We start from the raw sequence: 72089 nt of genomic DNA, 5'->3' as shown, positions 1-72089 counted from the left end.
ATGTAAATTCACAGCTGAGGCAAGAGATGTATATTTCTTATAAGTAGACACCTTGTAAATAGTTGATATTATTTTTGGTTACTATTGTTCTGTTTGTTTTATGTTTCAATGCAAGTTCTACATATACTGTTATGATACGTCTTGTTAATTAATTTATAAGAAATATAAACAAGTTCAATCATTTTAATAATTTGTATTTCATCAGTAGTTAATGTTTGTTTATTTTCAACCAAAACAGTCACAAACACAAAACAAATCACTCAGTGGATAAGAAACTGATAAACATGCACAAAGTTGAAAAATACGAGCCAAACCACACTCCAGTAGATTTAATGTGGAGTTTGCGGAGCTACATTAAATCTACTTAAGTGTGGTTTGGCTCGTGTTTTTCAACTTTGTGCATTTTAATGTTTGTTTATTTAACAGATTCTTGAGCTTCATGTTTGACCACATCTTATAACCAACTCTATCCTTATACCAAAACCTATTCCCTCCAATCAAAACTCAATAGTCAGTCTTCCAAAAGCCTCCTTATCTTATCTTTTGGGTGTTGTAGCATGGACCACACATCTTACAGCTTTTCATATATGCAGTCTTATGCCATTGCTTTAACATTAAATACTATTCTCTTTAGGTTACACATACACCTTCTCCATTCCCTCATTTCCACCACTTACATTTTGTACCCCTTGATCAAATGCTCCCACAAGCCCTTCCCATTCAGAGTAATCAATACTATAACTTTCTGGCCCATGCATGTATCCCTACTTGTAACTATAACTGTAAATATGCACATTATAAGCACCAATGTCCACCATTGTAAACACTAATGTTAGAATGTTGTATTCAACATCTACTGAATCTTTTCTAACAATTTACTTGCAATAATGCAACAGTATGAACAAGAAAACTGATAACTGAATTAGTTTTACTATAATCTCAGATATTTGAATGAACCTGTGTAGTATACTCTTCTCCAGTACTACTTGTGCAAAACCATGCACATGTTTTTGCCTTTGGCCCACATTGTCTGAAAATGGCTTTGTGACTAACTCATATAGCTGGTCAGCAACAAACGACAATACAGAATTATTGTGTGACGCTTATAGCTTTAATTTACACTAAACTAATACTATCCCTGCAGTAGAATTTGAGGGTTTACATAAGAATGCATGCCTCTCAATCTGGTTTGCTTTTGCAATAAATTGGAAAGGGTTCATATTCAGGTGTTGCTTTTAACCAGGAATATTAACTTGAAAATGAAACTCTGCTTTTGGAAAACAAAATACACAGTGCTGATGAAATGTCAGTTTACCCCGCTAGTAATTTCCTTAGTCTATAAAAACACAGTTTTGCTTTTCTAATTATAAAAGGGACAAAATTGTGTGATAACTTCTATTCAAGACCATTGCAAAATTGGTGAACATGCTGAAACTAGCTTTAGAAAAAACTTAAAGTATGCCTGAGTAACTGTTGAAGGAATGTAGCCACAACTTAGCTGGATGAAAAATGTGCTATATATCCAAAACTACTTTGATTTTTTATGTTTCAAATATATTTTTATAATAAATTACTTTGTCCCTTGCTCTAATAGAGTCTTGATCCATTGTTCATGTGGAAACACCAAAATGTTTTGTTTAATAAAGTAGCTATAGTTTCAATTATACAGTAGTCCAAGCATGTGTTGATGGCATGCCAAAACAGCCCCAGAATTCTCTTTAGCCACATCTCAGGCCATTACAGAGCTATTTCAAAACAATAAAGACATGCAGGTATATTATGCAAGATACATAAGGTAAAGATTATGCATGTTGCAAAATTTTATCAAAAGACTGCATATGCCTTTACATAAAATGATACAATATAAAGTCCACTTCAGAGTTATAACACAGTAATACAAAACAATTTCATGCTGCATTATAATTTCCTTCAAAAACTACTCAAAAGCAATATTCTCTAAATGGTGTAGAAATGGTTGAGGCAGGAGTCTTTACTGGTGCAGTTTACTACAGTGGCTCTCAATGGTACAGGGTTTATTGCAGCACTGTCCCTGGCTAATGGAATGGACAAGATATCAGTACTAAAAAGTGAACTTGCAGCGGTAAGGTGGATCTCAGCAGCTGAGAGTAGAACTATGGTTTTCATCAATGTAAATATGGATGGAGTGATTGAGCATTAATGGACCATAACTAGTATGGGAATGTATGTAACTTCAACTCTTACCTGTGTTTTGAACAGGGCCAAGGCTCCTGCTAGTGACACATATGAAATATTGGCTCTCTTATGCACAGGAATGAATGTGGCAGTGGCACTATTTCACTGCTGAGATGGATTAGATAGTTACCTATACAGGTTCAGTGAGGTGCACTTGTAAGTCTGTCACCATGGATAGAATGGAGACTATAACTACAATGATATACCAGTCTAGGAGAATCACTGATGTCCTCAGGAATATATGGAAACAGCTACTGATACAATAATGTTGAAGCTGTTGTCATCAATGCCTTAACCTATATTTGTCTAATGGCAGAAAAAAGTTACTCACCATAGTGTTCCGTCCGTGTTGTCCATTTTCATTCTCCCTCAACTTATGGGTTCAGATCTGATCCCTCAGATCTGACTCGACTGTTACAATAGCTCATGGTAACAAAAAAATTCTAGCTTCTCTCTTGCTCATAATGCACTCTTCCTAAGTACCTCAGATCTTGTTTGCTAATAGAAGTGGAAATATCTGAAGTATCCAGAGAGCCATATCTGGAGCTCAGTAGAAGGTAAGTTCCCACGTAATACTATCCACTCAACTAGGAGTTCAAAGGCAGGTGGCTGTAGGGAGATGAGAAGAATGATACAGGACAAATCAGATGGAACACTATGATGAGTACATAACTTCATCTCATGTTGTCAATTTTCATTCTATCCTCAACTTATGGGAGAGTCCCCAGCTGCCTTAGATCTTAGGTGGACTCAAGGGTGTTCCTCAACACCACTGAATCAAATGATGCTCTGGCCCTGGAGACCAGATCCAATTTCTGTTGAGAAACAAAGGTATGAGTAGCTGCCCAGATTGCTGCTGCACACATTTCATCCAGAGAGGCCCTAGTTTGAAAAACAGATGAAGTATCCATTGCTCTAGTAGAATGGGCTTGTAAAGATTTGGACAATGCTATGCCTGCCTAAACAGTCATAAATGAAAATAATGCAACTGGTAAGCCATCTGAACATGGTTACTTTGATGACAGGTTTACCCAATTTAACATCTGAGAAAGAAACAAATTGGACAGATTTTCTGAACTCTGGTTTTATTAAGGTAAAAACGCAATTGTCTGAACATCTAACAAATGTAACAAGTATTTTTTTTTGTTCCCAAATTTTGGAAAAAAATACTGGTAAATTGATATACTGTGATGTTTGCCTCTGATACTATTTTTGGTAAAAAGGTTGGATTAGTATGGAGAAATACTTTGTCTTTGTGAAAAACATTTATTGTGGCTTGGAAGATAAGGCTTGAATTTCCTGAATTTCTTCTTGCAGAAGTTATTGCAAACAAGAAGATAATCTTCCAAGAAAGAAATTTAAGATCACAGTAAGCTGCTGGTCCAAAATGGGGGTGTATAATAACCTGCAGCACTACATTTAAGTCCGAAGGGGGTGTAGGATCTTTATACATGGACTTTAAAAGGAGAGTTCCTCTTAAAAATGCTTTCCAGTGTTTATATGAAGCAACTGAGGAACCTGGAAACCAAGGGGAAAATTGGCTATTGCTGCCAATTGAACTTTGATAGTTGAAGATCCTTCACTGAAAAGCTGGGCTAAAAAATAATACCATGAATCAGAGTAGAGAAGGGATTGATATTTTGTAATGCTCAGTGAATGAATCTTTTCCATTTACTGGAATATAACTTGTGTGTAGATGGTCTATGAACAGGCAGAAGTATATGTCGGACTGGATAGGAGAGCATGGGTTGTCTGGCTATTAGTGGAATTGGAGAAGGCAGGCAGACAGCCTGAGATTGGGCATGTCTGGATGAATCATGCCCATTGGGTGAGATGAGTGGACTGAAGTTGGATCTGGAATACAGAGTCGGTGAAGTGAGGTCACAGGAAGGAGAACCAGATCTGTCAAGGCCAATACAGTGCAATGAGGATTACTTTGTTCTTTAATGTGGCTGCTTTCTGTATAAACTTTGGGATTAAAGGAATTAGGGGAAAGGCATAAAGGAGACCTGAGGGACAATTGTGAAAAGCATCCCTCGGTGACTCTCTGCTTGGTGGGGAGGGGTCAGGGCAAAGTAGTTACTGCACTTGTTTAGAGGAAAGGCAAAAAGGTCACAGCAAGGCTGATCTCATTGATAAGTGGGGTAAAAAAACACCTTTTCAGCTTGTCTGCTATCACACTGGACTTCCCTGGAATATGCATTGCTATGAGAAAGTGGTCAGAAAAGATCACTCATTGCCACACAGAACTTTGACACAAGATATATGATCTATTTCCTCCTTATTTGTTGATATACAAGAATCATTCCTAAGGGAAGAGCATCCTGAAAAGCTTGCAACCCTAAAAGTGCTTCTGTCATCTCTAGAACACTGATGTGCAAATTGGCCTCTGTGGGGGACCAAGTACCTTGGACTGTTTTGCCCAGAAAATGCCTCCCTCCCTAGATGGGAATCATCTGTGGTCACTGTGGCCTTGGGCTGGGGAAGAATAAATTGGAGATCTTGTATCTTATCCAAATGAATCCACCATTTGAGATCTTTTTGCAAATATTGATGACTCTTATTTGAGTAGACATTGATTTTTGAACGGTAGACCATTGAGCTGTTAGCAGCCATTGTACAACTCTCATATGAAATCTGGCCAGCAGAATTAATGTTATTGCTGCTGTCATGGAACCTAAAGCCTGAAGAACTAGTTGAGCTGAGATTTTCTTGCTGCATATCATCCTTCTGACTTGCGACCTGCTTGTCTTGACCATTGAAGGAGGAAGTGGGACTATTCTCTTTTGTGTTGAGGACTGCTCCTATAAAGTTTATTTTGGGAAGGCTCTAGATGTGATTTCTCATAGTTTATTGTTATCCCTAGATGGAAACATGTTTGGAGAAAACTGTTTCTTGCCTTTAATAATTGATGACTGGTCAGGGTAGAAATGAGCCAGTTGATTAGATAAGGAAACACCTGAAATCCATGCAGTCTCAAGTGAGCTGCCACTACTACCATGCACTTGGTAAACACCCTGGGGGCTGTGGTGAGACTAAAGGGTACTCTGAACTGATAATGACTGGCACCCAGCAGGAAGCAAAGTACCTCCTTGATTGTTTGTTAATTTTTATCTGAAAATACACATTCTGAAGGTCTATCAAGCACATCCAGTCATCCTTTTCCAGAAATGGAAGAATGGACTGAACTGTGACCATCTGGAACTTGTTTCAAATTGATTTCTTGAAGTTGCCGAGATCCAATACTGTTTTCTAGTCCCCTGTTTTCTTTGACACTAAAGAATCTTGAGTAAGTTCCACATTCTTTCTGGTCTTGTGGGACCTCTTGGATGACTTGTTTTTCTGCCAGCTTTTCACCTGAATAGTTGCTTGTTCCCTCTGACTGGGTGGAACATTGAGGACTTTTTGCATCATGGAGGAGGAACTGAAAAGGGTATTATATAACCTCTGGAAATGATCCTCCTCACCCAGGTATCAGATGTTATTTTCAGCCAGGCTTAATGGTACAGGGATAGTTCACCCCAATTGCCTCCAGAGTAGGGCAGTCAGGCCTCTGTTTAGGAGTGCTGGAAAGGTCTGCCAAAGAAGGAATCTCTAGACCCTTGGTTTTGTGGGCCTCCTCTGCTGCAAGGGTGGCATCTACAATTGGAGTACCCCCCTCCACCCCTGGGGTAACTACTGTCATGTGTGTCTTGAAAAGGCCCTTGAGAATTTCAGAACCACACTTACTAACTACTTCACCAATTCCTCGAGAAGGATTTCTGAGGAGTGGAGAAACATACTCCCACATCAGAAAGTGTCTTCCCATCTTTCTCACACCTGGACAATTTTTTTTTTACCTTGGGGCTAAATAAGAATGTGCAATCAAAATAAGCATGGACAGAAAGGCTCCACAAAGTCACAATCACCATCCAGGAGTGGCCCCCAGTGGCAATGCATATACCAGCTGATCTACTTGTTCCTTCAGCTACATGTGAAATGAGCCTCATGGAAGAGTTAGAAATAGACTGGAGGGTAGCCAACTGAGGCCCGTACTTCCTTAGATATGGATTCTGCTAGGTATCTGAAAGCTGTGTAATCAGATCTTTCTCTAACCTACTAAAATGTGCCAGGTATTTTAGGGAGAGTAAGAAGGTTGCTAAAACAGACATGCTTCCCAAATCTATCCATCACCCATGACTCTGTATGGGGATGTATAGAGGAACTTTCCTCATCCAGTTCCTTCATGGTTGCCACCATGACCATGGAATCCACAGGCACACCTTTTGGCCAGAATTGTTTGCCCCCTGGAGCATTAATTATTTTGTCTTGTCTCCAGGGAATCTGCTCAATATTGTCAGGGGTCTTCCATGCTTGCTGAGAGATCAAATCAATGAGCTCATTGGCAGGAAGAGTCACCCAGGAGGTAGACTGTCAGGTACCAAAAGTCTCCAGGTACACTGACTCCTCAGACAAGGACTGTTAGGCTTCCAATCACCTTTGTTTTAGGATTTCCAGGATGTTTCCAAAGGAGACATCTTTAGGAGGTGACCTTGAGGACCTTTCACCCTCATCGAAGTCTATCTTTATTGACAGATACCTCCCACAGCACCACTCTGAGGTCCCTAAGAAGTTGTGCAAGGGGAAGCACTTGAATTCCCCAGAGGTACCAGAAGAAATGGGAATGCCCTGCTGGGAAGCCTGGAGTTTTGGTACTCACTGTCCCTGTGGAGAAAAAGGTTGAGACACTGTACACAGAGATGAGAGAGTTGGGGGCTAAGGATCCAAGGACGTAGGGACCATCTGATGAGCTGCTGAAGCAACCATGAGTGTCTCCAAAACCTCAAAGGCTGACCTCCCCCAAGAGAGAAAGGACCACAGATCTGAGAGAGTTAGCCTCTGGATCCTTGTCCCTCCCTGCTTCTAGGAAAATCCTCCCGAGGCAGAAGCCAGAGCCAAGCTCACCTGAGCCAAACTCCTAGGTGCTGGGACAGCTCCGAAAATTTCAGAGTTCATCCCAACACTTTGAAGCTGACTAAGCAGCTATGGCTCCAAGAGGTGTTTGGCTCAAACTGAACAAAGAACTCAGAGCAAATAAAAAATCCAATGATAAAGTCATCTTTGGGTCCAAAGCAGATGGAGCTGTGCAGCTCAGATCCAAGCACTCTGAAGATTTGAAGGAAGTCAGAGGAGGATGTAAAGGAGGGGTTGACAAAGTATGGAACTCCTGAACTGAAAAGGTAGGAGCCAAGGGCACCCCTGGCATACTCTTTGCCCAGAGAATCTCTGTCAGCAGTCTCTCCACGTCTTCTTCAGAGAAATTCCTAGAAGAACAGGTAGCCAGAGAGGGAGATTTTGGCCTTTCCAGGAAAGAAGGTACTCTCAGTTGAACCAGATCTAGTGAAAGAGAGTATTGGGTCCTTGGTAAAGTAGGCATACTAGAAGTCATATCTATGGGTGTCTAATCCCATGAAGTTTTTGTCTTGTCTGAGGTTTGATTCAGCAAAATGAATGAATCCAAATGTTTTTTGGTCTTCACTTTTGGATCCAAGGAGGCTGAAGGATTTGAAAGCTTGGGTATTTGACTGTTGGATCCAACAGACAACTTGCTGCAGACAGAAGCCTGTTAGAATTTGATGTTTTTGAAGTGGAAGGACTAGAACATTTACATTTGCCTTTTGTTTGTCCCGTGTGGAAGCTCCAGATAAAGCCTCACTGAATGCAGGTAGAAGACCTTTAAGTTTCAGCTTTTTTTTATATAGAGAAAGGGGAGAAATAAAGAGATGGGGGAATACCAACAATAATAAAGAGGGAAATACACCAAGTGTAAAAAGAGAAAAATACTAGCAATAGTATTCAGATGTACTTTTGTACAAAAATAAAAGGGAATTATAGTAAGAAAAAGCAATCATTTGGTAAGGGGAAACAAGCTTAAAGCTAAAACAATATAGAACAAAGGTATTTGAAACAGAAAGATTTTAATTCAAATAATTTCACTTATCTGCTCAAGAGCAGCTGGTCACCATGTCTAACGTGAATAGTGACAAATGAGATCTGAGGTACTTAGGAAGGTTGCATTATGGTTAAGCAAGAAGCTAGAGAGTTTTTTGGTTACCATGAGCTATTGTAATGGTCAAGTCGGATCTGAGGGATCAGATCCAAACCCATAAGTTGAGGATAGAATAAAAATTGCACTTATATCACGTTATCGAAAGATGAAAATAGCGAACGCTATTTCATCGAGCCTAAATTATCTAAACCACATAATATCAAACATTCAGAACAGCAAATTTTTTCTTTGGGAAAAAATTAGCTATTCCAAAACACATACACACAACACAAGCACACCTAAAAAACATCAATACACACACATACACTTATAATTCTACAACTAACCCTACACTAAACTATACATACACTACTATCTATCCATTACCTTAACCCAAACCCTAACCCTAAGGTCCGTCACTATCGCATAATCACCTAACCCGCACCCTAACCCTAACTCACCTAACCCGCGGCCTAACCCTAACTCACCTAACCCGCACCCTAATCCTAACAACCACACTTACCAGAACCCGACCCGTATATCTCCAGCACAGTGCTAAAAATAGTGAAGCCACAGAACCGGCCAACCAAATTCTTTCCCTAGGAAAGAATTCGGTGTTCTGCAGCTTCGCTATTTTTAGTGTTCGATTAAAACGGGTCGATATTAGAACATTCGAAGTTTTAAAACTTCGATGTTCTGATATAGACCCTAAAAATTGACATCAGATCAAATAAATGCATTCTGCCCCTTAAGTATAACATTTTTCATCTCCCAATTCCTGCCTTTTACACTAAATATTTTCCACCTATCACATGATCTCATGAAGGCCTCTGCAGATTTCCTCTTCACCACCCACTCTGGTAATGTATTCCATGGATGTACAGCCCTTTATGTACTAATGTACTTTCATAGATTGAGTAGATAATCCTTCCTAGTCAGTGACCCCCTCATCTCCCTAATGACTTTATACATTCATATTATGTCTTGCAGTCCAGGTCTCCTAGCTGCTAGGTACACCCTTTCTCTACCATACCACATTCTTCTAGAGCCTTTCCTCAGACTCCTTCCACCAATCTAATTTCATCCTCTTTGCACAGTCAACATAACACCATAGAATACTCAAGATGTGTTTTCTTCTGCTTTGATAGGTCAGATCTTGAGCCTGATCTATATCTTAAGAGAATTCCTACATTACCCAAGCCACTGAAGCCTTTAAGGTATCCAAATGGCAACTAAATATTGACCAAAGACTTTCCAAAGCATTGCTCTATCTGGGAAAGATGATGTGAAGCATGCCACAGTTCACTCCAACCACATTAAAAAAAGAAGGATAAACTCCACCTATTTTGTTACACAGAGGAAAATTAGAAACTAAATATAGATATCAGGACAATTAGAGGGTACCACAGTGAGCCTCATGTATTTTCTGCTATACTATAAACAGCCCAAGAAAATAGATAAAATGGATAAGTAAGTCTCAAACTCACATCTTAAAGGTTATAACAGAAAAGGCACTCATAACTATCATATCATTTGTACCTGTATTCCATTTTGCCAGATGAGTGGCCTGGAGTACCTGCAACCATGGCTCCCACTTCTGGGAACAAGTACTGAGCTGGATATAGTCATTGCCCTTCCCCAGGCATTTAGCATGCTGACATCTGCCCTGATCACAGATAGCAGCCCCTCAAGACACAGCTATAACCTAGTGATTGCACACAAGATTAAATATTCAACTCCATAATCTCCCCTGGACTTCAACAGGGTTTAGAGACCCACGCTCGAAAGAATACACTGGATCTTTTCACACAAGGACCTATAACCCAGGACAAAAAGTTTTCTGAAATCTGGCAGGATGTTTATGTAGATGTAGGGATGCACTCTAACATTGCCTAATGTCAACCATTGTGCCTATAGGCCACTCAAATCATTGTAAAGTCCTTTTTGCAGATATATCTTGAGCAATAGACACCTGCCAATCAAGCGGCACCTGCTGAAGCACAGCTGATCCTCTTCTACAATCAGTGCAGGATTTCATCCCTGAAACTGAATACTTAGTTTTCTCTGAGAAGATTCAGGACAGCCAAAAGTAATCTAACATAGCAAAGATAATGACTAAATAGTCCCTGATAAACCTTCCACCAGATGACTCCTCCTTGGATAAAAATTGATGTTCATGACATTCTCTATAGATTGATACTTATCATATTCCTCCATTGTATAAATGCCTTAATGAGCATCTTTGGAAAAAAAGGATGAAAATCTTAGAGTCTCATATCACATGGAGACTCATAAAACTGACAGGCTCTATTCTTAAGGCTCCCAGGCAAGTTGATGTTTTCTATAACTCCCCAGTGTAATTGGACTGGTATCCTGACCTGGAATCCTCATACAGATTCCTAGGACATCTCATTGATTCAACATAGGACCACAGAGCTCCATGCTGGTGCTAGGTAAAGTGTATAAAGCCTTTGACAAAGTAAATAAAGTAAAGTTCCTCTGCCATATTGGACATACCCCTTAGCCATATGACTCATCCACCCAAGTTCCAATAGTTTTTGGTGAATCAGTGACTAGAATTTATTATTTACTGGGAAAGTCCAACTGGGCCTAGAAATCCTATTTTCACTGAAGTCCTGGGGAGAAAAGCTCCATGTACATGACAGATTCCATTCATAAATGTTATTGTGTCTTTCGGCTTTTCCCGGTTAGGGGTCGCCACAGCGGAACTCCGGTCCGCTAATGATTGGTAGTTGATTTTTACGTGCCAAGTTACCAGCCCTGACGCACAACGTTCAACAAAGGTACGCCCATTCACGTATGTCTCCACGCAGCAGACACTCTAGCTGAGAATGGAACCGGACAGCATCTTACTGTGAGGTGACAACGCTACTGCAGCACCACCACTCCATTCATAAATCAATATACAAAATATTTAAGACAGTAGATATTTACAGTTCCTAAACAAGGGGACAAAATAACATTTCATTTAAGACAGTATAAAGCTCTTACAAAAGGTACAGAATGATAAAATACTTTCCATAAATAAACCATTAGACAGAAACTGCATACGAAGAGAAAGTACATTGTGGGAAATACATAGGTACCTGTGATGAATAAGACAGGAAATGTAGTGAATAGCAGAGATGAAAGTACAAGGAAAATAAGATTAGTCAGGAGTGGAGCAGGAGCAAAGCCAAATGTTTGATAAGAAATCCTTTAGAGTGCTGTTGTATGTTTAAGATTAGATCTGATGGGTAGTGGGATGGAATTCCAGTTTTTGCTACAATATTGGAGTGGAGGCTGAGACCAGGAGATTTATGGGGTTTGTAGACAGAGAAAAAATGTCAGTGTGGAACAGTATTAGGTTGATAGTAAGGGAGGATGTTGAGTGAATAGGTGGAGGGTATATAAATTATGTTATGTGCTGTAATTAGTTGTATGTAGGTGAAGTTATGGGGGAGTTAAAACCAGTTTAAAGATGGTAATGCAGTGGTGAGTGAAGTGTGAGTTGGTATCAAACTTTGATCTCTTATTATAGAATATTTTGGGTTTAGATTTTAATGTAGTTTGAAAGTTTGCATAGATTGCAGCTCCATACAGTAGTGAGAGAAAGAGGTACGTGGCAGCAAGGGTGATTTTTTTGGTTGAATTTAGGAAGTGTGTGTTGCTAAAGCATACCATTTTTGTTGGGGGTTTTGGTATTGTTTTGAATGTGAAGATCTATTTTGAGTATGTCTCAGCTGAGTTGTCATCTTAGTAGTTTTGAATGCAGGACTTTTTCTATTTCTGTGTTTAAGTAGAGTTTGGAGTTCTGTTTAATATGATAGTGAGGTTTTGGGGAAAAGATAAGCTTTTAGGTGTTAAGTTGGGAACCAGAAAGCCATGCTTCAGTTGAGCTGAAATTTCTTGAGTTATTTTCTAGTTATCTCAGATTGTTAGAGGAACAGATACAAGTGTAGAGTCATTTGTATATTGGATGAGATGTTTGTCAGGAGGCAGTGTGGAGGTCATTAATGAAGACATTGAAAAGGTGGGGTTCAATGACAGAAACTGGCACTCCAGTAGTACTGAGGAGTAAGGGGAAAGGGAGCGTTGTCAATTTACTGACTTGTCCATTGGATAAGTAGCTGTGGAACCAACTTAGTGAAGGCAATGACACCGACACTAGCCAACTGTTGCAAGTGTTTTGGGTGAGAGATTATGTTGAAAGTAGTCTTAGACAGGTCAAGGAATAGTGCACAGACATACTTGCCTGTGTCTCTTGCTGTGTTTCTAGTCTGCATGAAGAGTAGAAGGATAGAGTATGAACTATGGTCAGGCCTGAAACCATGTTGAGTAGGGGTTAGTTGATTTTAAAAGATCTGTTATAGGAGTTGGGTGTGGATGCATTTCTTTGTTAGCGTTGAAAGGGGAAGTAGTATTGCTTTGGGGGAAGTTAGTAACTTCAGTTGAGCTTGTACATTTGTGAAATGGGATAATACAAGCCTTTTTACATATGGAGTGAACAAAAATGATGAAATCTACTGATGAATATACTGACTGGCTAGGCTATGGCTTCAGCAGCAAGCTTAAGATAGTGTGGGAGAGACTGTCAGCTGCAGAAGACAGTAATCTTAAGCAGTATTTTTTATCAAGGAAATTGGGACTAGTTTGTGGGTAAAGAAAATATTTATTGGGATAACTTAAGGAAAGTGCTGAGTATAATTTGGTTTTAGATTGTTTAGTTTGGGTAGTAAGATTTATGTGGAGATATTACAGGAGTTTGGAAGGATGGGTTAGATGAAGAAGGTGGAATTTTGGTTACAGAAGACACATAGTCTAAAGTATTAAACACTGTAGTTGATTGGATTGAGTTGTTAGGAGAGGTATTTGCATCTTTGTTACAGGGATTTAGTAAAGAGTTAAGACTAATATTTTGGGTTGTACCTGTGGTTACTTTGAATGTTAGCATAGTATTTGTCCTATTTCTGACTAAATTATGAAGCTGCCTGAAGATTAAAAGGTGTTCAACCATTTTGTTTCTGCCATTTACAAGATTTTTCTCTATCTTTTATGAGGTTTAAGGTTTGTTTAGAAAGCCAACAAACATGTTGACTTTTTCCATAGTGGGGTCTTGACTATTAGTGTTTTTAGGAATACTGTATTGAAATGGTTGCCAGCTTCATGTAAGGGTACAGTTTTTAATGGAGACCAGTTCATAGATGGTAATTTCACTGAGTGATTGTTGAATTCCATTACTTTTTGTTCAAGTTTTTTCTAGTGGATATGCTTTTTTTGGGTGTAGGCAGGGAGGCGGTCAGAAAGTATATGGGGAGACTTATACTTAATGAGTTGGGATACTGATATCCAAATGAGGATACTACCTTTGTCATGGTTCTATCTGGTTGAGGATGTTATCAGCCATGTAAAACCAAAGAGATTTGTGCTGATGAAAGGATAGTCTGGGGACAGGATTTACCATTCAATGTTTATATCACCTAGGATGATGGTTTTGTCATAGTGTGTCATTGCCCATAATGTCATGGGACAGAAAACAAAGGTTAAAATGTGTGCATTTTAAGTTTTAATACAGGAATTATAAGTAGCTAATTTACAGTTCAACTCCCTCGCACCCTGCTGAAAAAGAAAGGAATGATGAGTGTGGGGTGAGAAAGTATAAAGCATACTGAAGTGTGGGTGGAGTTGTAGAATGACAGTACATGGAAATTATTCCACAATAAGGCAATAGCACCCGAGTGTGATTAACCTAGGCTACCCCATTCCCAAAAAATGGCACCAAAGCAATGAGAAAAAAATTACGCCCAGTAATGCAAGACTGCAGTTCAGGAAACAAATACTGTCTTAGATCCAAGTGGTTTAATAAGTGCCTGGAGCAAAGCAAAAAAATCAACTTAAGGAAGAGATCAATGGAGAGAGAAAGGAACAACAAGTTAAGATAAATGTAAAGGAAATGAAAGTTGGCGTAACAGCAGTTCAAAAGTCCAATAGGGAGCAATTTCCAAACTATTAGGAAGCAGAGAGTAAAAGCTGTCTAGCAGAAAGTCTGTAGAGAAGCTTTATAGACTAAGACTATTGATTAGACACTAGGACATTGAGGCAGCTGTTTGCAGAATAGTCACTCTGCATGCTAAACTGAAAGCAGAATGGGTTGTCTTCCCAAAATAGATTTGTTCCCTTCCTGAGTCTGATCTTAGTGGAAATGTGGTCAGGCTGTCTACAGCATTTAAAGTAGAAAATCATGTAGCATATTTTAATTATGACTGTTGCTGTTATTCCTGGGAAAGTAGAGTAAAACTTGTGCCTATGTGGAATGGCTTACCTAAGGCTGCACTCCTAGTGGTATATGGGGCTGCCCATTCTGAACTCATAGAAATTGCAAATCACCTAGAGAGGAAATGGGCCCCTAAAATTGTGAATGATTTTTTTATGTTTCTTTGGCACTATCTATTGCTCCTACTACAAGGCATAGCCAATTTCCTAAAGTGGTCTCCTCAGAGATTGAAGACAGGCACTTAATCATACTGTGCTTTCTCCTCCACAGTGCCATCTAAATTATCAAGAAAACAACCTTATTCCACATGTAAAATCATATATTTTGGGTTAAGTCTCTACTATATTCTGGCCATGTATTCCATTCCTCGCCATAAACAAAAGTCATATTGAGCATAACACAATGCACCTCCAACAGTTAAAGTTTCACTTCCATTAATGAAATATGGAAAGCATGTTTAAGTTTATTTAGGATTTTAAAATAAAATAGAAAACAGTTCTCAGCAACCATTTGCTGCCTACACCTAGATTTAATCCAGTCCCAGCTGGTACAGAATTAAGACAACTATGTAGTTATTCCTAAGATGTATTTAAATGTAATTGTGCTAATATCCTCTAAAAATTCACTTAGCCATAAAATCTATGATACATATTTCATCTTTCCAGAGACCTACTTAAAGTAGAAAATGCATGGCATAAACAGGTCAGACTAGCCAAGCAGCATGTAATGTTTTTATACTATTTCACATTGATAAATTTGAAGTTACTAATGTGAAACAGAAGTGTGCATTCTTATGTAATTGAACCAAAGGATAAATGGTGATTAGTGTTATGCAGGTTCTAGGACTTTACACAAGTCACATTCAGGTTGGAACATTTATGTTTTGAGAAACTGTTGATGACTAGTTAGGAATGACAGAATGAATTTTACACATTTTCTTTCACTGAGGTAGACAATGGGAAAAGAGTGAGGAACATGGAAAAAAGACCAATAAGAATTTAAAGAAGTGGAAAGGAGGGAAATAACTGTGGCAAAACATAAGGCATACAGTCAGTGCTAGCATACTCATACTTATCTATTCCTGGACTAAGATGTTGTGTACATAAAATGTTTATGGATTGACACTGCAAACTCACAAACATCATCTGTCTGTGCTGGTAATACTTTCCTTAGCACTCCCTTTCTACCTGGTGCACATTACCTGGTATCCATAAAGTTTACCCCTTCACAAGAGGTGTTTCTCCTCATTCTAACCTGTTGAGGTGACATAGCCTCTTTGGTTGCAGAGTTCAGTAAAGTGCAGCCAGAAGACAAATCTTGTATATGCTGCACAGGGATTGAGGAGCACCTGGTGGAGCATTATGATGGCCCCTTATGTGTCTGTCACTAGCTTGATAGGGCTAAGTGATGCTACTGGCTTTACATGCTGGTGAGCAGTGGAGGATTCAATATAGCAACTTGCAGGGGATGCACACCCATCAGCTACACCAGTGAGAGGCAGACATTAAGAAGAAGATTTTCTAGAAAACACAGAATACAAGATTTTGCAATGCATTTTCTGGCTATTGTTGCTTTCCTTACCTTCTGTTGGTAGGGACCCATTTTACTAACAAGTGTGTTTTTTTATGTTAGCAGATGAGATATTTTTCAAAAAGGAGGCTTGTTATAGAAATAAATTTGCATAGGTAATTTAACAGTAGATGTTTGAATTGATTACTTACAATGACTCACAGATGGAATGTAATCTCACCAAGGATACCATGTATTTGACCTGTGTATGAGACTTAGATACCTTCCTCCTGTGTCATGTCCCCCCCTAGCATAAGCAGACACAGTGTAAAAGGTACACAAGACTATGCCAAAACACAGCTTGAATGAGACGCTGAAATCTATATCGCCATATCAGATTTTGTCATTCAAGAAAGGAAAATGGATACCCAAACCTGGCCAGAAAAAAGTACTCCTGGGAAGTACTGTAACAGTGCTATATTTGAACATCTGTTTTGGTCTTGTTACCTACACAGGTATATAATGTGTTCTTCCTTAGATCACTGTTGCACTATTCCTTACAGGTGAGAAAATTGCTAAAGCTCAAGTAGTGTGGGTGGATGGAGCTGAGCCAGAGACCAGAATGCCCTGCACACCAGACTGAACAAAGCCAGTCCTAGCTCCAAACATCTAGTCTGTAAAGTTTGGTAAATTTGTGAACAAAGGACCGAGTAGGTGCTTCCAAAATGGATTTAAAGATAACACATTTCAAAATCCTCAGATGTGGCAATTGCTCTAGTTGAATAAGCTTTAACAATTATTTTTTGCTATGGTTGGAATTGCAGAATTGAATGGAAAAGGAAAGCTCTCTGGAGAGAGAATGATGAGAAGCTGTCTGTCCCTTTCTTAATCATAAAAAGTTATGTACTTACCATAACGTTCTATCTGTGTTGTCTATTTTCATTTAAACTTCACATGGGTTCAGTTCCAATATCTGAACCGACTTGGCCATTACTACAGCTCATGCAGGCCAAAATCTCTCTAGCATTATCCTTACCCACAGTTCACATGTCCCAGTTACCCGAGATTGTGTTTGCAGATTAGAAATATGTAATTAAGGATGCCTCTATGGATACCACATCTGCTATCCTTCAATGCATGTAATAACCACTATGAAAGTATCCATTCCACCATAAAATATCTTCAAAGACTGGGGGATGGAGGGAGGGTAGTCAATGATAAATGAAGATGGACAACACAGATAGAACATTATGGTTAGTACAAATGTTCTTTATCTGATGTTGTTAATCTTCATTTTATCCCTGACATATGGGACAGAGTTTCCAGCTACCTCAGACCTTGGGGGGACTCATGGAAGGATATTCCTGACTACCATTGAACCAAAGGATGCTCTTCCTCTAGAGACCAAATCCAATTTGTAATTAGTAATAAAGGTATGGTGAGAAGCCCAAGTAGCTGCTGCACATATATCATCCATTGAAGCTCTAGAATGAAATACTACTGAAGTGGCAGCAGATCTTGTAGAATGTGCCTTCATAGGTTTAGGCAAGGCAATTTTATTTTTGTCATAAAGGAAATGCAATACTTGAGGCATCTGGCCAGAGTTACGCTGACATGTTTACCAAAGCCAGCATTTAAGGAGACAAATAGTTGAGACTTTCTGATGTCTTTATTTCTGTGAAGATAAAAGTGTAGTTGTCTGAACATCTAGTAAGTGTAAAAGGTATTTACCTCTTCTCGAAAAGTTTGGAAAGAATACCAGCAAATTAATAGACTGACTGATATTAGACTGATACCACTTTAGGTAGAAAGGTGGGATTTGTTTGTAATGTAACTATTGTTGTGAAAAATCAGATAAGGTGGTTTACTTGAAAAGGCCTGAATTTCTGAAATTCTTCTAGCAGAGGTTATTGCCACCATAAATAACGTTTTCCATGACAAAAAGTTTAAATCGCAATCTGCAGATGGTTTAAAGGGAGGACATATGATGGTTTGCAACACTAGACTTAACCCCAAAGAGGAGTAGGATCTTTGAAGGAGGATTTTAACAATAGAGTCCCTTTTAAAAATGCCTTACAAAGTTTGAGAAGATAGGGAGCATCCTTCCAAATCATCATGGATGTTTGAAATTGCTGCTAATTGAATTTTGATGGTAGAAGGGGAAGCTCCTGCATTGAAGAGAGGGGATAAGCCATTCAAAATATTTTCAATAGAAGCAGAGAATGGGTTAATATCTTTTTCATGAGCCCAAGTGGTAAAGCTCTTCCATTTACTAGAGTATAGTCTCCTGGTGGAAGGGAGATTAAAGAGAATTTTGCAGACAGAGGAAAAGAGGTTAAGACACCTGGCAACTAGTGGAACTGGAGGAACCATTCTGTCAGCCTGAGATTCAGAATGGCTGGATGGACTAGTCCATCTGTATGTGACAGAAGGTCTGGAGCCAGGTCCAGAATCCAAGGTTGTTGAACCATTCTCCAGGTTTCTCCTCTCCCCCCACTCACTCCGACTGAATCCTCCTATATTTTATCTTTCTCTGAAACCCCTTTCTTTCCCCTCAGCATTTTTTTTTTCTTCCCTGTATAATACTTGAACCTTTTTAAATAAGGCCAAAGAAAGGGGAACTTTATCTGCTGAGACCAGTAAGGTGCATTGATGATTACTTTGCCCTTCAGCCTGAGTGCTTTCTGTAAGAAGTTTGGAATCAGAGGTATCGGGAAAAAGGCATATAGTAGTCTGGGGGTCAAGTGTGGAGAAGAGCATTTCTTGGTGGGGGGGATTAGGGCAAAGTAGTTGCTGCACTTGTTTAGGGGAGAAGCAAACAGGTCGCCGTAAAGCTGGCCCCATTGATGGATAATCCATTCCCCTTTGTTGGGGAGAGACTACTCATGAGGCTGAATAAATCTGCTCATTTTGTCTGCTGTCACACTGGAACTCCCCGGAATGTGCATCACTATCAGAAAGTGGTAGGAAGAGATCACCCACTGCTACACTCAGTGCTTTTTGAGAGATCACCCACTGCCACATTCAATGCTTCTCAACAAAGGGGATAAGATTTTGTTCTTCCCTGATTTTTGATGTACCAGACTATTGACATATTGGCCAGTTGGATTGCAATTGTTCCCAGAAGAACAGATTGAAAGACTTGCAGTGCTAAAACCACTACTCTGAGTTCCAGAACATTGATATGCCAGTTGGCCTCTAAGAGGGACCAAGTGCCTTGGACAGTCTTGCCCAGAAAATGCTCCCCTACCTCATTTGGGAGGCATCCGTGTTCATTATGGCCTTGGACTCAGAGAGGATGAATAGGTGGCCTAGGATGATTTCTTTGGAATGAATCCACCAAGATAGATCCTTCCTGCAATAGACCATTGAGATACTAGTAGCCATTATAGAATTCTCATATGAAATCTGGCTAGGGGAACTAGAGTTATTGTTGCTGCCATTGACCCTAGAGCCTGAAAGATTAGTCAACTTGGTACTTTCTGTGGATAATTTTCTTAACCTGAGTTACAATTTTTTGAGTCTCGCTGGAGGAAGGGATGCCACTGTTGAAATCATATTCAGCACTGGCCCTATAAACTCTAAGCTCTGAGTTGGAGTGAGTTGGAATTTTTCAAGATTTACCATTATTCGTAGGTATGCACAGGTCTTGAGAATGTAATCCCTTGTCTCTATCAATCAATGCCTGGTCAGAGCAGTAATGAGCCAGTCTAATTACAGAAACACGCGGAATCCCTGGAGTCTCAAGTGAGCTGCTACTACTGCCATACATTTGGTGAATACCCTGGGGGCTGTGGTGAGGCCAAAGGGCAGCACTTAGTTGGTAATGACTGGCTCCAGACAAAAGTGGAGGAATCTTCTGGAGCATTTGTCCATTTTTATTTGGTAATATACATCCTGAAGATCTATTGAGCACATCCAATAGTCCTTTCCCAAAAACAGAAGAATGGCATTTGAACAGATATGTTCAGCACACTGAGATGAAAAATTGGTCTCTAGTCCCCTGTCTTTTCTGGTAATAAAAAGAATCTTTAGTAAATTACAAATCCTATCTGGTCTGCTGGGACTTCTTGGATAACTCCTTTGTCTAGTAGTTTTGAATTTCTAGAACTGCTGGTTCCCCCTGGTTGGGTGAAACATCAAGGATTTTCTTGGAAGTGGGGGTGGATTGGAAAAGGGTATGGTATAACCTCTGGATATGATCCATTGCACCCAAGAATCTGTCATAATATTTAGCCAGGCACTTTGTTGCAAGGATAAGCATCCCCCGACTGCCTCCAGAGGAAGACAATCAAACTTTCCTTCAGAAATGTTGAAAGGGCTTATCTAGAAAGGAGACCCTAAAGCCCTGATTCTGTGAACCATCTCTGTTGTGTGGATAGTGTCTTCCACTGTAGTTCACCTTATCTGCCCCTGGAAGAACTGGTATGACGTGTGTCCTGGAAAGGCACTTGGGGTTTTCTGAACCACATTTTTGCCACTGCTCCTCTGATTCCTGGAAAGGGGTCTTTGTAGAGTGGAAAAACATACGTCCACTGCAGAAAGGATTGTACCATCCTTTTCAGACCTGGATAATGTCTCTAACTTTTGGGCCAAAAAGAGATGATCTGTCAGAGGGAGCATGAAGACTTAAATGGTTTAGCAAAGTCATAGAGGCACATCCAGGTGTGTCTCCTTATGTCTATGCCTGAACCTGCAGCTTGGGTAGTCCCTTCAGCTGCATGTGCAATGAGCCTAATGGATGAATTTGACATGAATGCCAGGGTGGCCAACTGGGAAGCAATCTTGTCTTGGACTCCCTCAGTAACATCTCCTGGGAGGGTATCTGAATTCCCTGATCAGGTCCCTCTGAATCCTGATAAAGTGTGCCAGGGAAAATAAAAGACTGTAAAGTGTCCTGCGGCTTCAAAAATGTCTTCCAGCAACCACTATAACCTCAATGACTACCACTTGAGCTGGTCTGTCCTTACCACTTTCTACCTGGTTGACCTGGATTAAGGGAAATCATCCCTGGTACTTTACCATGTCCTGCAGCATCAATAATGTCTTCTAGCAACCATTTTAACCCCTACAGCTACTACTTGAGCTGGTCTTTCCTTACCACTTTCTACCTAGTTGACCTGGATTAAAGGAAACCATCCTTGGCAATTTACCATGCCCTGCGGCTTCAATAACATCTTCCAGCAACCACTTTAAGTATGTTTATACTGTAAAGTGTGCAAAGTAATAAAGTGTAGCCTGTTAAGTTCCATGATAGTTTTAGTGTTTTTCAGTTGAGGACGCCAGCAGCTCAACCTTTTTCTTTTGCATCCATTTTTGTGTCCATTCCCTATACCATACACATTAAACAGATACTTTATTACCCCTCTATTTTACCTCACTACTTGCTTCTCCCTTATTAACACACTATTTCTCTTCTTCATTGTATTTCTACCTCATTTCCCTTTTTACATCTAGTTTTCCCCACTTAGCTTTCTTGATCTGTATCTTTAACCTTAGCTAATTCCTAGTTGAACAGTATTTATAACACTAGTTGTATAGCTTACCTTTAAGATATATGCCTGTATTTTTTCTACTGTATATTTAAACTTTTTTTTCTTTCTTTCTGCTTCACTACCCTGGTAGTTCCCACTTTCTTATACTATTATCCCATGCAATTTCTGATTATATACTTGATACTTGCAACTCCAGACCTGGGTGTAGCACTGCACCGTTCGCCATAGCTACACTCGGTCTCACTCCGCTCTTCTACCCTGCCCCATCCCCTCCCACCTCTGCTTCAATTTCCTTTATACTGTCCTCTTTCTCCCCTTCCTGACTCTTCATCGACCCACAGCTGACTTCCTACTAATACCAATCTCACCCTTCATTAGCCTTTATTACTCTTTATCTCTTCCTGACTTTACTTATTTCTCACCCACTCCATATATCCTCTGCAATCACTAAGTATGAAACACCTCATTCTTATCACTACATTCCTCCTACTCCTCTCTGGTTTAACCTCTTATCACTTCTACATTTCCCACCAACATTCATGTTCCCCTACTGCCAATATATATGACTCCATTCCATCAACTGCTTCCTTTAACATCTCCCCATCCCTCTTCAATTTTGCTACCATCTGTTTTCATAAACTAATAATATTTCAGACATTTACATCTACATACAAACCCAAACTAAAACTAGGTGTGTACCATGACTTTGTTCACACCAGGCAGGAATTACTTACTCCTCTCTGGTGCTATCCATCCCAACCCAGGCCCTACTTCCTCTCCCCTCAACCCTCCCTCTACCTCCCCTTCTCCAACACCTCTAACAGCCACCATCCTCATACTTCAAACACATCTCTGCACAAACACCTAACTATTTACTCTTTAAACATTTAAAGCCTAACCAACAAAATCACTGAGTTACACTCCTGGATAGCCCATATCTCCCCTCACATTCTTTTCCTATCTGAAACTTATCTCAAGCCCCACAATGAAATACTACCACCTGGCTACAATATCTATCGCTCTGACAGACTCCCAAAAAAGGAGGAGGTGTAGCCATCCTCTACTCCAACATTCTAAACATCTCACTTGTTACCATCCCCATTCTTGACTTTCACCCAGCTGAATTCATCATCCTAAATTGCCACCTAATTCCTCACAAAAAGTTTGCTATGTGTTCCATCTATATCCTCCCTGGAAAAAATCTAGCCATCCTAGAAAACATCCTATCCTGGTTCTCCCTAAACATACCTTATGAAACACTAATCTTTGGAGATGTCAGTATAGACTGATGCAAACGTACAACTAGCTCTCCACAAGTCAATATCAACCTACAGGGTTTCCATCAGTTGATAACATTCCCTATCCAACTCCATAACAACTCATCTTCTGGCTCCATCATTGACTGGATTCTAACTCCCCCCCACCACTACCTTACCTGACTCCCTAAGTGATCATCTTCCCACCTCTGTCTTAAGACACTCAACACAACTACCCAAACCCCATCTCTACATAGACTGTCGTAAACTCTCCAACTTTACCATCTCATTATTCAACTCCATACTATCTAGTATTGACTGGTCTACTCTTAAGCAAATCCCCATTGATGATGCAGTTACTAAGTTCAATACCATCTTTCCTGAATACTCTCAATACCCTTGCTTCTTCCAGGAAAATTAGAATAAAATCAAATGAAGCTCCCTGGCTTTCCAGGGACACTAGGTCCCTTATGCAAAAAAGAGACAATGCTTGGAAGGCCTGGATTAAAACAAATGAACCATCCCTGCTACAAAATTACAGACAGCTGCATAACCTGATTAAGAAACAAATTAATAAGGACAAAAATGCCTACTTTAGGTCTAAACAACTCAATAGCAAATCCAACCTTCAACAGTTCTGGTATGCTCTGAACAAAATTCTTTCTCCAGACTGTCCTCCTAATCCCTCCCTTTACCTCAATACATCACTGCGGGAAACCTCTACCCTGCTCAACAAACACTTTATTGACACAGTCCCAAAACCAACTCCCACAAGCTCTAACACTACTATTTCCACCACCCCTCCTTGCCAAATAAATAATAACCTATTCTCCTTTCACCCTGTTCCAACTTCCTACATAAGAACTCTGCTTCTGAAACTCAAGCCCTGCTCCCCCTACAGTGATAATCTACCTCCTACCTTCCTTAAAATTGCTGCAGACTCTATAGCCTATCCCATATCTATTTTAATTAACAGGTCAATCCAAGAAGCCACTGTCCCACTCCTATGGAAATCTTTCTTCACTATCCCCCTGCACAAAGAAGGGAACTCAAATGACCCTACTAACTACAGACCAATCACCATCCTATCCCCCTCTCTAAGATACTCAAAAAATGTATCCACTCACAACTTCTCAACTACCTCCTCCAGCACAATCTTCTTACTTCCACTCAACATGGTTTCTGGTCAAACCATAGCACAACTACTGCCCTACTATCCTTCACCCATACTATCTCCATGGCCCATGATAAGAATCAACTCATATCCTGTCTCTTCCCTGACCTTTCCAAAGCTTTCAACACAGTCTCTCACCCTATACTCCTGTCTAAACTTGCTAATTTCAACCTCTCCACTACTTCCCTAAACTGGTTCTCCAGCTACCTATCCAGTAGGCACTAATCTGTCAAATGGCTCTCATCCCACTCTCCCTTCATTCCTGTCCCAGCTGGAGTACCACAAGGTTCCATCTTGGGCCCCCAACTCTTTAACATATTCACTAATGAACTCTTTACATCTTGTAAACAATCCTCTCTCATCCAATAAGCAGACGACTCAACCCTCATCTCTGTCTCAAACAATATCACTGATCTCTGTACCCTAACCCAACAAACCTTTATATCAACTAAACAATGGTTATCTAACAACAAATGCATCCTTAACCCTAAAAAGACCAAACTCTTACTTTCTCCCCCGTTCTTTGTCCTGCCTTAAATCTACCTTCTCTATTACATCCTCCAACAATACAGTTATTACTCCTGACACCCACACAAAACTCCTAGGTGTCATCATAGACGATGAACTCAAATTCAATCTGCACATACTCCAATGTATAAAAAGACCTCATCAGAAACTTGGCTGCCTGTATCACAACAGTAAATTTCTGTCTTCCACTGCTAGACTCTCACTTGCACAGGCACTACTCCTCCCCTCCCTCACATATGCTGCCCAATTTCTAAACAACATTCAGGTTACAACCCTCAACAAACTTGAACAAACTTACCATAAAGTAACTAAATTTATAACTAACTCTCCCTACAACTCACATCACTGCCTGGCCCTAAACTGTTTACAATGGCTCCAACTCCCCAAACTTCTTCTTCTATCACAATTTCAAATGTTACACTCTATTCTTTACAAACCTTCTTGCCTGTCTAGCTCTTACTTCCATAGTCTTTACCTACACCCCACCTTAGACCCTCCACACCTCTAACCAGCAACTCTTGTGTAACTACCAACCAAAGAACAATGTAGGCAAACTTCTATACAGCTGCTCTGTTGCGCAAGCTTGGAATTAACTTCCCTTATACATATGATCCATTGCCCATCCATCTCACTTTAAAACAGAACTCGAACTCTACCTACTTAACACCAAAACTTGCCTCTGTCATGACCCAACTTAACCCACCTCCCCTGCATAATTTAATCATATCCTCCCTTTTTCACCTACAACTCCTTTCAAAACACCTACCTGCCAAGCACAACTAACTACACTCACAAATTTAATAATTTATATAATGTAAATATATTTTTCTCTTTGTAAATAATTGCTAAGCTGCCTTTGTTTGTGCATGCTTTCTACTTTTCGACCTTGAATTTTGTTGTATTTTTGTAATAATAAGATCGTGAATTCCATTTTGTAAAACTGTTAATTTCTTATACTCTGTAAATTGATAACTAGAGCTTTTCTCCGTATCTCTCCACTGAAAACAGGCCCCAAGCCCAGTTGGACCAACCTGGTTAACAAATGACAATAAATAAATAAATAAATAAAATAATAAATAAATAAGTGAAGGTCGAAGCATAAACCCACTTTCCAAATCTATCCATTGACTGGGACTCTATTGAGAGGATGGATAGAGGAACATTTGTCAGCCAGTTCCTTTTTAGTGGCAGCTGTCACGACCATGGCATCAACTGATAGACCTTGAGCCCAGAATTGCTTGTCCTCAGGAGTGGATAAAATTGTATGGTCTCTTTGGAATAGGTTCAATGGTGTCCGGCACCTTCCACACCCACTGCGACATCAACTGAGCAAGCTCGTCAGCGGGCAGAGTTACCCAAGAGGTAAATGTGTGAGTAAAAATAGCCTGCAGGTATACTGACTCCTCCAAGGAAGGATTCTGGGACTTTCAGTAACCCCTCTGTTTTAAAATTTTCTGGATGTCTCCAAAGGAGATATTAGGGGGTGGCCTTGGGGACCCTTCCCCTTCATCAAAATCAGTGTCCTCTGTGGCCATTTCCTGTGGGAAATATAAGTGCTTCCTCTTGCACTTTCTATTCTGAGGAACATCATCAGTGGGATGGTCTGGGGAGGTATCAGAAGAGGATATAAAATGAAATCTCTGCATCCTGCAGATTCAGTATTCACTGATCCAGTGGAGAATCAATTTGAATAAGACCACAAGGATGGAATGTGCTCAAAGGAGGATGAGACTGACTGAGTGGCCACTGTCGACAAAACCCCCTCCATTGCTTCAAAGGCTGGCCCCTTTCAAGAGGGAAGGGACCCCAGATCCAAGAAAGACTGCCTCAAAACTGTGGTCTCTCCCCACTCTGATGAGAGAGCCCCCAATGCAGAAGCCAGTGCTGAGCTGCACTGTGCTGAAGCTCTAAGGTGCAGAGATGGCTCAGAAAAAAACTGGAGTCAACCCTGGCTCCTAGGAGCCAACAGGACTGATGCAACCTCAGTAGGTCTCCAGATCTAACAGACCCATAGAACTTGGGGAAATAACCGATTCCAAAGGGAGAAATCTCCAGAACAGATACAGTTGGTGCCAGAAGGGTCACAGCTGACATCTAGAAAACCTCAGAGGAGTAGTAGTGACAGGAGTGGAAAGTGAATCGGTTCCTAGACCCAAAGGGGTCAGTACAAAGAGGAGTCCTGCAAGTCCTTTCACCCACAGTTTTATTCACTAGTCTCTCCACATCAAACTCGGTGAGACTTTTGGTGGAATGGACAGGGGTTTGAGGAGGAGATTTTGGTCTCTGTAAAAAGACCTCAGGCAATTCATCAGCAAAAGGGTCAATAGAAGGTACATAGACCACTCTTGGCAATTCATATAGTTTAGTTGTCTGCACCAATGTAGTCTGCATCAAAGATAATGTGTCCTGAGTCAAATTTGGCTCATGTTCGAAGCTCTGATCAGCATTTTAGGAGCCATAACAGTTGTTGGTACCAATAAAATCTTCTCCGGCACCAAAGATTTAGATTGACCTTCCATTGGATCTGAAGTGCATTGTGGAGCCAATGATTTATGTTGTTTGTCAGTTGCAAAGAAGAAGATGGAACCAACAAGCTTCTCTTTTTAGACTTTTCTAAAAAAAGACAATTTTCTATTTAGAGAGAAGGAAATTGCTACTAAGTTTACATTATTTTCTAAGGGAGGAGCACGCTTATTGGTTATTTGACTACCTCTGAATAAAAAAGAGAGATGGGAGCATGGATACTTTCTGGTTCAAGGTGAATCCAAAGCTTGGTGACTGGTTGAAGTCTATAACAGGCAACTGTCCAGATAAGGAATGATGTGTATGCCTTAAAGTCTACAATAAGCTATCACTGGATCTAGGCACTTGGTAAAGGGTCTAGAAGTGGTAGAAAATCCAAAAACAAAAGTAGTAAATTGATAATGCAACCCCCCACAAAAAGAAAACAATCTTAAAAGCATCTTTAAGGATTAGAGTGACCAAAGAGGGCTTTAGGCCAAGAGTTTGAAGTGTTAACTTTTTTTTAGTTTTGGTGTTTGCAAAAGTGTTTATTCTGGATATAACTATAATGGGCATCCAGGTGCCCTCTTTCCATTGTATTAGAAAAAAGTAGGGTAAAATTCTTCTCCATTGATCCCAGGACATTGGCTCTATGACCACCATGAAACAGTAAGCTTATTATGACTGGAGGTGAAGCTGTTTTTTGGTGGGTTAAATGATTTCTGAAAGTTTCAAAATCCAATGGGCAACCATTCCCAATGTTCTAAAATGTGGTAGTACCAAATAAATTCTGTGGTTATAGTTTGCTATCCCGGATGTCAAATACTGCTTCCTTACAATTTTCTGAGGGCAGCCATGGTGGGGAACGGATGAAATCTGTCAAGGATGGTGAGGTTTGGAGTGCTAAATCCCTGTGATCCATTAGGTTTTATTTTGAGTTTCATTGAAAATTAACTGTTCTCTAGATTTATGCTGACAGATTTGAAAAGTACTATGAAGAAATAGTCCTGGATTGGATGGGGAGTTCTCTTGAAGATTAGGAACTGAAGATAAAAGCGGTTTAATTCCCTGTACTAGTTTTCTTGCTATTAGGTAATGCTTAACCTGAATTTGTCAAAAAAATAGAAAGTCCTTGTCAACAGAAGCATTTGAGCTTTTTCATCCTCAGGGAAGGATTGTAATCTTAAAGCATGTCTTTTCATATTACCATCTATAGCTGCTCCAGAGGCAGCATCCATAACACTACAGTCACGTGTGATAGTGTACTTAGCTACCTAAGCAGCAGAATTAAGCATTTTCATAAAACTAGATTGCACACCAAAATCAGAAATCAGAAGGAAATGACTCTCTCTAAAAGCTAAGATGGCAGATATATAGACCTTTGCCATACCTAAGAGCTCTGTTGAACCTATCACTGGAAAGTAGATCAGCAGAGGGAAAGATTGTAGTACCTTTATCAGGATCAGAAGAAATGATAACAGGGTCAAAACATGATTTTTATATAGACACAAGGAAATTTATCAAGTCTGTCTGACTTTGGGGCTTGAATTCAGAATCAGTGAAGCTGTGGAAATGGTATCCTCCAGAGCTCTCAAAATTGAAAGTATAACAACAGGCTTAGGGGTATTCATATTCAAAAGCTCATGGTGTATTTTTTCTGGAGTCAGACATCTCTTTCCCCTGTCAATTAGTCTTACATTTTAGAAATAGTATCCCCAAAAGAAAAGTCCTCATTAGAGGAATCAGAGTATAAACTTCATACCTCAGATTCACATCCAGTAAGAGAAGGAATTTGAAAGTTGCAATTTAGCTCTTCTTAGGCTTTGAAATCTTACTCCTTTAAAAAGGAAAAGTGCCCCTCTTTGAAGGAAGAAAAGTAGAAGAGGTTGCAGGTAGATATAACTGAAAGGACTGAATTGTTTTAAACAGACTGAAATTTTTGAGCTAGTTTTCCTTATTGGTTTTCTGACTGGAAGGAATAGAAGATGGAGAATAGAGTTTAGTTTTCTGAGAATGTTTCCTTAAGAGGGGAAAGCAGTATTGGCCTTTGAGCAGAGGCCAGTAGTCTGACCTCAGTAAAGGAGCCATGGATGTCATTTCTTAGTTAGTCAACAGCTTAGTTGGTAGAGTATCAGACTTAGTTTGAGGGTCCAGGGTTCAAGACCTATTTTAGGCATATGCTTCATCTGGCAGTTAACGCAAGGGACTAAACTGACCTGTTAATAAGCAGCTTTCTTTGCCGAGAGTAAATGAATTTAACTTTTCCACATTCATTTGCCTATTATGTGACCTTAACCAGACAGTGACTTGGAATTGATCTATGCTCCTTAATGGTCTCCTAGTCTACCAAGTACCTAGGCATCTAGATCTCCTTCAACCTCAGATAAGATCATTCTAGGTTCTCCCTTCTTAGCTTTCTCAGTAGGTGGCTCAGTCTTCAGATTTGCAGGTATACCAAGCCATTAGAGCCTTCAGATGGAATGCATTAGTATGCCCAGGAGAAGCAGATGGACACTCAGTTGTGAATGCATCTCAGTAAAGTAATCAGTCTCAGAACAAATAAGAGGATATCCAGTTTTCTTCAATCACCTCTTTTGAAGTTTCTTTACCTGGGTGGAGGGTGTCTGCAGAAGAGGATGTCATAGCTTTAAGCACCAAGTACTGAAGGCTTTTATTCTTGAAGTGAGTCAAAATGGAATCAAGAGATTCCTAGGGGTGAACAATTAACAAATACTACAAAATTTAATGTCTTATTCTGCCTTCCAAAATTAATGTCTTATTCTACCCCCAAATCAAGTACATACCTCTCAACCTCTTAGCACAAGAAATCTGGACAAAGCCTAAAATAGGGGGACAGAGGTCCAAAATGGTAAATACTGCTCTTACAAATCTTAATTGCTGGAATAATAGGATTTGTATCAGCATGTATTTTCTGATGGATATGAAGTATGAAACTGAAATATACATCCTTTAGTGACTTTAGTCCTTAGTGGTGTACCAGAAAGCCAATAATATTATAAGGAATAGGCTAAAAATATGAAGCAAAAATCTGGACATTCTGCACAAATCCTGATAGTTGAAAAGTATGTACAAGTGGAAGTCCTTGTCTGATATCTGGATGCCTACTTTTCTGCCTGAAAAACTTTATGTCAAACCTGACTTTATGAATTAGTACATGCAATACTGATGAAAATCTCCATACACATACTAGTTGCAAGAGATTTCCAAGTTTTTCCCACCATTTTTCAGTACTTATTAAGATATCACTCAAGGCACAGGCACACACACATTAATAGAAAATCCATTAACCTTTTTCACTTACACACATTATACACATTAACTTTCAGTATGTCAGTCAGTTCCTGTCTTATGTAAACCTTACTCCTTCTGAACATAATTCTGTATGGGTTACCAAAAATTCTACTTCTATGCAGTTTGCTCCTTCCTTTTCTAAAGATCCCTCTTCCTGTTCTTTTATCTCTATAAATATCAAATACTTCAAATATAATTTGTTTAGATTTTGATTTCCATTTTTTAGTAATTACTTTAACAGACAAAAGAAAATACAGTTGTGCAAGATGAACTTTGCATAACAGTAGATATTTTAATGATTACAGTTGCAGTAGCCTTAGTTTAGTTATATGGGTTATATCATGCCAAGGATATAACAGCTGTTCAGCTTCTAAAACTTCAAGGCTTTGCTGGTTCCAAACTGTCAGTCATCATAGCTGATCAAGTTTGGGCATGAAGCCCTTTAGAGCTTTCCTATAAGCAGAGGAAGGCTGAGTCTTGAAAGGACAATGCTAGGAAAAAATGTAAGTCTCCACAATCTGGCATAAAAACAAGCCAAAAAACATGGAGGATTGAGGATGGTAGTGGCTACTACAGCAGTGATCATTCGATTATGGTAAATTCAACTTGCAAAATTGTACTATATTCATTATACTGATCACTGCTACAGTAGCCTTAGCTATATGAATATATTACCTTACTATATTTGGGAGGTGGGAGGAGAAGAATGCAGGACCACCTGCAGAATGGTCCTAGCAAAACTTGGTCTGGACCTACAGAAGGAATAAAGCTTGGTAGTGCTTTGTAAAAGTACAAACAGAGGGCCAGATAGCAGCTTCTAGACTTCTAGAATCCATCCCTTTCCAAAAAGCCACAGAGGAAGCCAAGGCCTTGGTGGAGTGGGCATTGACCCTGCCTGGAATAGTTTTTGTTATTAAGTATAACAAGTTAATAGCCTTAGACAGCTATTTGTAAATAGCCTGCTTTGACACAGGTTGTCCCTTCTTTCCTTCACAAGGAATGAACAATTTATCCAAAGATCTGAAAGATTTAGTTAGTCAAAATAGTACTAGAGTTTTCTGTGGACTTCAAGGTATGCATTGCACTTCTCCCACATTTTTACTTTCAGGAAATAAAACTGGGGGGTGGATAGTTTGGTTTAAAGGAAACTGAAACCACTTCATGAATAAAATGATTAGTTCAAAAAGAAACCATGTCCCTATGATAAATGAGAGCTTACAACTCCAATACCCTTCTTGCAGAGCTCAACATAATCAGTAAAACTGTTTTCCATGTTAAGAACCTTGTCAACCAGATCAGTTGGTTCAAACAGAGCAAGTGTTAGCTTCTTTAACACAAGATCAAGTAGGTGCCACCAGTTTTCTTGAAGGCCTCTTATGCAAAATCCCTTTCAAGAACTTTTAGGCACAAGACTGCATTGAAACAAGATGATCCAAGGGCAGAAATGTTGAAATGGCTGATGAATGAACCCTGACAGACAAGTAAGAATGGCCATAGGATAGTAACTCACAAATATTGTAAACCCAGATAACTAGACCTGAATGGGTGCTGGTTATGTTACTGCTACCAGCTAGAAAACATTTCTAGTAGCAGGTTTTCTTGCCTCCATTAGTACCTGCTGCATTTCTTCAATAAACAAGTGTAGAATGAGTTACAACTATCATCCCGGCAGTCACTTATTAAACCAACCTGTTCTTCTGTGAGTAGATCCAGTCTGAGAATGCTTGTGGTAATTACCCTTAGCCATTTCCAAAAGGGAAAACCATGATTGCCTGGGCCAGAAGGGAGTCACTGTGATCTTTGGGGATTCCTTCTGAATCTTCAGAAGTGCACTAGATATTAGTGGAAATGGTAAAAAAGCATACAGAAGCATTCCTGCCCAAGGAAAAGACAAGGCATCTGTGTTCCAGGCCTTTTTGCATGGTGTCCAGGAACAGAATCTTGCCAGATGATTGCTTAGAGGGGAGGCAAACATGTCTACTTGAACACCCCACAGATGGATCAACTCTTGGAAAAAACCCTGATTTAGTTTCCATTTGTGAGGGCTTGCTTTGGTCCTGCTCAGCTCTTCTGCCACAGTTTTGCTCAGGTGAAATTTACAATTCCTGTACAATGAGATAGTGCAGTGAAGCTATATCCCAAGCCAATGTGGCTGGTATGCAAAAGGGGCAAGACCTGGTTCCCCTTTCTTGTTGCTATATCACATGACTGTGGTATTGCCTGTAACCATTTGAAGAGAGTGAGTGCCTTAATCCAGGTAAACCTCTTGATATTTATGTGCTTGCATATCTTTTGTAACCCATAACCCCTGCACTTCTATCCCCCATGAAACTGTTCCCCAGGCAAAGTCCCAAGTGCCTGGTGGACAGCTTTGGAGCAGGGAGGGAGAAGGGAGGCCTAGATTTTAGGATATCTGCTGTCTCGAAAAGATTTCTCTGACAATCTTCAGCACTGGGGTTCGAAAAGGGTGTTGATTCCGAGACTAAAAAGGTTTCAGATACCACTATTTCTCATGTGGAGTCTTGCTAGTGATATCATGAGAATCAGATACCATGAAACCCAAAATTATAAGGTATTCTCTTGCAGTGACCAACGCCTGAGTGGATAAAGCTTATTAACTGATCTAAGTATATATTTTTTCCTGTGAAAGAAAAGTTCTGAACTGAGGTGTCTAGTTGACATCCCAGGATCAAATCCCATGTGAAGGAGTCAAGACTTTTGAATGTTATCTTGGAATCCAATCTTAAATAAAAGATCTCACCCAAGATGGAGATTGTTGACACTTTGAAAAAGACTACAAAGATAAAAAAGTCGATTAAATATGAATAAATCCGATACCCAGCTGCAATGAGCTATAACTGAAGCGAGACACTTTGTGAACACCCTTGATGCAATGGATAGTCCAGAGGGTAAACCAATAAACTGATAATGTCATCAAGATACACAAAACCTTAAACAGCTGAAGTATGGATGAATGAGGATATGATAAGCCTCTTTTAAGTTTAGTGTTACCAGGAAACTTAAGGTGTCAAGTGACATTTTGAATTTGGGCACTATCACAAACAGGTTTAAGAAAGAAAGATACAGAATTGGTCTTCAAGCATTTTGACACTATGAAAATCCTTGAAAAAAAAAAACCTTCCCCGCCTAGGGAGGAGGAACTGGTTCCATCACTCCTTGTGGTAGAAAGGGATGAACAGGTGGAAACATGACTAATCTGGATGAAGTGCCACTGGAGTCAGCAAATGACTGCACAGGAATAACTTATTTCTGCACAGATAAACTCGAAAACGAATGCCCAGAGCCAAGACAAGAAACCCAGTTACAGCTCCACTCAGTTTATTGACAAAAATCTCAATACACCATTAACACTTTTCTATTCCACATGCAAAATCGCGTTTTCGTCCTGAATTAACTTGGAAATTTTTGCTACAAGAGCTGGGTTGAACAGAAATAATGTGAAGGGGTCAGAATTAGTTAGGAGGTCTATTTTCAACCCACCATTATTACCACAATTAAGAAATTTAGAAATGGTATTGGAAAAAGAGGTCAGAAAAACTGATGAAAACAATAAGTATAGACACAGTCACAATCTGAGTGTAGTGGAGAATAAGGTGTTAAAAGACTTGAGAAGCAATGGGTCAGTAAGAATTATGAAACCAGATAAGGGAGGGGGAATAGTCATTATGGATAAAATAATTTATGAGGGGAAAATGAATTCTATTTTGAAAGATGAAAATAGATACATAGTGGTATCCAGAAATTAAGTGCAGGTAGCATATAAACAAATTGACCTGTTATTACAAGATCTTGTTGTTGAAAAGTTAATAGACAACAAGACCTTACAATTTTTAGAGGTAAAAAAGCCAAGGATAGCCACTACGTTTGGTATCCCCAAAATTCATAAGACTTGGTTGGACCCCCCCCCCCTTAGACCCATTGTTTCAGCCGAGGGTTCGAAAACTGAACCTTTGGCAAAGTATATAGATTTGAAAACTAAACATATTTGGACTAACAATAGGGTCATTTTGAAAGATTCTTGGGATTTTTTAAGGGGACTCAGTCCAGGTTTATATAGTGAGGACCTTATTTTCATTACTATTGATATAATTGACCTCTTTTCCAGTATACCATATAAAGAGGGGATGGAGTTGTTCAAAGAGAGCATTTTTCTTGATCAAAAGATGACGCAAGAAGAGAAAATAGCTACTGCTGCATTTATGGACACAGTATTAAAATATATATTTTTTTGATTTTTGATGGGGAATATTACCAGCAAAAAATGGGGGTGTCCATGGGTGCAGCATGCGCACCTACATATGCTAATATAGTACTCTCGAAATGGGAAGAAAATTTCATTATAAATTCCAGGTTTCATGAACACTGGTCTCTATATCATAGGTTCTTAGATGATATAGTTATGTTTTGGACTGGTGGGCAAGATACATTTTTGGAATTTTTTGAATATATAAATTCAACTACTAATTTTTTGAGATTCACATACACAATAGGTTTGGAAACTTTGAAATATCTGGATGTTGAAGTATACAAAAAGAATTATAAATTTGAAAGTAGAGTTTATAGGAAAGAAACCTATTGTAACTCCTTTATACATTTTGATAGTGCTCACCCCTTACACTGCAAGAAAAATATAGTTAAGGGGCAGTTTGTAAGGGGTTCGAGAATGACAAGCAGTGAGCTAGATTTTGGGAATGAGTGTAACATCTTAGAAAAAATGTTTATCGAAAGGGGTTATCCTAGGTTATTTGTAAGGAATATAAGAAGTGAGGTTGAAGAGGGTAGATCAGGTAGATTTAAGCCTATAATAGGAACAGGGCATTGCTCTGGTATGAATGAAGTGAGTAAGGAAGGTATTAATAGTGAAGAGGGGTTTCAAAAAAGTTTAGTGGTAGAATTCAACTCCACAAATTATAAGATGAAGGAAATATTGTCCAGGGAATGGGGCAAATTCTCAGCACTTACCGACATGGAGAAAGTCTTGAAAATCAGACCAAAGGTAATATACAAAAATGCTCAAAGTATAAAAAATATGCTGGAGAGAACAAGAAAGGAGAATAACATAGTGAGCAATAGAAGGTTGGGGACTTTCAAATGTGGTAGGTGCCAGCAATGCCCTCACATTATTAACAAAGGTGAAGTGTATGTGGAAAGTAGAAAAAGAACAATAAAAAGTAAAGATTTTTATAATTGTAATTCCAATAGAGTGGTTTACCTGGTAATCTGTCAGAAATGTCAGTCTTTTTATGTGGGAAAGACTGAGAGGGAATGAAAAGCGAATTTACGAGCATATGTATGAAGTGGCAAAAGCAAAGGAAACTAATGCACTCTACAAGCACACCAAGAATTGTAATGAATATAGTTTCCAATTTTTTGTTTTAGAACAAATTAAATTAGATTGTAGAGGGGGTCCATGGGAGGATGTTTTAGAAAGTAGGGAGTTGTGGTGGCAAGTCAGTTTAGAAGCAGGAAGGAAACCAGGCATGAATGATTTTCTTTCCATAACATCACTACTAAAACTCAGAGCTAACAAAATTTGATGTAGTAACAACTTTGTACACTAGAGGGTGTTGGATAATTATTTTTACCTATTACTGCTGGTTATAAACATCAATGCAAAATAATAATGGTTTAGTAAATAATTTTAACAATAGTTTTATGAATATAAGTAAAATATCATATCAGAATGAGCTGTAACTAGTTTTTATAAAATATCAATGAGTTATATGGATTAAACAAAACTCATTAGCATATATGAATATTAATGAATTTATCAGTTACGTGGTTCGTTAAATTTAAATTGATGAGTGTGTTTTTATTGGTTTTTAGGTTTTAATCAAATTATTTAAGCATCAATTGGGTAGGAAGCATTCATCTGATGAAGTCCTATGTTATCAGGACGAAAACGCGATTTTGCATGTGGAATAGAAAAGCGTTAATGGTGTATTGAGATTTTTGTCAATAAACTGAGTGGAGCTGTAACTGGGTTTCTTGTCTTGGCTCTGGGCATTCGTTTTTGAGTTTGTCTGTTCACATTTTGAGTGCCTTGGACTTTTGTTTTTCTTATTTCTGCACAGAAGCGACTGTGGCTGTTCAGCATGGCAGCGTGCCATGTGTGTGTATGAAGGTGTGCTGTAAAACAGACATGGGTCTGTGTACGAATGCAGGAGGTGTGTCTGAGAGCAGAGCTCTCACAATGCACACACACCCCCTGCACTCCAGAATAGCCATTCAGCAATTTAAAATGTGCGAGAATGCTCGTAACACCCCCAACTCATCAGGGTAAGAAATCTGGACAAAGCCATAAGGAACAATCATCCCTACAAAGCCAGAAATTAATAAAGAAAGTAAAATAACAGGTTCAACATTAGCATGGATATTCTGAAGGGTACAAATTAAAAAACACAGCAAATAAATTATTTTTATTGACATATGCAATAACGTTTGTGTAGCTACATGAGTGTGGCCATTGCTTAGCTAAGCTTAGCCCAGCTGAAATGGCAGAATAATTTAAAAAGCAATAGACATCCAGCATACACATAAGTGTAATAGTGTAGCAGTTAGAGTGTGTGCCTTGCATGTACTTAATCACAGTTCAAACCCCACCAAAGCCATTTCCATTTTGTATGTGCAAACATTACAATTTTAATTTATTTATATATTTATGTAGGAAGTAACTTATTTTTCTCAACCAGAGTAGTGTATTAGGCCCAGATGTGAGATGGCAGTGTAATAAAGTAGTGAAACTCCCATATAAACACAAGTGCCTCATACAGTATAGTCACACAAGAATAATTTAATTACAGCACATTGGGGGATGTCAGGGAAGGTAAATAAATCTATATTATGTAATGAATGATGAAGCAATCCCATACAGGTAGTAAACCAATATAATAAAATATAAGCAATGCTAAGCATTGCACAGCTATGCTGACCGGGTGTAAGCACTGTGTACATATGAACACTAAGCAATGAATAGCCCAGCTACGTGGATTGCCCATTGGTAAGCAACACTGAACCTGCCCCTTTAAGCACTGCCAACCTTAGCTAAGCAGGTTTGCCTGTAGCTTAGCTTAGCTCAACATTTTAAAACCATCCAGTCATGGCAAAGGGTGGGAAATTGGTTGTATTTAAATCCTGCACGTGGGAATACAGCTCATAACTAGTTGTGGCTCTCCACTGCAGGCAGTATGGCAGGTTTTGGAGAGGGCATGCACTTTCAGGCACAGCACTGAGTCATACAGGAGTCCAAGGTCATGGTAGGACTCCTTGTAAAAAACATGACATGAGACTGCTGCAGGACCAGTACCAGAGCTCCCAATATAAAGCAGAAGCCTGGGAAAGTCTCGCCCATGATCTCACCAGTGCCACTGGTATCCCCTGGACTGGTGAGCATATCCGGCACCGTTATGCTGATTTGAAATGGAGGAAGAATTAGCTTTTGGAACAGTGGGTCCAAGAAGCAAGACAGAGGGGAGATGTCCCAGCAGCGTGAAAGTATTCATAGAAATAACTGTTTACCAAAGTCCAACCTGTGAATTTGATGGATAGATATGCATAAATATTTCTCTGTTTTCATTACAGCTGCAGCTGAGCGGGCTGTGAACCAGGAAGCCCATGCCAGCAGGTTGCAAAGGCTGCGTTGTGAGGCTGGTGAGTAACAATCCTACTTGTAGTAGTCATAAAAATAAATATAAAGGAGTAAAATGTCACCTGGCAGTATAAAAAATGTGTATGGTTTCTACTGAATAAATCAGACAATATAACAGTAATAGTCTCATATAGGTCATATTGAAATAAAAGTGTAACTGTCTGGCAATAAAGTTCTAAACCCTGAACTGGTTGTGTTTACTCTGGGTATTGTATGGCCTGACATGTTGCATTCACCAAGATCTGATATCCAAATAGTACTGTTGTGTCAACCACTGTTTCTCACACTGTGCTACATAAAAAATGTGTCTAGGAATGTCTGAATAAGTATGTTGTAATTACAAGGTCAGATTGTACAACCAAGAAAGACTTAGACAGAAAACACTAAGGAAGAGACAGCAGTTTCTAAATAGCTCACTCTGATGAAACCCAAATTGTTGTATTTTTAGCAGACACAGCCACGGTTCGAATTCTGGGAGTGGTAGTAAGCTGTATTCGTAATTTTAACTAGGAATCTGAGAATATGTATAGGAACAGTCAAGTAGTGTTAACAAACACTAAACTACTTTTAATAGTGACAGTAAACTAATTAAATCAATATTAAATAAAAACTGTAATTTGGTTCGAGCTGATGAACGACTGGATAAACTTGGTAATTTTCCAAGGGTTATTTTTAGGAGAGCTAACAATTTGAAATGTTTATTTAAGCATAGATATTTATCTGTTCCTAGAATGGTAGGGATGTATAAATGCGAATCTTGCAGTTATGGTAAATCTATGCAAGTTGGTAATGCCTTTACCATTCTGGGTAAGAAATTTAGTAGTAAAGGGTGATATAATTGCAACTCCAGCTGGGCGGTCTGTTTGGCTCAGTGTCAGTCTTGCCCCTGTTTTTACATCGGCAAGACTGACAGCAAATTAAGAGAGCGTGCGTATGAGCATTTATACAGCATAAGAAAGGGTAAAATGGAAACCGCTCTGGCCAAACATATAAGGGAGCCTGATAACCATTCATTTTTGTTTTAGGTTATTGATCAAATTTTTCTGGATGTTAGAGGGGGTCCTTTCTCTTTATTATTGGAAGAAAAGGAGTTGAGATGGTAGGTTCAGACGAGGGCTTATGCAAGACCAGGCTTAAACGATGTTTGGTCCATAGTGTGTATTTTGAAGCTGAAGAACCTTGTAAGATGAAATGTCAGCATTTATGAAATGTGAATGTGTAATAATTTACATCACATATTTAGTATTATGTTAGTGAATGAGATTTTAAATGTTTGTTTTTATAGTTTTTGTGAAATAATATTTCTTAAATATGGCATTCATTTCCTTTAAGTGTTAATTGATTTTATCATGTGTTTCAGAGGAAGGATATTTAAATGAATTCTGGGATTTTTTTTGTTTATCTGATGAAGTTGGGTTAATAAATCTGACGAAAGCATTAATAATCAAGTGGCCGTGTGTGCTTTGTTACATTTTTTGTTTATTTTTTAGTTTGTGTTGCTTTTCTTTTTTCTTGCAGTTTTACTAGAGTAACATGGCAACGGGCTTTAACTTGAGTCCTGGTTCTTCCTCTTCTGTCAACCCTTTAAAGCGACTAACTCAGTTATGAGATGATTCCGGAGTTGCTCAGCTGACGAGTCTATTTGAGGCTCTGAGTAAAAAAGTGGATGGTTTGGTTGAACTTGTGCACAGGAATCATGGTGTCGGTCTGGCTTCTAGTTCTATCAAAGAAACCAGGTCATTTTCCAATGTGGTCACCGGTTCTAATCGACTCTCTATTCAATCAGGTGGTGAGAGAGCTGGTGGTGATAAACTTGCTGTGGACCTTAATGACTGGCTTCAACCAATGCAGCAGTTGTGAGTAACCAACCCTAGCATTGTTTCCAATGCCCAGAACATTGTATCTACTGTAGTGGATAAATTAAAGGTACTGGACAATAAATCTTTTAAATTAAAGAAGTTACAGCTTGAAGTATTATACCTACAAGAATGTTTGCAGAAATGGCAGGTGCCGAAAGTTTGAGATATTGGCGGTATCCGACAGGGTTGGTTCCCAATTCAACATTTCATTTGGATTTGATAAAATTATTTGACTGTCAAGGTCTGGAGTTATTGGAATTACTTATCAATAATTACCAAGCTATGACTGATTTGTTGAAGGTTAAAATTAATGACCTGGACCATGAAATTAAGAGTGACTTGGATTTTAATAGGTACAGGTATGACTATAATCATGTGTTTGAGAGCATAGGTAAATAAATGGGGAAATTTAAAATGTTTAAAATCAAAAAGCTAAACTGCGACAATGACAACTACAAGAATGGTTTAGCTTATCCTACCCCTCTCCTATCTCAACAGTGGAATAGCCTGGGGTTTGACCATTTGGGTGTGGTTGATACGGGTGACATTGTGAGTGATGTGCGACAGCAGGATAGTGCTAATCACCAGAATTCGCCAGTGAATTTGGATTATTACAGTGAGGATGACACCCAGGCGGGTTCTTTGGATGGGTTACGTCAAAGTGAATGAATTTCAAAGAAGTCTAATTCGAATGGTGGTAATGGCACTGGTCTGAATGGGAAATCGGGTCAACAACGTGCAAACCAGTCAGTGACTTTTCAGAACAACGGCCCGAACCAGTGGAGGAACAACAGGCGGAGGGGTCACTGCCGTTGATAATTACCAAGAAAAAGGTACTTTTGTCTAATTTTACTGTCCATAACCAGCTAAGCATTGCTATTGATAAGCAAGGGGTTGAGGTCGACGGACTGCTTAATGACTTAAATGACCACCCTGTAATAGTAACTAATTTTGAAGTCAATAGATTGTTTAATGACTTAAATGACCACCATGTAATAATAACTAATTCTGAGGGTGATTTCAAGATTTTTAACTATTCATCATTTGAAGTTGGTCAGGACCTGGCTATTTTTTTAGCCAAGGGTCTAACTTTTGTACCCAGCAGAAAACCGGATATTTTCAGACTCTTGGTTGACTTAAAATTATTCGTGCATAAATTTAATTTGAAATTACTATTTCCATTGGACAATACAGCAATGGGTGATTATGTGGTCAGCAGTACTTTCAATCCCCCACTGCACCCTATCTTGAAATGTTTTGAGAAAGTACATGAGATTGATTTTAGAGAAGAGATTGTCCAGAGTAGTAGTAATCAAAGTAATAACATGCTGAACAAGGAATGGGAAATGTTGAATGGTTTAAGAAGTGCTGGTGTGAGAGTGTTAAAGGCTGACAAGGATGGCGGTTTGGTATTTTTTGATGGAATTGATTATATAAAGAGGATGACAACAATGCTAAACACAGATACTTATACTCCAGTCTCATTGAATGAGCTGAATGGTGCCTATTGACGTATCAGTTCATTTTTGAATGACTTATTCACTGAGAGTCGTATAGATCTGAACTTGTTAATTACTTCTCTATGCCCTCCCCTAGAATACCTGTAATATTTGGGATCCCCAAGATCCACAAACATCTAGGGGATCCACCACTAAGACCAATAGTAAATGGCCATGGCTTGATTACTTATTCCATGGCAAAATATGTTGACGGCCTTCTACAGAAATATGTTGCCAGGGAACCATACATATGTAAAGATTCTTGGTCATTTTTGGCAAGTATAAATACATTAAAGTTTGAGGAGGAGAATAATTTTGTTACTATCGATGTAAAGGATTTAAATACGGCCATTCCTTGAGAGGAAGGTGTTGAATGGGTTTGCTTGTTATTAAAGAATAGGGGTGCCCCGAACCAGGAAATATAATTGATCCAGGAACTGTTAGAAGTAATATTGGCCAACAATTATTTTATGTTTGACAATACGTATTATATTCAGCATCAGGGTGTAGCCATGGGCTCCCCTGTTGGTGCCAGTTTGGCAAATCTTGTCATGGCCTATTGGGAGGGGGAATATATCCACCACCCATCAAATGAATATCGTCAGTATATTCCTTATTATACAGGATTTCTTGATGATATTTTTGTGATGGTTAAGAGAGATTTCGAGTTATTTAAAGGTTTTTTGAATTATTGTAGTAACTTAACAGATTTTCTTTCTTTTACCTAATCTTTTAATGAGGAACACATAGCTTTCCTTGATGTTGATCTGCGTAAGGATCGAATGTGTGGCTGTTATTCAGTGAGAATTCACAGGAAGGAGACATACTCCAATTCTTTTCTTCATTTCTCTATTGCACAGCCTTACCATCAGAAAAAATCAGTAGTTAAAGGCCAGTTGGTGAGGGCTGCACGTATGTGTACAACTAACATCAATTTTGATTTGTGACTTTTTACTGAACTTGTACACAGTGGTGCAGCGGTTAACGTTGTCACCTCACAGCAAGAGGTTCTCTGGTTCTATTCTTGGCTGGGGTGCCTTCTGTGTAGAGTTTGCATGTTCTCCCTGTGTTTGCGTGGGTTTCCTCCAGGTACTCTGGTTTCCTCCCACATTCCAAAGACATGTATCTGGAGCATTTCTCCCCAAGCCTCCACTGAAAACAGGCTCTGTGGAACCTAGCCAGACATTCCCAGTCAACAAATGTAAAATAAAATAAATAAAAAATAAAAAAAATTGTTTTTGAGAAGGGATTACCCGCTGCCTTTCCTTCAGGATTTAGTGGACGAGGTAAAAATTAAGAGAAGTAATAGCCATTTTAGGGCTATTCTAAGTAACATTGAATCCAATGTTCAAGGTGCATGAAATAGTGTAAGGATGGATAGTGTTAGCTATTCTACCTCTTTTACTACTTCTTTTAATAGTGAGAGCAAACTAATTAGATCAATATTAAATAAAAACTGGAATTTGGTTCGAGCTGATGAACGACTAGATAAACTTGGTAATTTTCCAAGGGTTATTTTTAGGAGAGCTAACAATTTGAAATGTTTATTGCAACATAGATATTTATCTGTTCCTACAATGGTAGGGATGTATAAATGCGAATCTTGCAGTTATTGTAAATTTATGCAAGTTGGTAATGCCTTTACCATTCTGGGTAATAAATTTAGTAGTAAAGGGAGATATAATTGCAACTCCAGCCAGGTGGTCTATTTGGTTCAGTGTCAGTCTTGCCCCTGTTTTTACATCGGCAAGACTGACAGGAAATTAAGAGAGTATGTGTATGAGCATTTACACAGCATAAGAAAGGGTAAAATGGAAAACGCTCTGGCCAAACATAAAAGGGAGCATAATAACCATTAATTTTTGTTTTGGGTTATCAATCAAATTTTCTGCATGTTAGGTGGGTCCTTTCTTTTTATTATTGGAAAAAAAGGAGATGAGATAGTAGGTTCAGACGAGGGCTTATGCAAGAGCAGGCTTAAATGATGTTTGGTCCATAGCATGTATTTTGAAGCTGAAGAGCCTTATAAGATGAAATGTCAGCATTTATGAAATGGGAATGTGTAATAATTTACATCACATATTTAGTATTATGTTAGTGAATGAGATTTTAAATGTTTTTATAGGTTTTGTGAAATAATGTTTCTTAAATATGGCATTCGTTTCCTTTAAATGTTAATTGATTTATCATGTGTTTCAGAGAAAGGATATTTAAATGAATTCTGGGATGTTTTTTTGTTTATCTGATGAAGTTGGGTTAATAAATCTGATGAAAGCTGTAATAATCAAGTGGCCGTGTCTGCTTTGTTACATTTTTTGTTAATTAGTTTGTGTTGTTTTTCATATATATATATATATATATATATATATATATATATATATATATATATATATATATATGTATATATTTTTATATATATATATATATATATATATATATATATATATATATATTATATTTATATATATAGATTCACTTCATAATTTTGAAATACTGAAATATCAAATTTCACTATCATGAAACTATAAAGTTGAATACCCTAAACACCGAACATACACAAACCCGACACCCAAAATCACAAATCCACAAAATCCCAAAAAACACACATCACACACTACAAAACACATACATACATGACCGTACATACCTCCTAACACTTTCCTACAACAAACATAACACACACACACACAACCAAACACATACACACACCTACCCTTAGTATATGCAGGGGAGCAAGCCCCCACACCCTCCCTACTTATATATACTAACTCTGCGGTCGCAAAACACTCCATAACACACACAACCCAGCATCGCACATTCCACCCCCTCCGCACAAACACTCATCACATACACACAAACACCAGTATTCCCAACACTAACACATTCACACTGCACAGCACCTACCCTAACCCACACCTCAAACATCCCAACACACTCAAACAAACCCAAACCCTCCCCAAAACCCTAAAAAATGTATACTTACCTAACATGCTATCAGTACCACTGGTTTGACATTCTGCATTCAACATTTCCGGGTTCGCGGCTTCCATCCATTTGACTTTACAGGCTCGAAATTCTAAAAGTCGATATTTTAACATTTCGAGCATGTAAAGTGAACCCGTATATATATTTATATATATATATATATATATATATATATATATATATATATATATATATATATATATATATATAAAGAGAGTATATATAGAGGGTTAACGTAATATCAAACAGCCATTATTCCTACAGTTGCCACCTTTTCAAATGGTCAGAGTCTGATTCTTTCCTACAAATGAGAATTATTGCATGAAAACATATACACACACACAATGCAAAGGACATGACACCACACATTTTCCATACATATAAATGTTTGTGTACTATTTCAGTTATTTATGCCATTTCTTATAGCATTTAGGTGTTTTTAATGCATAATAACTGATTACTGCAACTCTCCAAGAAAACATATGATACAGTAATCCACAAAATAAGATACTTTGCTGTCTAGGCTAAAGCCTTCAAGTAGTACAACAGTAAAAACACACTTGCCTTGAAGACACAAATCAATCAACACTTAACTACAGATGTAGTTCAACAGCCTCCAATTATACTCTGTAGTCAACCCCCTAGGGGGAATAGTATCAATTGTCACAATGTAAATGTATCCATTACATAACAACGCTTAACTTAAAATGGTACTATGACACTGACAAACAGAACTGTGTGCAAAACAGTAAACTCTAGCCCACCACTGTCCCGATGGTGAAATGTATGAAAATGAACAGCCATATACCTTTATGTTGATTATTACTGATATTCCTTACATTTTCTAACAGCCTAGGTTAAAAGCATATAATACCCCTCCCCCATAAAATGTCTTACAAGGCATATAACAGTGTTCTCTATACACTGACCTTTTGACTTTACAGGGTCACATATGTTGTCCAGCTGTAGCCCTGATATATATATATATATACATATATATATATATATATATATATATATATATATATATATAGATATATACACACACACACACACACACATATATATATATATATATATATATATATATATATATATTGACTCTACCCCACAACTTGTGTGGGAGTCCATAACATCACTGGAGTGATAGCAGGAATGTCAGCACTAAATAATGATAGACCATACCTGTCAACCTGTTACTGCATGACATCTGGACAAAGCCTGGTATATAAGTGGATGACAGAGACCGAAACACAGGGCCATATTTAAAATATTGCTGTTATACACTGTAAAAGTTGCTGATGTTACAGGAATGGTTGCAACATACCCTTACTGAGGAATATGAAGTCACAAACACAAATGGATGTTGCTATGTACTGATAGCAATCAACAGAGAGAATGTCACTGATTTGTCAAGGACAAGACCTGTGTGGGGAACAGACAAAACATAACAGCCAAATCTCTGGCCATCATGTGGATAGCTTCACAGTTGAGAGCTATGCAGACAGACTGCATTCCATGTAAAACTAGCATGTACACACAAACCCTGTAAAACTAGCAGTATTCAATGCATATAGCATCAATACTCACACACTGCCCCTAGGTCTGGAACCTTATACAAACATGTAGTTGGCCTGTGTCCACAAGTCTTGTTGTAAAAGGTATTCCTACCTGCTGTTTGTAACACTACTGCCTCCACACATGAAGGATGTCTTCCATACAGGCAAAGTAAAGTAAAGGGACAATGCCCGCATGATGTAGTTATTTACAGTAGTGGGTTGCTATGACATTGGCTGTTGGAAGAATGACACAGCTGCCTGCATGCAATTAGCAAGTGGGGAACAGCAATTGGTGCAGAGGCCATCACCTGAATATGAACATCACCTACAAAAGCCATGCTGCAACCTGTTCAAGCCAGCTCAATCCCAGTAGTGTAGAGAAAGAGAGAGAGAAAAAATTAGAAATAACATAAACAAAACCTAAAAAAAAATAAGAAACAAGAAGACAATTTTTACACAGAAGGAACATAAAAATAAACCAGTTATGTGAAACATGTAAGTATGTAATTGAATGTAGTACTTGGACTGTAATAATGGGATAGATGATTATGAAATATGTATATGTGCCATCAATACTTGCTGTAATGATGTCCTGCTGAACAACTGCTATGTACGTAGCATCTGGCTCTGTTTGCAGTGGGCCATACCTGTCAACTGTGCAGATCTTCACAGAATGTCAAGATTTAGCCATCATAGTGTTTGTTCTGTTCCTTCAAACATCTATATTAGTCTGGCAAATAGCTGGAGATAGAAGTAATGAAGTAATGACAGACACATGAGTTTTAGACCCCACCACCTTCAGAACAGTCATGGCAATGCGAAATGTATCATGCTACAAACTTCATAGGTTTGTAATAGGCATATCTACAATCTGTCCCTATATACCCCCTAATGTTAGGCTTTGCCCACATGTGATGCAATAAGAGGTGGATAGGTCGGGTCACAGCTGAGGAGCCTGACACACCCTGGGAAAGGGCAGCTCACATATGGCAACTACTAAAGTGTCTGTCAAACAGTCGTGTCTGCGCCACTGCTAGGCCAGTTAATGGGATGTTGCCCATATGCATATGTTACCTGTGAATATGACTATTATATATGTTTGTATTGTAAATCTAGAATACCTATATAGGGCATGAACATAGTAAAGCACTGTTGCAGATGTGTTTGTTAAACTGCATGTGATATATTGAATTAATAGCATTCAACTGTTCAGTGTTCTGCTGGACAATGTCCACAGTTGTGACAGATATCTGTAGTCACATAAACATATACTTGTGTTATGGCAGCCATATTAATACTTTATCAAAACTGATTTCCCTTTTGTCACCCAATGATGTGGACCAATGCCCAGAAGACCTGGTATAACAGGCTGAGATGTATGATTGAGCTGCAAGACTGTAAATACAGTGTGCCATACTGACATAAAACACAAATGTATACCAGGTATCCCCTGAGCATGTGTATGTATGTGTATGTTCAGCTGAAAGGCACAGAAGTAATAACATGAGTCACAAGCAGTCTGGAAAATAAGATGTGCATGTGGCACATGTGTGTAATATTGCTGTCATTGCATACAACAAAATAAAATGTGTACTGCTACTGATTGTTGCATTACCAGGACACTGATATGGGTACTACAGAGGGAATGTTTATCAGGTAGTAATTAGAGAAGTGTACAACTGTGTTATGACCCACTGCCCATGCCTACCACTAACAGCTATATCAACACCCATATACACTGGATATCAACGTGTACACACCCCTGTTGGAATGCCAGGTTTCTGTGCTATATGCCAATGAGACCACAGAAAGTCATGTCAAAATGTTTCTCACCTCAAATGTGACCCATAACCTATACAATTCTATTGAAAAAGAAACAGAGCTGTTTCATGGAAGGTGAGCAACCATTGCCAAGTGAAGATGTGATATGGTGTTAGAGTACAAACCAAGACAAATGGATGCTGTAATCATCTCAGCAGGTGTTTACACAACAGATCAGTGAAAGGCTGTGCACACACATTCAACTGGCGTACTGTACTGAGTATTAATTCCTATATGTTTTCACAGGATGGGTTATGTTCCCTACTGAACTGAGCAGGCTATAGGTCGCATCATAGGTGGAGATTGTGTTGACGTGCTTTTGTGGGGTCATGTTTCAATTGCACAACTACCATGCATTGTAACAGGGGTGTGTACACTTTATATCCACTGTTGCTATATGAAATTAGCAGTACCTGTCCTGTACAACTAGCCTCCACCAACGATAGAGTAATCCCCCTTAGTAGACAGCAGCAAGACACAAAACACATAATAAGTTGCTGTAGTGACTGTACAGGGACACATAGGTGCAGACCACAACTTGGAAGCAAGTGCACCTCTATCTTAGCAACCATGTCTCCACATATGTACGCAGTCTCAGAGGCAGTAACACAAGTCAATCTGTACTGTGGTTAAAGCACACCTCATACACACATGTTATGGATACAGGCAACCTGCATCAGACAGGATAGGTGGGAACAGTGGCACCCTGTTCACAACATTTGTGCAGGGGGATATGCACATCAACCACACTGCTTGCCGCATCAGTGGTGAGCATGTACATAATGCCGACTGATGGCAACACCAGCAAGTCTCCATGGGGCATGAGAACATCACAGTCTGCCTCTTACATTAACTCAGGCATGTGCTCACAGCTCCATCACACAATACAGTCAAACACAGACTTGCCACCATCCACACACCATCCACATGGAAGATGGCCACTGTCATCCCTATACACAGAAATTAATGGAGAATAGTGGATTATGCCATTAAGTGTCCAACATTGGGGGAACTGGACAGGTCAGGGCTAGGAGTGTAATGCAAGATGTCAAAGCCATGATAGCTTACAGTGTTATGGTATAGTCTGGATTATTTGCAAAAAATATCCACTGTTGATGTGCACGTGGACAAACGTATGAGGTCATGTGACCTTTTTTCCTGTTTATGACTTCCAAGCACAATGCCCCGGGAATTTTTCCAGCATCCATGAACCTTGAGAATGACACAATTATCCAAATTCATCATCCAGCATAATGGCATACTATTCAGCCACAGGGCCCAGGAATTGCAGGAGAGGACCACCCTGTGGAACAAGCTCATCCACAGGGTAAACAATGTTGACCTGTACAGCCAAAATTATGAGCAGGTGTGGCATCATTGCACTCACCTAATCTGCCATGCCCATCACCGTGCTGCTGCTGTTAGGAGGAACCAGCTAGCCACAGGTGGGTGTCATACCATCCAGCCCCTACTGACACATGCTGAGAAGCTCCTCGCCAGCCTAGGGGCACCTACCCACCCACAAGCCAGCAGGCTGAAGACAGCATTGTGGAAGTGGGTGCCACCCACACAATGGATGAGGAGTGTGCAGGTAAGGCCCCAGAGCACATTACTAGACCACTGTTGCTTATCCATTTTTATCTGTAAAGTATCTACATGCATATGCCAGATAAGATAAGTCAGTTGCTGGAGTGTAGTAATGAACAGATGTGCATAATCCTTAATATTGTGGGTTTGTACTGTCAATGTGCTGGAATGCTGCTTCCACCCTGTACCAATGCCACAGGTGTGTCTACTGACATTACTTCTCTCACACAACTATTTAGGTCCCTCTGTTATACAGCTAGGGCAGAAGCCTGTAGCTGGTGAGCATGGAGTTTTTGTGTTCAGGTTTGCCAATACACCGGCCATGTTATGGCCATGCTTTTTGCCACACGTACATTTAACACACCTACCCATAATGCATGCTGTACATGTTCATTTTTGTTGGTGTTAACTGCACTGCATCACAGTGGTCACCATGGTGGCATATCTGAAGGGTATATAAGATTCCTGCAGTATACCTAACAACCTGTTACTGCAAGATGTGTGGACAGAGATGAACATAATAGTGGGATAAATGGCCTACAGTAAGGACATGTCTGAAACATTACCCTTATACAGTGGATACAACAGTGTATACACCACTATTACAATGGCAACTGTTCCTGATATAAACAACAGCACATTCCACACCTTTTACAACCTGTAATGTAATCCTAACATGAGCAATAAATGTGTAATATGGAATCCTATGTTAGGACAACAAATATGGGGGAAAACAAACCTTACCAAACACTGGAAGCATAGGTGTGCACACACTCCAAATAACATACTGTGGAACCAGCTTGTGATTTACTGACAGCATTCACTCTTCTTGAGTACACACCTGCCATCAAGTACAGGGCCTCAATGTCACACCAAGTAATAGTCTGCTGTCCAAGAAGTATGTCCATGACATTTGCCCACTCAAATGCAACAGAGGCAGCCATGGCTTGCACACATCTTACAAACCATGAAATGGATACCATATCTGAAAGGTAGCTATCAGGAGTGGAAAAAGTAGCTTTACCTCACAATTGCATATACCATGGCAAATAGTACAGACAGTCATCTATGTGTGTATGAGCTATGAGACAACATTGATGTAGAAAATAAACAGATGTCAATCCAAAACAGATGATAAAACATGTTGCAAACTGGTCATGGAGGCTGCCCAGAAACATGCAGCAACATTGAGGGACTTGCAGGAATGTCTAGCAAGTACTGTCTGTGCAGTATCTATGTCGACAATCACCTGGATACTGCATAAGTGTGGCCTGTGGGTTAGGGTAATCAGACAGAAGAGTTGCCCCACATGAAACATCATCCAAAGGCATGTGTTGCAATGTGTAATGGCATCATGAGACCAAGGCTCAAGCCTAGAGACAGTATTCATAAAGATACATGTGGTCCACAAGCAACACCTCACTCCACCTCAGGGCCACCAACCCCAATTTTTAGCTTGCAGGTGCCAGTGTACACTTTTAGGGTTGCTGTTCATTAGCTGAAACTAGGCCAGTAGACATGGTGTTTGGAATTTGGAACACTGCAAAATAACACTCATGTGTGGCCCATAGTTGTCAGGCATCTGCAATAAGGCTGAGGAAGAGGAGGGGTGTCAGCTTGAAACACAAAAGTGAACTGAAGCATACATCCAAAGCTCACTAAGAATGGCTAAATCTGAACACAGTCAAGGTTATGAATTGTGCCAGACATAACCCAGACTCTACAGGAATAGTGAAGCCACTGTGCGACCTCCAAGGGCTGTGCACATGAGCTGACCTTGCAGTCTGGCAGAGTTGGGGGACCTTTGTAGGACAGAGTGACCAAATAATAGCAAGTGAAGATGGGCCATGTTAGTATACCTCTTCCATAGGTTCATAGGTTCATATGTAGGTACTAATCTATCAGCCCAAGGGCCTACGTAAACCTAGCCAAAAAGGTTCCCTGGCTTACACCACCCAAGAAAGTTATTTTCCTGTGCCACTGTTGAGCAGAGACACAGAAGTGATCCCCGGGGTGTATTTCCTATTTCCCATCCACTCATCAAGATTTTTCTTGAAGAGCGCTAATGAAGAACTTTGCTTGACATAGATGGGTAGCCTGTTCCAGAGTATGGGAAGTCTCTGGGACAGGAATCTATCCCTCCAGCATGTCCTGTTTATTTTGGTGATAATTTTTAGGTCCCCAGAGCATGTAGCTCAGAGGGATTGGGATTTCTTTAGGTGTAGCATGCCCAACAGCTCTGGGTTTGACATAGCTTTATATGTTAGGCAGAGATCTCCTTGGAGTAAGCGATATGCTACGGAGTAAAGCTGGAGTTTTTTGAGGCGGTCAGTGTAGGGCATTTGTTTGAGGCCAGTAATCCTCTTTATGAGGTACTTCTGTGGCCTTTCCAGCTGCTGCAGATGTTTTGTGAGATACATTCCAAAAGGGGCATTGTGCTCTATAATGGGTCTAATGAGTGTCGAGTAGAGGGGAACAATGACCTCTTTTTTCCTGGATGAGAACCCTTTTATGATGAGGTGTGCCACGTAGAAGGACTTCCTGACTATTGTGGTGATAGCATCTTGATTCTCTTTGGGATAGCATGATCCATGCACTCATGTAAGTGCTTATAGAGTGAATTTGTGTAGGATTCAGCAGTTCTAATTGTATTGTCCATCTGCATGAATGTCATGAAGTTCAACACTTCTGTCTTAAAAAGCATGAAGTTGGCTTTGGAGAAATTTTTTACCGTGGTTTCCTTAATGTGGGTGGGGGCAGGATGTGGATATCAAGGGTGATTAGCTTATGGTCGGATCGGACCAACAAGGAGTTTACTTCAGGTGTGAAATGCCAGTCACTCATGTTGATAATGACTAGGCTGGGATATTGTTGCCCCTGGTGGGGGTGTGGATAAGTTGATCCAGGGCATTGGAGTTTATGAATTCCAGAAAGCGTTGAGCTAAGGAGTTGGTACATGAGTAGTTTTCCCAGTTAATGGTGGGGTAGTTGAAGTCGCCCATTATTAGGGTGTTTGATTGAACCCTAATATTTTCCAGTACATCAAGAAAAGAGGAGTGGGGAATCCTAGGGCATGGTGGGGGATCTGTAGCAAGCTACAATTTGGATTGCAGTTTTGCCCAGAGTTAGTTGCACTTGGATAACCTCGGATGCACTATGCTGAGCAACTAGCCTGGAGGTGTGGATATCCTTAATGAATATGGACACACCTCCGTCTTTGGTGTTTCGGTCCAGGTTACATGGCCGAAAAGTGTGGTATGAGTTATAGCCTGGTAGTGCAGGGGTGCTCTCTGGAGCCTTAAACCATGTCTCAGTCACTGCACAGATATCGATGCTCTTCATTTTAAGGAGTGCCTTGAGTGAGTGCATTTTGAGATTTAGACTTCTAGCATTGAGTAGCATTACCCTTAGTTTTTGCTTGCCTGTTCCTGTTATGTGGTGAATTTGTTATTTGAACCTTTCCTAAAAAAGGCACTATAGGAGCAGCAAGAGCCTTGGCCAGTATCCGGAATCCCAGGGGTGACAGGTGCAGGCCATCTGTGGCAAAGCATCATGGTCTGTTGACCATGTCATCCAAAGCAGACAGATACTTGATCCAGGAATAGTGACTGCTGTAGTTCTCTTAAGAGGTCCTTCAACAAACCATTCTGTTAAGGGTGTGCACACTTATGCAACCTACATATTGTATGCATCTCATTCGGTATCTACACAACTAACACATTTGTTTGATACTGCATTGGATTGCACATGTCATATGTCACATATCAGGTGTGTGCAATATTAACAAATGCAGTACTGTAGCCCCATTGCATATCATAGAAGAGGCTGGCATGTCAACAAGGGTGTGTACACTCTTTATATCCATGTTAAGCTTTGAAGGTTGTCAGTGTAACCGGATGTTATTGCACATACATGCACTTCTGATGATGAGACTCGCAAATCAAAGGTCAGGCATTAATTACTGACATCAGTCATCATATCATCCCAGGTATGTGTCAGACAAACACATAGGGGCTGTGAGCAACAGAGCAAACATAACTGCCACACATATACACATTCAACAATGATGTGTACACTTGTGAGGTATGATGCATAGTACATGCTGGTGTGCTGTACAGGTGCACAGCAATACTATGTACATGGGTGCAGTGTGTTCCAGGGGAAGGGGCATCACCTACTAACTTAACTCATGCAGCATAGAGATGTATAGTGTTGGTAACAAGGACTGAGTATGGCTGCAAGGCATGCTGTTGAATGCCATATGTCATGCATGTTGACTGTTGGGTAATAAGAGGTCTGTGTAATATCTTTGTGGCACCTCACCTGTAAGTGTGTGTGTGTGTGTGTGTGTGTGTGTGTGTGTGTGTGTGTGTGTGTGTGTGTGTGTGTGTGTGTGTATAGAAGTAAACCATAATGTACAGGTCTTAATTTACATTTATTGTCTGCCACTCACAGGTGATGTTAATGCCCATACAGACTCTGACAACTATGATAGGCATAGTGAGGAAAACACAGGGTTGTCAGGGGCTGAATCTGTGCCATTGGTTGACATCCCACTTTTATCTACCCCATCCCCACACACAGTCACAATGCCCATACATACCCCATCACCAGTGGCCATAGATGAGGGACAGTTGGCAGGTGGTGGCATGGGACAGGAAAGTGTGGTGACTATGGCAAGTTTTTCTGTACACAGCAGCCATAGCTGGTTGATCATTGAGGTCCCACACAAGCAGATATACAGGGATGCTCATAGGAGGGCTGCTAGCCATCATGCCCCTGGCAGAAGTGCCACAACAGGTGTCATCAGACGCATGTTTTGGGCCATCATGGTGGCACAGGCATGTATGGAACGTTACACCAGAGACAGTCTAAGGCTGCAGAGGGCTACTCTTCCTGCTGTATCTGACTACATCCATGATCTTGCAGATGCCCACCATTATTTTGCAGACGTCATGGATAGACAGTTGCGTGAGATGGTGGGAATCCTCGACCATGTGGTGTCTGTGGTAGAGCATGTGGTGGGAGTAGTGAATTGTTCATTTGGACGTAGGTCAGCAATACTAACAGATGGAGGTCTGTGTGGACATGCAACATCTCATGGCCGCTCCCGTAGTGGCAGTACTGACACCAGCACTGCAGGGGGGTGCTGCTCACACCACAATGCAGCACACCACATGCACGTGGTCCTGGCTGGTCCCAACAGGGACGCAGATCCAGTGGACAATTGTCATCGTCAGGGGAGAGAACTATATCTGGGCTTCTGCCTGGTGGTGCCCATGCAATCCCTGGCAGGCTCAGTTCCCATGTCCATGGTTGGACACGGTGAACTGTACACCCTGCCGTGTATGGTCTGCAGCTGTCCAACATACACCTGTATAGGGCAGCCATATGGCAGAACTGTGTGCATACATAGACACACACACACCCATACCCACGCACATCACCAACACAGCTAGGGCACCTCCATACCTACACATACCACATCTGCACAGGCCATTTAATAAAGAACCCCCTAACCCACACACACATGATGTCAACCAAATGGCTCAGCCTAGGCCTCTGGGAAGCCTACACCACACGCTGTGCATATGATGACACCTGTGCCACATCCCTGTCATCCATACCATTGATGCAGGGACATGCTAATATGGTTCTGATGCATAGGGTGAATGTACTAAAGTTTAGCAATGTAATGCTGTTTAAAATGTTGCCAGCTGGAATGTTTAATGCTTACACATCAGGTTGTGTAGCTGTCCAGCCATGATGTATTATAGCTGTTATTAACACTGACTGATTGTGTCCTACATAATGTATTCTGTTTGTGTTCTAGGTGTCTATGTGTCAGGAGGATGTTGGTCTGCTGTCCTTTCCTACAAAGGGTGTGGCACTGTGGTGACACATTGACTGTGTCATATCCTGAGTACAGCTGAACACAAATAACAGGTCTGTATAACAGTTACTGCATGTGCCACATGGCTGATAGGTCTGAGGGGTGTATACAGGTGAGTGCATGGTGGCTGATATAAGCAGTTCTTCTACAGTAGACAATGGTAAGTGTACTGAGTAGCACACACCAAATGTTTGTGAATAACACACACACAGAGGCTTTTGTGTTGATGCAATACACAGAGAATACTGTTCACATGGATATACTTCATTTTGCAAAGAACTCATTTTGGCCTATGTAATTCCACCATAACCAAATTGCCAAAACATCACATCAGTAAATAATCAGTCCACCAGTTTAATGTCATTGAAAATGATACTGGCAGGTTATATGTCCTCTCCCCCAATGTAGTGCAATCCTGAAACTGGTAAACATAGGTATGCTGGTGTGGGGGGCACAGCCCCTCACTTTGGAAGGTGTGGGGTGGCATAGAACCACACATAGCATGATTAACAACTACTTATCCTCTTAACATAAACTGTACAGTATAACAGCACACTAAGCAGGGGGGGTATACACAACAATAATGCCAATGTGGGTGGCTGTGCCCACAACAACCACACCCAACTATATATACCAACTTCAGTATTGCTGTACAGCTGTACAGTGGGGAAGAGGGCATTTACACATCCACTATTAGTTTTGATGGAATGAATTTCCACAAGATGATTGCTTTGAAATGTTACCTTTTGCCAGTTAGTTCTCAGACAAATGATCTCCTGGGAAATATATTTTTGCAAACTGAAGTAGATCCCTTCACATACACACACACTTACTTGGCAACACTGAGAGTAGAAGCCCTACCTAAGTACTTATTGCTACTAATGTGTTTGGTTTTAACTACACACACCACAGAGCTTGTAGGGTGAGGTGTGTCCTGAGCTTCCTGTAAAGTGAGCAACACCACCAGGTCTTGTACAGTATGGTAATGGGAGATGTACTGGGTGGACAATACATAGTATAACATACTGTCATATACACATTGACAAACACATACAGTGATAAACTCATTTGACAGACCTGGGTTTAGAAGTGCGGACTACTATGTCAGTGAGTCCATACTGTTACAGAGTTTTTGCACACAGCACATGAATCATTGGACTGGATAGTGACATCAGTTACCTGTATGGTTGATGGTGACAGCGGTCCTCATACAGTGGACCTTGGGACATGAACTGAGGGTATCATGGTGTAAAGACAGTATACCCAGCACCCACACCCCACACTGGATATTGTACTCACTGAAACCCATGATAATGCTCTGACATACCCACAACCACACACATTGACCAGGACTGCAATACAAACCCATGTCTATCTAATTATTGCTACTACAGGGATATGCATTTATTGCACATGCCACAGGGATAGTAGGGTAATGGTTTTGTGATGGCTCTCCTAATGTCAGCAACATCACCATCCTTTATAATGTACGGCAAGGTTTAGTGTATTTAGAGAATGTGGCCTCAGAATGCTGTCTCCTACAAATATGCACACTCACACACAATTGCACACACACACACACACACACACACGCACACACACACACACACACACACACACACACACACACACACACACACACATTTGCCAGGACTCAGAGGGTAATCCACCCCTATCTACCCATTTGTAGAACAGTGTTGTACTGGTACTGCAAGCTCCAGGTAGCCCACAGGGTGAAGAGTGTCACTAGGTACATTTAATGTGAATTACAGCAGCAGCCCTTTCTAAGTATAGCAATGGAGGGTGTAGTGGGTGAGAAGGCCCTCAGAGTATTTTCAACTACAAGTTTACAAACACACAGACACTGTTATACTCAGTAATGCACACAGACACATTTGTCAGTACTGAGGTCCATAGGTGCAGGTGTTCCTAGGTGTGTACCAGGCTAATATCCATGCAGAGATGAGAAGAGTAGGGCATGTAAGTAGACTGATATCGTCCCACCTGACATTTGTCAGCAGGCCATCTATCAACTGATGCCACTTGAGTGATCCCCAGGGTGACAGTTAAATTCAACATCCACTCATCTGGTTTTCTCTTGAAGAGGGCCAGTGAGGTGTTCCAATTGATATGTATGCAACATATATTGCATAACATGGCTAGTGTCTGGGTTAGGGAACTGTACCCAAACATGTTCTGTTTACTGTGGTAGTCTTGTTGAGGTATCCATGTCATGTGGTGCATACAGAATGGGATTTCCTAGCTGTAGCATTCATAACACAGCTGGGCAGACATGTCAGTGTCAGTCAATCAGAGATTGCCTGTAAGCAGCCAAGATGAATACCTGACATCTGCACATCTGTAAGCAGCCAAGATGAATACCTGACATCTGCACATCTGTACAGAGGACAGACAGAAAGTAGCTAGCCAACAGCTTATGCATTAGAATGAATGTTTTGACAGATAGATGTCTGAAACTGATAGGTATACCATTACTGCATGACAGCAGTCCTCAATAACATGTCCTAAAAGCATAGTAGTCTACAGTTAATATCAAGATATCATATCAATCACCAATAGGAGATACTTAAAAACATACAGCTCAAACACCAAGAACATGACAGTCAGTACTCAGAGTCCAGCTTTGCATGTAGGGGTGTATGGTTCCAATACTACAATCTGCAATCTACTCTTACTTGGAAAAGCACTGTTAAAAGTAGTAAAGTAATGATACAATACATGTAAGTATGACTGCATATAACCTGGGATACTACCCAAGTATAAAACACATACAAAGAGAAAAGATTGTGGTACTACCCATCTATACTCAGGTGTTCCATACAGTATACTCACACCCTTGCTACTGTAATGACAACACATAGAAGCATGTTATGTACATGGAATTAAATACACTTATTAAAGATGTCATTACCCTGCTATTTTATCAGACTGGAATGTGATCACTGATTACCAGGGCCAAGCTATGCTTAGTAGGTGTAAGCATTACTTAAATGTAAATGCTAAGCAGATTTGTGCACTGGTAAGTGAAGCCTACATGGTGTAAGCACATATTCATTTAACCATATGTTAGCACCGCTTACCGTTGCGGAAACCCTTGCAAACATGCTTAAAGTTGCTCAAAACTGCCTTAACCACTCTGTATCCAACAGTCCTTGTTCTGCCTAGCAAGAAAATAAACAGCCCTTACAGGTCTTGAACTCAGTACCCTCTAGACTATAGTTTCAGCACTTAACCAGTAAGCCATCTGAGTTGTAAACATAGCTGTTGCTATTTCAAATATATTGTTCAGTACTCTTACTGAATAGTAGTGCACAACTGCTTTGACTGCTACAATTCTTTATTACTTGTTAGTGAAAGTAGTGTTGAATCAGTCATATTTTTATATCTAAATATACACATATCAAATAACTATGGTGGGATACATCTGAGAAGGTATATACAACACTCATGTTTACACATAACCAGGATATGGAGATATATATATATATATATATATATATATATATATATATATATATATATATATATATATTTATATATATATCTATTTTATATATATATATATATATATATATATATATATATATATATATATATATATATATATATGTATATCTATATATATGTAGATATATACATACATATACATATACACATATACACACACACACACATATATATATATATATATATATATATATATATATATATAATTTTTTTGTATATATATATATATATATATATATATATATATATATATATATATATATATATATATATACATACATATATGTGTGTGTGTGTGTGTGTGTGTGTGTGTATAACATATGTCCATAGCATGTAGTGGAGTCATACCTCAGTGCCATAACTCTCAACTTCTTAGTGCAAGAGAACGTAATGTAAGTATTGCAGTTATAAATGTAAAATGTTGCTACAGTAACAGGGATTGTGTCAATATACATGTTGTGCAGGAAGGCTCTTCTGAAACTGATACTGTCAGGTACTGACAGACATCATACAATCATTATAGTGAAGTACCACACAAATCACAGTAATGATCCTGTGGAATACAGCAGGAATATGAGCAATAAACATGGACAGTCTGAAACAATCCGGTCAGTTGAGAGGTATACACAAAACTCCTTAGTGTAAGAAATGTGGACCAAACCTGACAAAGGGGATGTTTAAAGCTGTGAAAATGGGGATATAACACAAAAACTGGAGTAGATAAGCTCACACAGTTGAGTAGATAAGCTCACACCGTTGATGCATTCACACCCTCTTGTATGTCCTAACACGTATTAACTGGAGGAGCAGAGGTCCCAAGCCCACATACTTCCCACTAGTTAGTTACACATATCTTCACAGCATCCCACTGCTTTGTCATAAATACACAACACATATGGTGGCCAGGCAACAGTACATCTGACAAATATCTGGACATAACATCACACTATGGTAAACACACTGAGCTGCTAGGCATGTCACAAAGCACTGTGTAAACTACAGGCAGACTGCCACAACACAGACCCAATTTTCCTATGGGGGAATACACATGTAATTGCAAATATAGCAGGAATTATAGCCATGTAACAGCACGGAGTAACAGATACCAGTGTGAAAGTGCATACCCACAACCAATCTCAACACAGTCACAGTGCCTAATTAATAGTATAGTATATGGACTGTGTGAACAAAACCTATCATCATATTTCCCATTCACACACTAACCCTACATGTACTGGCCCAATTCACAGTGTAGTTTGATGCTTGACTGTGGTATGGAACATGTCTTAGTCTAGCCCTACAAGCTGATAGGGAACCAGAAAATTGAGCAGCGTGTAACGTCAGATAGAACAAGACCAAGAACAATGACATCTACCCCAGTCTGTACACAGACCAAATAACATAATCACAATACACTGCAACACAATACTGACACTCTGTCAACAATCACCATAAGTACACAGACCTCACTACTGTACAGACTACAACAGAATTTCCAGGGTTTTGTCCTCAAATATAAGGCCTCCTATACATAACATGTCTGGCAGGCTGATATATCACTGACTTGATATCAGGAATGATGCCAATAAATAATGATATACTGTACATATCAACCTCTTACTGCATGACATATGGACAAAGGGTGACAGACTTGGGGGACAGAAGCACAAACACAGGGCCAATATTGACATATTGCTGTGATAAACCAAGAAAATTGCTGATGAAACAGGATTTGCTGTGACATATCTCTTCTGAGGTATATGAAGTCAGTAACACACATGGATGTTGCCATTTATTGACTGCATTCAGAGTATGCTGCTGCACTGATAAAGACAGAAAATGTGTGAGTAAGACACCACATCTAAGACTCCAAATTCTGGCTAGTCTGCAGATAGCCCTACAAGTGAGAGTTTTCTCAACCACATAACACTGTCATGCCAGACTTTAAATCATGCAGAACAGCCATATCCACACAAACCATGTTAAACCAACATTACTTCAAATGTAGAACAGCAATACTTAAATTCTGTCCCCATGTCTGGAACACCTCTCTCCAGTTTGTTGGCCTGTCTCCACAGTGTTTGTTGTAAGAGGTATTTCCAACTAGCCTCTGTGACGCTACCCACATGAGGTCCTGCTCACAGTGAAGCAAAAGGACCAACACCCACATGAAGTGCTTAGGTATAGGAGTGTGTTTCCATGCAATTGGCTATAGGAATGATACCACAGCTGTTCCACATGCAATTAGGAAGTGGGGGACTCCAATTCGTGAGCATTACCTACAAAAGTCAAGCTGCTGCCTATGCAAAACAGATGTAGTTCTCCACATCTACCAGAGAGGGAAAGAGAGAAAGAGACAGAGAGAAAGAAGGAAAGGAAGAGAGAAAGATCCAAGCGTGTTTATGCATGATCTGTGGGTGGAGAGTGGTCTCTGGGGATTATAATGGTTGCCTATATTGTTCACTAATACATATTGTCACATAGTCACTGCACATGGCAGTAGAAATTTATGGCTGTGGATTGTCTACAACAATCTCTAAAGTGTTGGACAACTGTTGGCCTTGAAATGTGGACATTGGGACATACAGGTCCTCAATATAATAATGTAGCAAAACCCACACTGTAATGGATCGTGTTATTACACAATCACCCCAACATCCACACAGGATACTGATGACACACACAAACACACACACACACTTGCCAGCACTGGGTTTCAACCCCCTACCTAGCTATGTATTGCTATTACCATGTTACGCATTTATCACATGTGCCATGGAGATTACATGTTGGAGAGCTGTCCAAAGGTATCTTTGAAGGTGAGTGACATCAGTAGCAGTGCTAAAGGAAGGGCAAGGGAAGTGTAGTAAGTGTCAATGTCCATAAAATCAGGTGTTAACAAAGACACACACACACTTTCTCACACATTATCACAGTTGCTAGGACCAGGATTAGAACTCCTACCTAACTAGTTTGCTACATTATGGTATTACGGAGATATTGCAAGCACCATGGAGATTATAGATTGGAGACCTGTACAAAGGTATCTTTGAAGGTAAGTGACATCAGCAGCAGTGCTGAAGGAGGGGTAAGGGAAGTGTAGTAAGTGTGAATGTCCACAAAAATCAGGTGTCAACAAAGACACACACACTGTCTCTCACACAACCACACACAATTGCAAGGACCAGGATTAGAACTCCTACCTAACTAGTTTCTACACTATGGTATTATGCAGTTATCACAAGTGCCACAGACATTACATGTTAGAGAGCTATCCAAAGGTATCTTTGAAGGTGAGTGACATCAGAAGCAGTGCTGAAGGAGGGGTAAGGGAAGTGTAGTAAGTGTGAATGTCCATAAAAACAGGTGTCAACAAAGACACACACACTCACACAAACACACACAGTATCACAGTTGCCAGGACCTCGATTAGAACCCCTATCTTACTGGTTTGCTACACTACAGTATTACACAGTTAGCACGAGCACCACGTAGCTTATAGTGCTGAGACTTGGTCAAAGGGTTACTTCAAGGTCACTGACATCAGCAGGAGTACTAAAGTAGGACAATGAGAGGTGCAGTGAGGATGAATGGCCTCAAAATCATTCATTTCCAAACACACACACACACAATAACACACACACACGCAGACAGTTTAACAGTTGCCATGTCTGGGATTGGAACTCCTGCCTAACTAGTTTGCTACACTACAGTATTATGCAGTTATCACAAACACCACAGAGCTTATATAGTTGAGATTTGGCCAATGGTTTATTTCAAGGTGACTGGCATCAGCAGGAGTGCTAACATGGGCAATAGGAAGTGCAGTGTGTGTGAATGGGCCATAAATAATTCCTCTGGAAACACACACACACACACACACACACACACACACACACACACACACACACACACACACACACACACACACAACTTTACATTTGACAGGACTGAGTATACAAATGCTACCTGAATACTGATTTGTACCATCGTGTTATGCAGTTATCACAAGCACCACAGACACTATAGAGCTGAGGGCTACCAAAAGGAATGTCTACAGTGACTGACATCAGCACATCATGTGATATTGGCTAACTGGATGTGTAGTGGGTGGGACAGGCCTCATAATGGAATTCTCTCTGTTACTGTCTGTCTCTCTCTTCTCCACATCTGTGTGTGTGTGTGTGTGTGTGTGTGTGTGTGTGTGTGTGTGTGTGTGTGTGTGTGCATGTTTGACATATTATAGTGTGTTCGCCTTAGATACTTAGATATGTGTGAGTATTCCTATCCAATGTGTGCATGAAGCATAAGTGGTGTACAATGTGGTATGTGTGCACAGACATCTGCTAATGACAGATATGTATAGTCCACTGTGTTGCCAGACATGGGCTTCATTTCTCTAAGTGTAGGACCATGCCCAGTATGACCTTCTGTATTGAGTGTGTGAATCCATTCCAGGTAGGGTTGTACTCCAGTCCAGGGTTTGGTGTTCTACACCTACAGCTAGCAACCTGTTTTTGAAGAATATCTGTAGATAGGTTGACAATATGGAGTCACAATGAGTGACAGATAGGGGGATACTGTAACTATTGCTGTCTGTGCTGCTTGTGTTACATGGTTGGTATTAGCAGAGATATTCAGACATATGTACTATTTTACACTGTGATGTATTATGTCATCAACTACTGACAGATATAACTATTTGCTCACAGTTATTTACTGGGAAATACAAGATGAATGAAGCTGAAGCCAGTATTGTGGTCTGCAGCTTACACATTCTTGCACACTCCTGCCATTCTGGAAGGGTAGCGGCAGACACTTGCTGATGGGTCTGTGTAAATGGTCCAGCTCCTTGGTACTATGGTGGCTGAGGATTCCCTTCTTGTACATATATCAACTTAACAGAATGGCCATATTCTGCTGTGGCCATACTTCTCAGCTGTACAGATTCACCCAGGTTACCGAGAGGCAGGGCTCATATATCTAGTTAGTTCTCCTTCATATTGTGGTTTATGAGCAGGTTTGTAGCCACCCATTACTGGCTTTGCAGGCAGGGGTAGTATAGGCACACATTAGAGTTTCAGACTTCACACACTCCATGACATCCATACTTCTACACACACTCCACTCTGTTATTCTATCCTCTTCCTAACATTATGCGAGTGATATCTGAAAAGTATCCCTATAGCTGGCCCTTCATCCCAGTGGTATTTATGGATTGATCCACAGTTCATGCAGTAGGACATGGGGGGGCATGCTACTGGGATTTGTCAACATGGCCTTGCATTTGTGTTCTGTTGACTGTGTTAGGTTGTTAGTTGGATCCCATGAGATACCATACACTGGCACTACAGATGAGGCACAGGCCTTTGACAGAGGACTGAAGGCCATTTGGTAGTGATGCAGCCCATCTGTAGCAGGCCAGTACATTCTGTCACTCATACATTCCCAGGCTGCGAGCCAGTGGATTCCTCTGGGGTGACAGGATAAGTGTGCGAGGTGTTAATGGCAATAGTTCCTGTCCATATTGATCCACTGGTCTGGATGCAGGCAGGGTGCTGCTTACAGCTAGGGACAAACCTGCATAGGACACCTCTTCAGCATGCTGCATTCTGTGGGTATTCCCATACAGAAGTGGGGTCAAGCTGTACTTATTCCCAACAGCAAGGATATGACCTGTGATAAACCTGTGGCTGATGGTGGGGTGAGCTGAGTGCATGTGTGATATGGAAGCTACTTGCAGCTGTCTCACAGATGTACCTGGGATATTCCCCTTATGCTGCTTGTGCAGGGACATAAGCAGTCTCTCTGTACTTCATAACTGTGCCTTTTGTGGTCTGCCAGTGATTGGCCAGACTACATCAGTATTCCATACTACACGGACAACTAATGTGCTGCTAACCTGTATGTACAATTCCAAAGTTGAATGCAGTTCACATTTACATTTTATGTACTCTGTCTAGGGTACTTCCACCTGTGTACTGTGTGTATGTAAGTGTCCACATTCATGGGATGTCCTTCTTTCAGACGGTGAAAGATATTGACATCTGGACAGTGAGTATGGATGACTGCTGACATGGGTATTGCTGAGAAGCATTGTGGTTGGCATTGCAGTTGTTGGAACATGGCCCTGTCATCCACAGTACTGCCCATAGGCCACTGAGACACAACCCTCCACGCCTACATGCTGACCACTTCCAGACAATATTGAACACGCAACAACCTAACACACAGAACCCTGCTTATTGTACACATGCAACAATCTATCCTGTAGATTGGGCCAGCTCGGGTAATCTGTACTCCACTGATATTACTCCTTACACTTACATGTTACTGCATTTCTACATAGGATTGTGGGGCGGGGGGCACACCTGAGAACTTTAAACATTTGCTATGACTGTACTGGTATTTCAGGTAATCTGCTGGCTTCCATTTCATATCATACTCAGACCTATCATGCAGACTGTAGGCATATCAGTAGAGTACAGATCTTAAGTTTTATTGACCTACATTTCAGTTTCAGACTTCTTACCCTTTAAAACTAATATACAACTGCCAGACCTGTTGTAGTCTGTGTAGGTCTGGAGGGGGGCTGTTTACCACTGCCATCATTTGGAGGCCTTAGCCCAGCCTTTCTTTATGGTCATCTAAACCTTTCCTGCTGGCTGAGGCTGGTGGTGGGTATGTGAGCCTCACTGACATGCATGTGTGTGTCCTATGGACTCACATTTGGGCCACCACATGTACTGCAATGGGATTTGTCACCTTGTCTAGTTGTGCCTAGTATGTTGACACCAGTATTTGTTATGGATTTCATGCTGCCCATATAGGTGTCCACTATCTGCTGCCATCCCATTCAGCCACCTGATTCCCTTGCATGCTCGCATCCATACCAGAGATACAACTATCAGAACATACTACTCCATTCAGCAATTGATAGGAAGAGTGACTTTCCTTGTGGGTGGGCCAGTATTGAGGACAGTGCTGGAGGGCTGACTATGTCGGATGCACATAGTACACTCCCTATACATGGTAAAGCACAGGTAGTGTTATGTGTGGCATCCCTTTTACTGAATGTGTGAGTCAGAGAGAGGTATCACTCCCTGGGTCCCTACCATGTCAATGTATATGCTATGCCTTGCCTCTTTGCCAAGGCCTGGGCATACTGGGCATGCCTCCTTCTGCCTACATGGACAGGCTCACGTAGTTCCTCCTCTGAGTCACTCTGTGCCTGTGATGGCTTTGGCAATGGTGGGGGGCTGTGTGGCCTTGCCCCGTGCTGTTCCTGCTGCAGCTGTTTCCACAGGACCATATTGTGTAGCATGGCACATACTATGAACATTTGTGGGCATGCAGCTGGAGAGTATTGCAAAGGTCCACTGGATATGTCCAGGCAGCAGTACCATGACTTGAGCATCCCAAACACATGCTCTGTTATGATTGTGGTTTGTGCATGTTCCTTATTATGGAGTTCTTGTTCAGGTGTGTGCGCATTTCTGAGGGGTGTCATCAGCCACGGCTCCAGTGTGTAGCCAGCATCCCCCACTAGGTGGCCATATGGGATGTCCCCACTGGCAAATGACTGGCACAACTGTGTCATATGCCAGATGTGAGAAACGTGATAGCTTCTAGGACTGCCAGCACACACATTCAAGATAATGCCCTGGGCATTGCACATGACCTGGCAGTTGATGGAGGGGAAGCCCTTGCAGTTTATGTAGACCCTACCCCACTCACCTAGTGGTGCGTGCAGTCTATAGCACCCACTACCTCAGGGTATTCTGCTATTTGGTGGAAGAGATGCTTATTGCTGGTCAATGCCTCATGGGTGTTGAGGAAATATATGTGCTCACCAGCATGTGCTGACATGGCTTCCAGGAACTGGTGGAGTATCCTGGATGCTGATGCCTGTGAGATCCCCATGATATCCCCAGTTGCCATTTTGAAGGTACCTTTGGCTAGTATTCTTAAGCCTACACATACCTTGGTATCCACTGGGATGGGTTCTCCTCTGTTGGTTCTGTGTGTGAGGTGGAGCCAGCACAGCTCAACAATTTGCTGTAGAATGTCCCTGTCCATCCTATAGTCCACTATCTCCAGCTCATGTAGCCCCGGATAGGTTCATATGTTCATAGGTAGGTACTAGGCTATTGGGCCTAGGGCCTATACAAGCCTAGCCAAAAAGGTAGCCTGGCTTTTGCCACCCAAGAAATTTTTTTCCTGTACCCCTGTCAAGCAAAGCCACAGAAGTGATCCCCGGGGTGAATTTCCTGTTACCAATCCAATCATCAATATTTTTCTTGAAGAGTGCTAATGAGGGGCTCTGTTTGACATAGATAGGTAGCATGTTCCAGAGTATGGGAAGTTTCTGGGACAGGAATCTATCCCTTCAGCATGTTCTGTTTATTGTGGTGACAAGGTTTAGTTCCCTAGAGCGTGCAGATCGGAGGGATTGGGATTTCTTTAAGTGGAGCATGTCCAACAGCTCTATATGCGGAAACAATGCACTATCTCAAAGTATACAAGTTTCAAGTGATTATTTTTCTTATTAGTCTTTCTTTTCTTTAGTAGGAAAACCTACTTACCCTGGGTCTGTACTCTCTTCTTCTCCTCACTGTGGGATAGTCGTCAGCATTCACATCCTCACCGCCCTCAGTCTCTTGCACATATTGATGTATGAGAGCGAAAGTAGCCCCTAACATTTTGTTAGTTTTGTCAGGTAAAATTTCCCCATCTGTGTACACCTGTGATGTAGAGTTTGTGGGAAAAAAACAGACTGAAAGGTGTTTGCATAAGTTTATAGTAGTGTGCTGGGCTACTGCCTGTGTGATTGGCTGATTCTGATACATCTCACCTGCCAGCTATGCTAGTTCTCCTTGATTGCCTTCCTACTGCTGTTTTCCCTTCCCATTGCCTTCCCATCTAAGCCTCGAGGTGCGCCGCACATACCCAGTGCTCAGATGTGAACAGAGCTGCTATTTCCTGTTTTTTTTTTTTTTGTTTAAAACCCGGTGCACAGCACGCACACCTGTTTAGGCAATGTAAACACTGCTAGCCAGCCTCAGACACACCCCCTTCCTTAGCTTTGTTTAGCTAAGGGCAAACAGAGGCCACAGAGCTCCAATAAACTTACAGCATGCATGACACTCCCCCTTATGAGGTCATCCACTTCTTAGACTTATACAATGGTGTTGCTGCACCTACATGGTTATGTGCAAGCTAACACTGAGAGGAAAACTGTGATTCAATATCAATCCCCTCATTTTCATAAACCAGAATGCTAATTCATAGTTACTACACTCACTGAGCCTTCCCCCTTAGCAACCACTATTCCCTGGTATTGTTGTCTTATGCATGCCATTGACTATTATGGCAAAATGCTGATTTGGGTATAAAAGCTTGTTTCCCCCTTTTCTTCCTATTATTGTGGTGATCCTGTTTGCACAAAGCTGCCCTACTCTTAAACAGCCGAGATCAGCAAAAAAAAAAAAATATAAAATAAATAAATAAACTTGTTTTTTATAAAATTGCAACTATTTTCATGCCAGTGGCCATATATTTGGCCACTGGCATGACCACTACATTGAATATATGCTTTCTTTCAATCTGTCATGCCTCCGTTTTGTAATTTGCAGAAATTTATTTGGTTAATAATCAAATATATTTCTGCAGGTTACACTATTCCTGCACAGATTTCTGCCTACTTTCTGGACTGCTAATTCATGTCATTTGCATGATTTTTACCAGCAAATGAGGTAATTAGCATATAGCAGTGGTGTCTGTACAGGAATAGTGTAGGAGCACTCGTGCACGTCCCGGGAGCTCGTTCCTGGATCGCTTGTCGGTCATATTGCGCACAGCAGCTCTTGCACTATTCCTGCACTCCGTGCAGAGCTTGCTGAATCCAGGCAGTGGAATGTCCCCCTGCAAAGGAGGAACTTCTTCCCTCTGCCAAAGGTAACCCTGTAATAGTTTCAGAAGCCATGTCTGAAACAATCTGTTGTCAAAGAGAAAAATGGAGAGTTAAACTTCCTGGAAGAAAAAATAGGTCTCTTAAAGAGAGAGACTTTGTCTTTGGTTTTGGGCACTGACTTTTGGAATTCCTTCTCATTTCTTCTTAAATGCCTGTTTACCTGAATTTTGTATAGACTTTTTGCCAAAATTGAATGGTTACATAAAAAATCCCTTGGAAGGGTTGCTCTTTCACCACTCTATCACTTCTGCAGCAGAGGCTGCAAATACTAAATCTCTATCCAAGGGAGAATTTCAAATCTCATTTTTAACATCTGGGAGGTTCTGAGAATACAGCCATTCAAGCCTCCTCAACAAAACACTAGTGGTCATAGCCCTGGAAATAGAGTCATACACACTGCAAATGAGTAGTGACCTATGTAATAGAAGAAACTAAGTTATTTAAATCAGACTTTCCTCACAGGACACTGCAGATAAAGCACTACCCATACTTTTTCAATTTGTCAGGGCAAACCTAAGAGCTTGACAATTGAAAATTCTAAACACTTTTCCCATACCTATCAATTTCCCATTTTTAGAGAGAATATGATTGGAATTAAATACTTAGCAGCAGTGGGATCAACTAAAACTATAACCGATGGAGCAGGTTCGGGAAGAGTATAAAAGAATTAATAACTGATTAACTTTATACATCCTGCCTTTTTAGGGGCAGATGAATGACTAGCAGGAAAACTGCAGGCAGTAACATTCTCTAAAGCATAGAGAAGGATTGTGTGTAGGTTCGTGGAAAATCCTGTAACTCATAGTATTTTCTGAGAGACAGAAACCTCTGTTCTCCCACTGAAAATACTGGCACATTCTACCAACAGTCTGAGAAAAAGAAACTCCATAGAGAATCAGAAACTGAGCACTCAAAGTAAGAATTTGATTTTTTTCCTTAGATTTTGTAGTCTGTCACTGCATTTTCCTGCTCAGATTCAGAAACATAAATCTCTTCAGGAAGACATGAGTCCCTGTTTCTTTTAAGAGAAACTACTTTAAAAGACAATCCAAACCCAATAAATTACTCCTACCCAAAGAAATTTGGAGGAGTAGATGCAGCATTTTTATTTATTTATTTATTTTTTTAAGAAAAATGGGCCCAACTTTGTTATCAATGGCAGCAGCTTCCTCAGGGATGTGCACGGAATTCTGATAACTGTTCCCTCTCCCAGGAGGGATAACATTAGCTCTCCCTTGCCCACTAAGGGGACTCCGACAAACAGGAGACATGACTAACCCCCACTCCATAGCAGCTGTTGGTGTTACACCAGGGGGATCTCAGTTAAAAGATGAGTGGTCTGAGGTACAACAAATGGTGAGAGTCACCCACCTTTGGCCAACTCACATTACTAGTCTGCTGTGGTGGCAAAGGCTGTTTGCTTAATTTTTTTTCTTTTTGTGGCTGGAAGGAGGACCAACTGTGGGGCTGTTAGTTTGTTCCATGCTAAAGCCAAGAAGAGTAGCTCTTTCCCTGGGAAGAGAAGTAGCAATTGCTGGTAAACAATACCAGTCTACAAGTTATTTTTGCAAAACAAAGTTAAACCACTTTAAACACTACCCCAGCACCACAAAAAATATATATGTGTGTGTGTATATATATATATATATATATATATATATATATATATATATTCTCCACAGAAAAAATATTACTTTACACTACTTTTAAACTGACAGGAAAAAAGTGCTCCATTTGAAAGTACATTTCAGTCAAGACAGTCTGTTAAAACAAAACACTTAGGAAAAGATATTTTAAAGTTAGGAAAGCAATAAAACAAAATTGAAGAAATGTAAGTTCTGTCCTAAAGGGAACTAATCTGCCCATTAAAGGAAAGCACAAGCAGACAGTCAATCCTCAAAAGCCTCAGGAAAAGTGTACTTATAGGCAGCAGTAAAGCTCTGATGGGCTGCGCTCCCACTCTTGTCTTAATCAGCTCAAACTGCTTGACAGTTTGAGCTCATGGAAGGTGCCCTGAAACTTTTTAAGCTGTCTGTCTGTTATAACCTTGACAGGATAGAACCCATATAGCTAAGACTACATCAGCTGTGATCATTATGAACACTTAAGACCTCACTATGTGTAGGTAATTGTGAGTGTCCCAGCTCAAAATAATCAGTATTCCAAAGAATTGTTTTAGATCTGCCAACTCACTGTGGTCCCAAAAAACTGTTCCCAAACAGTAACCTCATCACATATCCAACATTTGATATCTACCTGAGGAAGTCCGCTTGGGTCTTACAATTCCTACACAAACACTTCCAACTAAATATCCCATACATTCTGGACTTTGTTGCTTACTTGGGAGCAGTCTTCCCATTGTTCTTCTGTAAATTGCTTTTCCAGTCTCTCCTCTTAATCTTTTCTTACCTCTTCTCAGAAACATAGCTGGCTGAACCAGTGCCCTGTGCTGGTCTCACAAACTAGTGCACCAGCAACCCACCCCTTCAGCAAACAATACTAATTTCATGAACTTTAATCATACTTTGACTTAGGAATGGGGTCCATTCCTGTCATGTTATTAGAAGCCCAAAAGAGAAATTAAGACCGAAACCATATAAATGTAGAGCGTGTGATAGGAATTTCAGATTGAAGAGCTGTGAAAATTATGAGTATCCACACTGGACAGAAACACTTAATGTGACATATTGTAAGGGTTTTACAAGTAAGAAAACTGGCAGTGCATTAGCATGTCTACAGTGTGTCAAGCAGGAATGGAAATCAAACCAGAAGTGGATAAAAACCAGGCAGCAACTGAATGTGCTAAAAAAGAAAAGAAAGAATATAAGGTGAAGGATCAGATGAGAAGGCAAGAAATGTGGAAAAAACATAAATATAGTTGCAAGTTTAATAAACTTCTGGAAGAGCCTCATGTTGATCAAGAACGAATGCAGGAATGGTTAAGGAGAGGTGAATTTACATCAAGAAATGAAAGGTTAATATTGGCAGTTCAAGATAGTGGGCTGCATACACACTGGTTTACTAAGTCCATTGAACATGTGGGAGAAACAGACATATGTAGGTTTTGTGGAACCAAGTTGGAAACAGTTACACACCTTATTGCTGGTTGCGATGCTCTAATGGCAGAGGGACTGTATACTGAAAGGCATAATAATGTGGTGAGATTGTTACACTGGAGATTGTGCAAACATTATGGTATCAAAGTGGCTGAAAAACATTGGAAACATGAGCCACAGAGAATCATAGAAAATGATGAAGTTTATATCACATGGGATCACACAATACCAACAGTCCAAAAGATAGATGCTAGAAAACTGGACATAGTGATCCAAGAAAAGAAGACAAAAGTAGCATTGATCATTGAAATTGCCACACCTAGTGACTATAGTGTCTTGCATACAGAGAGACACAAAGTCATAAAATA

This window comes from Protopterus annectens, chromosome 8.part0 (assembly GCF_019279795.1).
Source record: "Protopterus annectens isolate FY-2018-M chromosome 8.part0, PAN1.0, whole genome shotgun sequence".
Lineage (NCBI taxonomy): Eukaryota > Metazoa > Chordata > Ceratodontiformes > Protopteridae > Protopterus > Protopterus annectens.
The sequence above is the reverse complement of the archived record's forward strand: the minus strand, read 5'-3'. Positions refer to the sequence as shown.